At 55.2% G+C, this 70,079-nt stretch overlaps 1 protein-coding gene across 1 annotated transcript; it reads left to right on the forward strand.

The window, feature by feature from the left end:
• The first annotated feature begins 9,141 nt into the window (after window positions 1-9,141).
• On the forward strand, window positions 9,142-38,815 carry NTN3 (netrin 3). The gene is made up of 7 exons (XM_079321084.1): window positions 9,142-10,027; window positions 18,101-19,096; window positions 25,281-25,469; window positions 30,867-31,016; window positions 31,920-31,973; window positions 37,930-38,004; window positions 38,267-38,815. Exons 2-7 carry the CDS (start codon window positions 18,130-18,132, stop codon window positions 38,593-38,595), a joined length of 1,764 nt encoding a protein of 587 aa, XP_079177210.1. The 5' UTR covers window positions 9,142-10,027; window positions 18,101-18,129; the 3' UTR covers window positions 38,596-38,815.
• The last annotated feature ends 31,264 nt before the right edge of the window (window positions 38,816-70,079 follow it).

A 70,079-nucleotide genomic window follows, 5' to 3' on the forward strand; every position in this document is an offset into this window, starting at 1 on the left:
GACTCTTGGGGCTTGTCACAGGCCTGTCCCTGGGGTGGCTCTTTGCCCTTGGCTTTGCTTAGCATCTCTGGGTCTCTTCTATAAGACAAACTGCTGGAAGTGAGAATTTCCATGCCTCAGGACTTCCCACTGGAGTACATGAACTTCTAGAACCAGTGGGAAAAGGCACAAGGTCCTATCCCTTGTAGGTGCAAACCCTTCCACCTCCTTGCAGTGCTGTCCTGTGGCAATCTGCAGCTCTCCCATGCCTCCTGCCTAGGAGTAGAGCTGTGGGGCCATGGGGTCTTTTGCTTTTCACCTCCATGAACAGGCAGGCTTTTCTCCTGCCTGCACTGGTTCTGCCTCTGGAGCCGACTGAGGACTGTCTGATGAGCTTTTTGGGTGTTCAGGGCCAAAGCCTGATCCTGGACCACAACTTTCCCAGGTCTGAGCTGCTTTTGGGACATCTGCCTCCCAGGGCTGAGGAGGGGCTCTCAGGCCTGCTCAGAAGAAAAGCGTCCTGCCTGCTTGGCACCAGAGCTTGGATGGGAATTCTCTTGTTTTTCACGAGCAGGCTGAGCGGTCAGCACATACCATGAGCAACAGTCAGAGGAGAATAAATAGCCAGAGCAGAAGGAGACAACCTGTTCAGACTGGACCGCTCATGCCCTGTGCTGGCGGGATGACTCCTGCTCTGCCTCAGGGGCTCAGAGAGCCGGGCACAGAGAGCAGCCCAGCCTGCCCCCAGTGCATCCCCAGGAGCAGCCGTGTCCACTGCTCCAAGCCAGTCCCAGGGCACGGCAGGCAGCCACCAGGGCTCTCTGCGTGGACACTCCTGCCCCCAGAACTGTGCTAGAAGGCAGATGCCATCGGTGCAGGCTGGCTGTGTATTGTCCCCCCAGGGCTGGCTCCCTTTTGGGATCACACCCAAACTTATTCCTGAGTCCCAGTGAAAGTCCCAGTTTTTCTTGTTCTCCAGGAAAAAGAGCACTTTGTAAACATTAAGGTTCAGTAACACATCCCAGCAAACTCTGTTTTCCCCAATGACGTTCCTTTGTGATCTTACACCACCCTGTACTGTGGATTACAGGAGAGGTCCCAAATAGCCAGTGAAAGCCCATTGCTTGGCATTTTCCTTTTCCCCCTTTAAGGTCTGCAAGAGAAGCCAGCATGAAGGTTCTTCCTACTACTCCAGGTCACCTCACGCCAAGCATCCAGCATGGAATAGCCAGGGGCTGTAAAGTGCTCTGAACCTGAAAAGTGCTAACTAAGAGAATGAAGCCCAACACGAGTGTTATTAATAAATGCCAGCCGCTGTTATATAACTCCTAATCATGAACCGCGTCTTTCGGCCCCCATTGTTCCATTGTCAGGCCCTATTATCTGGGAACTCTTACCCACCGACCACAAGAAATAGCCTAGGCTCTGCGGGTTTGCAAACTTTGTTGTTGGAAAGCTTTTCATGCAATTGTTTTTGCTTTGCGCCGTTGCCTTCCTCATTGTACAGATGTGGGTGTGTATCACAGCCCACACCCTCTGCCTTTTGCCTCAGGACAGATTCGAAAATGAGCTGATCCGTCTCAGCAGTGTTTTTCCTAAGAATTCTCTTTTTAAAAACAACAACATGCAAACAAAAAATCTCCCTCGTTTTCCTGAAGTGAAGCTTGTGCCTGCAATCCCAGCAGTATATGGATCTTCAAGGATCTTCAAGGCACTTTCCCACTGCTCAGTGTAAGGTACAGCAGCATGGGAAGCTCTGCAGGCTGCTCACAGCTTCCCAGTGTAGAAGCACTGTCATTCATGGGGCTCAGGCTAGGACCAACCACACTGAAAAATGCTTTTCAAAAGGCAAAATATAACAGTTTACTGAACTTTGTCTCATTTGGAAGAGAAATTTTAAATGAAAACCAGAAAATGCCAGGCAAAGAGCTTTTGGTGTCCAGTTTTAGAGGCCTGTATTTTCTCTACCAATGGGTTTTTTAAATCTGTGAGACTTTTTTCTTCCTTTCACTGGAGTCTGAAATGACATAGAAAGCTAAAAATAGCAACAATGCCCAACCAAATCCTCCGTGTTTTTCAGTAAACTCTGATGCTAACTGATGCTGTCTTGAGCAGGTTTTGTTACTTTTCTGAGCAGGGCCTATTATTAGGGCTGTAAACATTCCAAATCAAGATGGTTTGGAAGCCACCAACCTGTTCTTGAATGTTTTTTCCTGTAGTTCATGCAGCACCTTGCACCTCTGAGCAGTGACACCTTGTAAGGACAGTGATGCTCTCGAGGTGGGGATGGGGGTGAGGAGCACCCAGGGCAGTGCTGCAGTATGATCTCAGCATGGTCCCCAAGCTGGGACTGTGACCTCCCTCACCATCTGCAGAGATGGGCTCTGGGACATTGGTCATAAGACCATCCTTAGTGGCTGGATATGCACCCCACAGCAGCCTGAGCTCTCCCAATTGTCCATCTTCTGGCCCATGCTGGGCTTTGCAGCAAAGGGCAGGCACAGAGCATACGTGGCCACCACTGGGCATCCTTCTGCCCAGTGCTTTCCCTTTAAGAGGGAACAAGACACAGAGGTTGTGTGTGCTGTGCAAGGAGCTGGGGCAGCCCAGGAGACCACTCTCCTGGGATCTCTGCATGGCACAGAGACATCTACCTAACAATTGAGAGAATACTTTCCATCCAAAGAATCCATCTCGTGGTCCCCTCTTCATTTGTGACACAAGGGAAAATGTGAAGCAGCCAAGATGCATGAATCACTGTCCCAAACAACATATAATGAACTCATAAAATCAAAGGCAGGGTTAGTTTCAACCCGTGCTGCCAGGGCTCCTTGGACATTGTCTGGAATGAATTTAAGTTGTTACAAAACTCTCTGTGTGTTTCTCTTTCCCCCAACCCCACAAACCGTCTTTCTCCTCTCCCTCTTCACACCATGTTTTCCTATGAGCTTCTTTCCCTTCCCTCCCTGCCACCTCTCCTCTCCTGCCTTCCTCCTCTCGCTGTTTACCCTGGTGCCTCCTTCCCAGCCCTTAGTCCCAGCCCTTCCTCTCAGTATCACTTCTTCCCCCAGCCATCTGGCTGCCAGCCACGTACCACCACACCTTTCAGAAAGACTCATTTTCAGGATAACTTCAGGCAAATCTCTTTAGTTTATTCAGCAAGGCCAATGCCAGCTGCTTGGTCTGACAGGACTTCACCAAGGGACTCCCTGGTCTCATCCCTCCCTGGGAGCTCAGCCCCAGATCATCAGCAGAGGCAGTGGAGGGATGACTTCCCCAGACACTCTGGAGGACTGGAGAAGTGTGGCCGCACGCGTTTGACCATATGCTCATACTTCTGCTACCTCACAGGAATTCACAGAGTCTCCTGAGCTGGAAGTGGCCCCCAGACATGGAGCCCAACTCCTGGCCTTGCACAGGTACACCCCAGCATTCCCACCATGTGGCTGAGAGCATTGTCTAAACACTCCTGGAGCTCTGGCAAGTTTTGGGGCTGTGATTTGCCTTCAATCCTACAGGCCTGCTCATGTGCCAGCACTCCAGAAGGGGACAGGGAATCAGGAGCTCCAATCCCACCACCACTTCAAAAACCAGAGACTTCTTTGTATCACTGCAGCTGCTGCTGCTTGCAATGAGCAAGCTCTGGAACCACACCAGCTACTCGAGGCAAGTTTGAGCAGCAACAGGCCCTGCTGCCCTGAGACCTGGGCTGGCATCTCTGTGCCGCAGCTCCTGGTCCCAGCTGCACAGAGATGGGCCTGGGGCCCCCAACCCTTGGGCAACAAGGCCCCCTGTACCATACCCAGCTAAGCAGCACAGGCACCGCCCAAGCTGCTTGAGGCTCTCTGGAATCCCAACCCAAACCTACCCAAACACTGAACTGGTTTGGAGCAAACACAACGTAAGCCAAACCTCAACGCCAGCCATGCCAGAGGCAGCCTAGCAAGCTGGTCCCGGCTCACGCAGGACAGCCTCCATCTGCCAGGCAGGTTTGTGGTTGGTGTCTCGCTGGGAACGCTCCTGGAGCACCAGGCACATGCTGTGCTCCGATTGCAACATCGTTCTGCAGCGGCCGCCCGCTCCTCCAACGCTGCGGTCGAGGTGTTATCTGCCAGCCGGAGGGCTCATTCCTCCGTGGCGAGAGCCCGGCTCCTCCCGATCCCGCGCGAGGCTTGGAGCAGGGAAACCGGAGCAGCCCGCAGAAGCGTCCCCAGCACGTGAAGATGCTGAGGTAGCTGATGAGGTTTATTAAAAGAGCCTCTTGTGCTAAAGATAAGCTTTGCTTCTGACTTCAGGTCCGTGAACAGCATTTGGAATAAAGCTCTTAAAATTCAGGTGAGACGTTTCCCAGGAGAAACCCTCACTGCATCCACATAATCCTGCTAGCAGAGATGCTGCTGGCAGGCAGCTGTGCATCCTCGAGAGGCCCCCATTGCCCAGAGAGCATCCCGAGGCTCCTGCCGTGGCACAAGGGGTGCAAGACACGCACAGCACAGCGTCCTCCCACTCGTTACAATTACAGCGTCCTTCCCCTGATGGCAAGAGGACAGAAGCAGCATCCTCCGACGGGAGCACACACTGCGGCCAGTGCTCGGTTCATGCCACCCGCTGCGGCGGCCGGAGCTCGTTCCCGGCGCAGCCCGAGCTGCGGGGGAACGGCTCCATCTCGCGGCCGCCGGGCCGGGCTCGCACCGCCGCTCCCGGGGGCTGGACGGTCCCGCGGCTGCTGCCACCGCACTCTCGGGGACGTCCCTTTGCCTGCCGTGGAGAAAGAACATACCGCTGCCATAGCGGGCGCTGCAGAGCAGGGGGACGCAGACACGGTGTAAGGCATGGGGGTGGCATCCTTGACCGGTCTGCACAAACAGCCGTGGCAGTCATGCAGGGATGGAATTAGTTAAAGAGGAACCAAAGCATCTTCAGGAAAGGACTAGGCATAGGCCTTGCAGCTCAGGAAGCTGATGAGAAAGAAGCACATATCAATTCCTGACCCCAGCTTCTTGCTGAATAGGGGGACCTGGGACACACTCATCACATTCAACAATGTCCAGGAATGTTTTCACAGTGAGCAAGGCCATGGAAGTGCTTCTGATATGGGCTAAAAGTAGCCACAGCAGGATAACAAAGAGCTAAAGATGTGCTAGAAGAGCAGGACCTGGAGTGCCTGCAGAACTGCCACCTCCTAGGGGCATGGAGCGTGTTTGAGGGCTGTGTTGCACATTGTTCCCAGCCCCTGCAGTATCTTTCACAGCATCCCCCAGTCAAAGACTGGGAATGGCAATGGCACCGAACATGGCCTCAGCACACTGCTGCAGGTTAGCCTTGCTAACCTTGCTAGCAGACTGCAGCCGCTTGGGCTGCCCCAGCTTGGCCTGGGGCTGTTAGCAGGAGCTCCAGCACTGTGCAATGTTCATGCTGGGGTGAACAGGGTCAGGGCAGGGCAATGTTCCCGTAATGTCACTGCAGTGGTTATTTGTGTTATATGGAATTATATGCTGGGTTTGTTGTTGGTATTGCACAGGATTCCTTTTCCCCAAGCCACACTCACTGCACACCTTACAACAAACAAGCCCTGTCTCCACCAGGGTGAACTGCCCCTACTGACCTTTCTGAACAGCAGAGAAAGCTGTTGTGGCCCAGAGCAGGGCTGTGGTCCCCAGGGGGGCCTGCTGCCATATCCCCACAGTGCTCAAACCCTGGACCCCAGGCTAGGCAGACAGCCCAGGATATCTCTGTTCCCCAGCAGTGCAGAGCAAGAGGAAGGACCCAAATGAACTGTGGATGCACTGGGCCTGCAGGAATGCTGGTGGTGAAGAGAGTTGGGGTGGAGGGAACAGACTCCCAAGGGCTGCTGAGCCTCAGGTGAGGGCCAAGCCACTGGTGTGGGAACATGGCAGGATGCCTTGGGTAAATCACACCCCACGAGGAGGGTGTCTGTACCTCCCTGCAAGGTCACATTTCAGTTCCTGGCAGCAGCTCCTGTGGCCTGCACTCCAGAAGATACCATGTGTGGGGACAGACTCTGAGCACAGGGTGAGAAGGTAGATGTGGCTGTCAGGAGACTGATAGTCCCAAAAGGGAGGCAGATAAGGTGTCCTTGGAAGATTAAGTAGCATAGAAAGAAGAGAAACAGGAGAATTATGGAGTCCTGAAGATTCCTTACAGAATCCTGAAGATGACCCAGTGGCTGAAATGGGATCCTCCTATTTTACTGCACTGGGAGAGGGGGCTGTGGAACCAGTCAAAGGAAGGAGTCCTCCCTTCTGACAGTAAACCTCTTCCTTCTCCAGTGAGGAGGTTAAAGAAGGACGTGGCGAGGCTATAGGCAGGGTCCCTTCCCTGCTTGAGCCTCCACCTAAAGGAGCCATTCCGACGCTCCGGGATGGGGCTGGGGCGGCCCACTGTGACCTGCTCTCCTTCCTCGGCGGGGCTGGGCACGGGATTACAGTCGGGCTCATGGGGCAAGTGAGCCAGCGGGTCGCGCCGGGCCCCGGCCACGCCGACACCGAGCACCCGGTCCCGGGGCCCTGCGCCCCTCCCTGCGCCGCGGGGCCGGCAGGGGGCGCGCGAGCGCCGCGCACCGACCGGGGGCGGCTCAAGGGCTCTGTCCGGGGTCTGTCCGGGGACTAGTGTCTGTCCGGGGACTAGTGTGTGTCCGGGGACTAGTGTCTGTCCGGGGTCTGTCCGAGGTCTCTCCGGCCTCCAGCGTCTGTCCGGGGTCCGTCCGGGGTCTGTCCGGGGCTGTCCGGGTCTGTCCGAGGTCTAGTGTCTGTCCGGAGTCTGTCCGGAGTCCAGTGTCTGTCCGGGGTCTATCTGGGGCCTGTCCAGGGCTGTCCGGGGTCCAGCGTCTGTCCGAGGCTGTCCAAGTCTGTCCGGAGTCCAGTGTCTGTCCAGGGTCCGGTGCTGGGTCCGAGCCGCTCTGTGGGCTCAGGGCACTGGCCAGGACAGCCCTCTGCAGGGCTTGGCTGGCTGTGAGCGTGCGCTGCAGGGGAAGGGAGGCAGAGGGGGCGAGGTACAGAGGGCAGAAGAGGGCATCAGCCTGAGGGACAAATGGCTCCAGGGGCACTTTAGAGCCCTTCCAACTCCTAAAACGGCTCCAACAGAGCTGGACAGGGACTTTGCAGTGATAGGACAAGGGGGAATGGCTTCCCACTGCCCGAGGGCAGGGTTAGATGGGATATTGGGAAGGAATTCTTCCCTGTGCGGGTGGTGAGGGCCTGGCACACGGTGCCCAGAAAAGCTGTGGTTGCCCATGCCTGAAAGTGCTCAAGGACAGGGTTGAATGAGCAATTCAACTTAGTGAAAGATATCCCTGCTGTGCAATTGGACTGGATGATCTTTTAAGGTCCCTCCGACCCATTGGACAATTCTGTATCTGCCCCAGCTGACTTGGTGCCGGCATTTTGCTCCAACAGCTTCTGGATGTCTGTGTCCTTTCAGCAATCCTTTATTGACTGGGAAGCCTGGCTGGCACCAAATACTGTACCTTCATGAGGCACAAGGAGCAGGAATGAATGCAGAATGGGAGTGTGCAATGGACAGAGCTTCCTGCAGACTGCAGGGTGACAAACTAAGTGTGCTTGTCCTCTCATCCTGCCAGTCCTGCCAGCTCTGCCCAGGAAGGCAGCAAACACTGGGTGATGTCAGCATGCTGAGGAACAGCAACAGGATCTCACAGTCTGATTCCTACCTCAGTGAGTGTTCCATCCCTGCTGATGTCTGTAGCACTGCCATTTGCCAAATTCAGATTCACATCTTTCTCACAGGCTCTCCATCCTACAAAGAGGGAACAGGGGAAACAGGGATTCAGGAAACAGCTTTGGCCCATCTCAACTGGGCTTTCACTGTGGACAGTAGTCACAAAACTTTTCTATACGATGGCCAGCATTTCTAACGTCATGATTGAGTGACAGGACGGTGAGGGTCCAATGGGTGTGAAAACAGCAGCACTGAGGTTGTACTGATGCAGCCCCCCAGCTTGGCACCACCCTGGGGCAGCCAGGCCAGGCTGGCTCAGTATCACAGCTCATGTTCATGGTTGTCCTTGTGTTTCCTGGCAAGGAAAATGCTTCCAGGTCAATCCCCTGCTTTGTGTTGCTTCAGGATCTTCTAACCATGCCCCATTTTGCCCTAGTGCCTTCATCATCCCAGCCTTTCCCTGGTGCCACACTGTCCTGACAACCCTGGGCCTTGCTCTGCCCCACAGTCTGATCTGATCCCACACAATGCAAACACTGGTCCTGCACTAGCCTCTCATCTGGGATCTACATCAGGGCTGCTTTTGTGGCTTCTGTCTTGACTGCCCAGCTCTCCAAATGCACAAATAAATGTCCCTGAGAGTGACTGAGGGGCTACAAGACACCTGTAGCATTGGACTTAGAGCCCTGATCTTCCCCTGCTTGTGCCCCAGGTCTCCTCTGTCGCCTCAACTGGTGGCTTCACTCTTGTTTATCCGCATCTCCACTGCTGAAACAGGAGGGGAAACGTGTTTACTGCAACAAGGCAGAGAGCAGCAAACAGCAATTCCCCTGGGGCTCACGGCCAGCTGGGGTCTGCTCCTTCAGTGAGCATCTGCCAGCCGGCTGGGAGAGCTGCTCCTGCAACCTGCTGCCCCAGAGCAACAGGATGTGGGTAACCGGGGCTCCCCCGGGAGCAGGGTGATGGTGGGTGGGGGCTTTGAACATAACGGGTGGGCACCGTGATGGCACCTTGCCCTTCTTTCCACCTCCGGTGCTGTCTTCAGTACTCACATCCATTGCAAGGGCAATTACAAGAGGATGTTCCCCAGGCCAAAGTGGCAGATGTGGGGGCCGCAGGGTTGTGAACACAGCCGCAGTGAGGGAGAGAATCCAGGTCTAGGTTTCCTGCTCTCCTCCACCGCTTCACACAAACTTGATTAAATTAGTTTCACCTTTTTCGTGCACCACTCGCAGGTGGCCTGGGGCTAGCGGGGCAGCCCCTCGGGGGCAGCTGTAATGGGTATGGAAGTGTCCCGCTTCTCTCCCTCCCTGCCCAAAAATCAGAGACCAGGGGCGACTCTGGTGCAGCCGCGCAAGAAAAGCTTCTGCTCACGGGATGGAGCGGAGACTCCAGCTTCCTCCATAAGAGGAGCTGCTCCCGCCTGGTAAATGCCTTATTTGCTTTGGGAAGCAGAGAGAGAATAACCAGCTGCCTTGGCTGCGGCGCCGCTGAGCCCTCGGCGCGGTGGGCTACGGCCCGCAGCCACCCGCACTCCGCGGGGATGGACCCTGTGTGGGCTGAGCGAGCTCCGGGGCGCGGCGGGGCTGGCCGGGCGGCAGGTGGGACCGCGGCCACCGGGACCCCTGCAGGGAGGGCTGCCCGCGGCGGGGCGGCCCCGCTTCCCGCCCGGCTCCGGCCCTGCCCGCTGGGCTGCCGGCGGGGCGGAGGGCGGAGGCAGGGCTGGCAGCGGCGGCGGGCGGCGCACACGCACACACCTCCCTGCATGTGATTAAATGGCTCGAAATCTGCTTCTGATTTCCTCGGGGAGGTGACTTTTCCCTTCTTTTCTAACCGGGATTTATTGGAGCCTTTTTACTCCGCGTCCAGGCGGCGGTCGGGGCTCAGTTTCTCCAATTCTCGCTTTTCTTTTCCTTTCTATTTTTTTAAAGTTTTTGGTTTTTTGTGTTTTTTTGGTTTTTTTTATTCCCTTTCCTCTCCTTTTCGCCCTCCCCTGCTGCCTCCCCCCCTCCCTCCCGCAGCCGAAGCAGCCGCGGGCGGTACGGTGGAGCGGGCGGGAGCGCGGCCGGCTGCGGGCACGGCGCTGGGACCCGCCCGCACCGCCGAGAGCAGCGCTCCCGCTTTCCACTATTTCGCCTTATTTCGTCCCCACGCACGATTCTCTGGAAATTTGTTATCGTTGCTTTTTTCCCCCCACCCTTTTCTTCACTTTTTTTCCTTTCTTCGTGCTGCGGCCAGCACCGGGAAGGAGCTACCCCTGCCCGCCGTCCGCCCCGCCGCGGCCCCAGCTCCTCTCGCCGCCGCTCCCGGACCTGTCGCCCAGACCGGCTCCGCTACCTGCCCGGTCGCGGTAAGCTGCGCTCCCAACTTCCCGGCGCTCCGGGCTCCCGCTCTCCTCCCCACCGCTCTCTCTCGTTGCCTTTTATTCCTCCCTCTCCCCCCGCACTCACCCTCCCTTTATTTCCCTTTCCATCCTTTCACCGTCGAGAACGGGACCTCCCCGCAGCGCGGCCGCCCGCCCGCCGCCGAGTCCCGCTCCCATCCCCGGGCAGCTCCGGCCGCCGCTCCGTGCTCTGGCCCGGCCCGGCCCGGCCCAGCCCGGCTCGCTGCCGCCGCCTCGCAGAGCCGGCTCGGGGTTCCTCGGCGCTGCGCGGAGCCCCGCGGTGTCGCAGCCCAGCGGAGCCCCGGCCCCGCTCAGCGCGGTGCGGTGCGGGCAGCGGCGGGAGCCCTGCCAGGCCGAGCCCGCGGTGCCAGCCCCGGCTGACCGGGCACGAGGCACGCACGTGGTGCCCTGCCCGCCGCTCCCACCGCGGCCTTTCTCCGCCTGGGAGGGCTCCGTCGGCACAAAGTCACCTGCGTGGGCGGCATCGCCCTTGTCACCACCCCAGGCTTGGGGTCCGTCACCGGTCCCTTCCTAGCGCAGCTGCACCGGGAGATTCCCCTGCAGGGTGGGCTCGGAGGGCCGGCTCTTTTTGGAAACGGCTCCCGTGGGATGTGTTCTGCTCCACTGCAGTTCTGCAGCCAGGCTGGGCAAGACCCTTGGCACCCCAAGCACCCGGCCCTTAAAGCCTCAGCTGGAGTGAGAGCTCTGGCCAGTGAACGTGTGAGTGGGCAGCTCCACGGGAAGAAGGGAAGCTGGGCTGCGTTTGATGGGTTTGCTTTTGCTTTCCTCTCTTGGAGCTGCTGAAACCTCATTTCCTCAAAACGCCATCCTACCCACAGCTTGCCTGGCCCACTGGAGAGTGGGTGGGTGGAAATACCTTTCTTGGGATGAGGACTAACTGGTGTGATGGGGACGTGGTGCTTGGCAGTCTGCTGTGTCGCCAAGTAGGGTGGGTGAGGAAGGAAGGCCCTGTGGGCAGGAGCACAAGTTCCTCTGGCAGCACAGTGGTCCTGCTGGCCTGATGTTCATCTGGGCAGCACTTGGGCACGAATACTCCTCTCTCAGGGAGCTCATTCCATGAATATATGGGATGTAAGCCACGCTGAGCAGCCCATCTCTATCCGTGCCATTTGTATTGGACCAGTAGCCAGGCTGAGACAATTCTGAGTGCAGACCTGGATGTACACACCCTGCATGCCTGGAAATGCCACAGATCCTTCTTCCCTGGCCAAGTTTTATGTTGCCTGTCTCTCAGAGCCAGGAGAGACTAGAGTTCTCTGTAACTAGTGGAGAGGGTGGTGGTTTCGGCCATGTGCTGGAGATACCCTCCAAGGTGTTTGGATGGATGGAGGGTAACTTTTTTTCTCTTTTTCTGCAATGTCCCATTTACAAAACAGAGGGAGCTGCTGTGCTGCTCTGACACCTGTTTGGAGCAGGCTGATGAGGGGACAGGAGATCCAACAGCTCAAGAGCAGGGTGGGCTGCAAGGGTCCCAACACCCCTTCCTCTTCTATCTGCGTGCAGAAGGAAGGTAGGGCCCTGCAGAAACGAGGGCAGGTGTAATGCCAGGCTGGGAAGGACCTGATGTGTCTGCAGGCTATGGAAGGGAGTAGCCTGGCCTAGGGATGTAGCTGAGTGCAGGACGTACAGCAGAAATGCAGGCTGCTGGGTGTGGAGGCTCAGGAGCATTTCCAGTGCTCTCTGAGCACCGGAGCAATGGTGACTTCAGTCTGGGTTGGACAGAATGGAGGTTCCACCTTGGCTGGCTGCTGGCATAGGTGTAACTCCAAGAGGGAGTTTCCCCAGCCCTGAAGAAGGAGGTGAGCATCAGTGCACACCTTGGAGGGTGTGCTGGGATGTTGTCAGCAGGGAAGCAGCCCACCATGTCGAGGGTCTTGCCTCCTGTTCCTCCTCCCTGGTTAGTCAGGCCCTGCTCCATAAGGAAGCAGTTATTTTGTGCCCCTTTGAGCCCCTCCCTGAGCCTGTGCAGGACACTTGCATTCAGTATGGAAACGCGACAGATTTTCCATATTCCGCTTTGCCCCATGATGTTTGAAAACGTACGTGACAGCTTCTTCCTAATGCTGCAGGCTTGGCTGGCACTCAAGCAATAAGAGACTGTGGGACACCAGAGGCATGAAATATCTACCAATAGCCAGAGAGGGGGTAAAAAAAAAATAGAGATGTCAAAGTGCAGTGTGTTTCCAGTCCGTTGTTGTGAGCCATCCTCTGCCCGATGTGAGAGATCTTTCAAAGCCAGCCAAATGTTGTCATTTCTGAATACCATTTTAAATATTCATCCAGACTGTTTTCAACATCTGTGCCCAGCATGTTGTGAAAATGCAATGAGGGATGTTATGGAAACCAGATCACTTTATTCTCATATGGAGTGGAAAGGGGTGGAAGCAATGAGGACTTCTGGACTCTGAGTCCCTTGCATCTTCTGGGAGTAGTGGGAAGAAAATCTTCTGTACCTTAAGGGATGCTGCTGAGACCACTCAGTAGAGCTAAGCACTGTGGTAGGAATGTGCAAAGGAGTTCAGGAGATTGTGGTGGAGTTGGAGTTGGGTAAAATAACTAACTGGTAAAGATGTAGTAGAGGTTAATAAATAGGTAGAAAAAAATCACAGAACACCCTGAGTTGGAAGGGACCCACAAGGACCATTCAGTCCAAATGCATCCAGGCAGTGCTTGCTCATCCTGCAAGGTCAAGGGCTCCAAATGTCTCCTTGAGTTGCTGTTGTATTGGGAACTTTAGGAGGAGATCTCCAGTTTGCACTAGCTGGGGGATGCAAGAGTGTTGCAGAAAAATGGATTCAGATCTGCATCATATGGGTGATACTGTGCTGAAGGCTTCTCTCCCCAGCGTAGAACCACCTCTACCCAGGGCCAGTGGTGAGCAGAGTGGGCTTGGGCGACCCAGCAGGACACTCATGCTGGGTGTTGGTCCCTCCCTCCTGTGGTCAGCATGGCTTCCAAGTTACTGAAACTGGTGGGCAGGGATGTGTCCGAGCATCCTGCATTTGACAGCTCCATGCACTTAGCTGAGTAGCCTGGGGACTGTTTGTTTTCTGGTGGATTTATTTTTATTCTTTTATTTTTTGGTTGTTTTTTGATAACCTTGGAAATCTGGGCTCCTTTGCTGCCTTTTGTAACATCAGGCTGCAACTAATTCAAGTCAGGCCAGATCCTGACCACAGGTATGCCAGTGTAAATTTGAATGGAGTTGCTTACGTCTTGGTTTGGCCTGATGTGAATGGAGTTACTTCGAGCTGATGCCAAAGCACTGAGGTCAGAATCTGGCCCATCCTTTCCTGTGTGCAGTGTAATTTGTATGCGTCTCCTGGCAGTGCTGGGGTATCATATGGCTTGTGTAATTCTGGCTCCAACCTGCCAAGAGTGCATTGCAATATCCATCACCTGCAGTGCCTGCTGCAGGAAGATGCTGCTGTGTAATTGCCCCCCTGAGCTGTGCATACAGGGGGCTGAGAGCCCGAGGGGCTGCATGGAATGGGCAGCCCTGCAGATGTGGGGCTGTAAGCACTCAGAAGCTTCTGATACTTAAATATCAGGAGAGATGAGGGAGCTTGTAAAGGAAAGTGAGGCATCTCCTCTGTGCCATTAGCCATGTCCCAAGTGGGCACCAGTTGCTCCATTAGCGGCTGGGAAGGCGATTAGCACTCCCAGCCACTCTGCATCCCTCCAGCCTCTCCCACCACATACTCCCTCTCTCTGGAAAGCTGAGCTGGACCAGTACCTTGGCTCCATGGAGTTTTTCCTTTCACTTTAAATACTTCTCAGTTATGTTTTTGTATCCCAGAAACACATGGAATGATTTATCCACGGCCAGAGCAGAGTTTGGGCCTGATTCTGTTTGTTGGGTGGAGGAATTAAGTTTCCCTGAGCTGGCATTGGCATGATGGAGAGGGACCTGGGTATCCAGGGACCCTAGCAGCCCCCCAGGATGGATCTTGTTCACGGGCTGGAGCAGAGCTGCAGTGTGCTGCTCCCACAGCATGTGTGGCAAGGGAGTGCAGATGCCCTCATTACAGCCATCACCTGCCCTCTAAGCCACATTTTTCCAGCAGCAGAGCACCACTCGTGCCTTCCCCTCCACTTTAATTAGAGAAGGCTGCTCCTGTGCTGCAAAGGTCCTAGGATCAAATCTGGTTAATAGCCTGCTTCCCTCCCTGCCCTGTGTTGTTCCACCTAATCCTGTAATTACTTCAATAGAGTTGCTGTGGCCCCAGTCTGCCAGGTGGTGATCCTGGACCTGCTGGAGGCACCAGCATCCACATTGTGGGAAGTTTGTTCTCCTTGCCCTGCCTTACCTGCTGCACTTGTCTCATCCATTGTAATTTGGGGAGCAAGCACCTACCTGATGGCTCAGTACTGGGAGACCTGAAGCTCCAGGCATGCATCTGCACCAGGCCTCCTGCCTGGAAAGATGATGGAAAAGGAGCCCACGGAGCGCTGGAGCATCACCCTGACAAGTCTCCCACAAAGCAGGGAAACACTGCGGGTCACTCTGGGAAGCGTGTGGTTGTAGAGAGAACGGGTGTGGAGGTGTTGGATGTGGAAGCTAATTTTTTTTTTTAAAGCACTTCTGAAGCGCTCCGGCAGCATGAGTTCCTTCCAAGCCGCACGGCTGTTAGCATTCCTGGAGTGGAGGAGTGAGGAAATCGCCCACCTCAAAAATGCAGCCGCTTCTGGGGAGGAGCTGGGAGGGTGGCCGCTTCCTCGGGAAGGGTGAGCCCCGCCGCCGCATTGCCCCGGGCCACGGCTGCTGCTGGGAGCTGGCAGCCACCCCAGCTCCTCGCTGAGGACACCTTCGGGATGCTGTCCCTGTGAAAGCAGCTCCAGCGCCTATATCCCTCCTCATGCAGGAACGTGCTGGGCTGGATTTGGCACCCAGAGGTCATCCAATTCTCTCTGCTTAATCAGCAGCGTCTCCATTTGATCTGAACCGGGAGCAGCAAGGATGGGAAGTGGGAGGGGGCGGGGTGGGGGTGGGGGTGGGGGGGCAGATGGGGACCAGGGAGAGAAATACCCACTCCCAGGCCTCTCTGGCAGCTTGCCGGCAGTCCCAGGGTCATGCTGAATATGCATAAAAGGGAGCAGATTGCAGCTTGCCCTCCTCTCCAATACGGAGGTGAGGCCCACGGAGACCACTGGCCCCAGCTCTCTTTCAGTGGGATAATGGGGTGAGCTGAGCACGGAGCGTGCGTGCCTGTGTGTGGTCCTGTGGATGATAATGATATCCACTCATCCTGCCTCTGCAGTGCTGCCGAGTGAGCGCTGGCTCCACCATGGCTGCTCCCTGGCAGCAGAGCCACCAAAACTTTGGCACTGAGCTTCAGAGGCTTATGCCTTAGAAAGACTGGCAGGAGGGACAAAGCTTCCCACTGGGGCAGGGAGGATGAGCAGGAGCTGCTCATGCCCCTGTGCATGCCTGCACCAGTGGCAGCCTGGTCCTGTCTCCTGGATCTGCTGCTCCAGTGCTCGTCACAGCTTGGCCTGTGGCCTCTCCCCTGGCAGAGATGCTGCTGCTGCCACTTTCCCCTGGACAAGGGTTTCCCCACATCTTTGTGTCTTACCAGACAGGAAATGAAAAGGCCTTTGCTTGAGCATGTTCCTACTCCTGTCACCTTGCTGCCACAACATAGAGGGGGTGAAGGAGGCTCTTTGCTGGCAAGGTTTAGTAGATGCCTTGTTCTATACATCCTGATTCTCCCTGGAGTGGATGGATGCAGCTGCTGAGGACCCCTGGGGATTTCTTCTCTCTCCTCCTGGTGCAGAGGTTATCCCTCTGGGTTGTCTTCCTACTAGTGCTGCCCTGTGGGTGTGGTGGGATGGGAAGTGATGGCTGCAGCATCTGACTCTGCCCTCTGTGGGATGAGCAGTTGGAGGGGACAGCGAAGGAAAGAGGACTGGCAGCACCACAGGGCCAAAGGTGCTGTGCTGGCTTCTGCAAGTACATGCTTGGCTGGGTCTTTCTGGTTGTTGCAAGGGGTCCATCAAGCACCTTGCAGCTCCTTTTCTGGGTGAAAATACAGGAGCAGGGCTCTGCCAGTGGGCTGGCAGCAGCTTGTGCCCACTGTGTGCTGCTCAGAACCAGGCAGGGGCTGGGGATCCTCCTGTCAGAATTGTGCTGGGGGATTAACCAGCCACGGCCTTTGCTCAACAAGCAGATGCAGGGATCTGGCAGCAGCCATAGCTTCATCTCCTGCCCAGGAGGCAGCTGCCTGCAGTGGGGGATGCTCTTCACTCTCTGGTGCTACCGGCACAGCACCTCCTGTGCTGTGGTAACTGCTACGTCCCAGCAGTCTCTAATCTTGCAGCCACACTCCTCAAGTAGTGGGTTCTCAATGCTCTGGGCACTCCAGGGACAGTATCCTTTGTCTTGCTGGCAGCCAAGCCACCAGGGCACGGGCTGTGTGTCCCCAAAAGGCTCTGTGGCATTGTGGTAAAGCTGGAACTGTGCTGCTGGGGTGATGCAGGGACTGCCAAGGGAGCTGCCAATTTTTCACATCTCTCCTTCCATCAGCACAGGGTTAAGCAGTGAGGAAACAGCATGGAAGTGGCAGGAACAGGCTTTGCCTTGGGGGAGATGTTAGGCACAGGCTGTGGCTGCTGGGCTGACTGTGGCTGGGCAGGGAGGAGCTTCCCTTCATTAGTGGTTTGGCTGCCTGTAGAGGCCGTTTTCTTCCACAGTCATGGCTCCTTTTTCTTTGCAAAATGGAAAAACAAACCAAAGAAAAGGTCCCGGATCATTGAAATGGGCTGTTCCCTGGAGCCTCCTTTGGCGAGAGTAGACAGCTGGACAGGCAAGAGTGGCACTGGGGCTGTAGGTGGGGGCTGTAGCTGGGGATATTGGGCTGGGGCATGCAGAGCTTCATTCCTCAGAGAGAAACACAAGTCATCCTGTAAAGATTTACTAGTGGGGAGGGGATGATCAGGGGATCCCCTCCTCCTGCCTGGTCATGCCATTAGGCTGGATGAGGCTGGACAACCTGGAGCACAACCCATGGGATGGCAGGGCTGATGCCACTCACCCATCCAGGAGGCTCAGGGGTCTGCTATGGCAAGAGTGGGACATGGCCAATCTGCATTGTGTGGGAGGTCCTTCATGCATTCAGAGCCAGCAGGAGGGAATGTGACCTCCAGACCTCTTCCATTCTTCAAGCCAATAACTCAGATGAGCCACATCCCCTGGGAGCCACTAAGCTCTCTGGCCCTGTGCTGCAGCTGCTGGGAGAGGAGCCAGCCAGGTCCTGCATTTGGTCCTGGCCTCTCCCCCAATCAACAAACACACCAGACCCTGACCTGGATTTCTTGGGTGTGAGGCCAGAATAACTTCCTTTGCTACTGAGTAGTGTGGCAGAGGAATCTGGAGGGGATTCAGCCCCTGGCTTGGAGAAGCCACTTTGCCCATGGCCAGCAAAGAAGTGGTGTGTTCAGGAGCTCCAGGTCTTCATCCCAATGAGCTCCTGCCTCTTGCACAATGTACCTTCAAGGTGTTTTTTCTGCTGTCTGTTTCTCCTGCTCTGTCAGGAGGTGTTTTGTGCCACAAGTGCATAATTTGGGGTTTGCAGCTCCTGTTGCACCTGGAAGATTTCCCCTAAGTCTTCCCCACCACTAGCTCTTGTCAGCCATGCAGTGACAGGGTCTCTGAACTGTGTGTGACAGCCAGAGCTGCTGGCAGGCCAGAACATTCCTGTCATGATGGGGCAATTTGTTAGAGGCCAGGGAAGGGCTGTACCCCAATTTCAACCTCTTCCATCCAAAGCTCAGGCCATCTTCCCATTTCTATAGTATTTCAGTCCTGCTGATGAGCAGTGAGGGATTGGTGTGGATGAAGCAACACAAAGTAATTGGCTCCCTGCCCTGCTCCCAGGATACTGCATCAGTGGGGTGGGAAGACAGATACAGGTGGTGAATCAGACATGGGCGAGTTTCCCATCCCTTACCAGCTCTGCCTGGGTGGTGCTGTGGCCGTGACACTGCTGGTGCCACTCACTCTTGTTGTTCTTCCTCCAGGGAGGAGCCACTTCCCTGTCCCCAGAAGGATGGAGGTGCTGCAGCTCCTGCGCCTGCTCCTCACCACTGCCATGCTGGACCTGTCCCAGACAGCGAACCCCTTTGTGGCCCAGCAGACCCCCCCAGACCCTTGCTACGATGAGAGCGGTGCTCCTCGACGCTGCATCCCTGAGTTTGTCAATGCTGCCTTTGGGAAGGAGGTTCAAGCCTCCAGCACATGCGGGAAGCCTCCGACACGGCACTGCAATGCCTCGGACCCCCGCCGAGCCCACCCGCCCTCCTACCTGACCGACCTCAACACTGCCTCCAACATGACCTGCTGGCGCTCCGAGACCCTCCACCACTCACCACAGAACGTCACCCTCACCCTCTCCCTTGGCAAGAAGTTTGAAGTGGTCTACGTCAGCCTCCAGTTCTGCTCACCCCGGCCTGAGTCCACTGCCATCCTCAAGTCCATGGACTATGGCAAGACCTGGGTGCCCTACCAGTACTACTCCTCCCAGTGCCGCAAGATCTATGGCAAGCCCAGCAAAGCCACGGTCACCAAGCAGAATGAGCAGGAGGCCCTGTGCACCGACGGCCTCACCGACCTCTACCCGCTCACCGGGGGGCTCATTGCCTTCAGCACTCTCGACGGGCGACCCTCGGCGCAGGACTTCGACAGCAGCCCTGTGCTGCAGGACTGGGTGACGGCCACCGACATCCGCGTGATCTTCAGCCGCCCACACCTCTTCCGCGAGCTGGGCGGCCGCGACGCTGCCGACGAGGAGGGGGGCACGGGCTCCAGCCCCTACTACTACGCCGTGGGGGAGCTGCAGGTGGGCGGGCGCTGCAAGTGCAACGGGCACGCGGCGCGCTGCGTTAAGGACAAGGAGCAGAAGCTGGTGTGCGACTGCAAGCACAACACGGAGGGACCCGAGTGTGACCGCTGCAAGCCCTTCCACTACGACCGGCCCTGGCAGCGGGCTAGCGCCCGCGAGGCCAACGAATGTCTGGGTAAGGCATTTTTAAATGGCTTTCTTTTCTGGGGCTGAAATGCTAAAAGAGGTCATGAGGGTAGGAAGTGATGAGTGCTGAGCCAAGTCTCCAGAGATGCTTGGGAGCATCTCCTGTGCTGAGGGATTGACCATCTACACTGTCTCGGCTGCAGGTGTCCTGTAAGAGATGCAGTGGTTCCACCATGAGCCAAAGCGCCAAAACCCTCCCAAAAATCACTGGTGTCTTCCAGCCAGTCAGCAGACCTCAATGTGGGATGCCTGTCTGGGATTGTTTCCCTTGGGCAGCAAACCAGCTGTCCGTGGGCTGGATGGGCAATTGCAGCAGTTCCCTGTGAGATGTGCTTAAGGACAGGGAGCAGGCAGAAAAACCTGGCAGAGGTTGAGGTTCCCAATTCAAAATTTCATCCTTCATGTTCAGTCCATGTGGTGGTTTCAACTTGTCTGTCCTTGCTGAGGTTTCCCTAAGTTAAAAATATTGTCACTAAAATGAAACATTTCCAAAACATCAAACTGGTATTAGTTGGTTGTCCTGCTCATTATTTGTCATGGGATTTTGGTGGAGACTTTTGCTTTTTGTGCTGGTTTGGGATGGGGCTAGGGGATGCCAGAGCCCTGTGTCTGAGAGAGGGAGGAACAGCCTTTCACTCTGCCTGGACAGGAGCCCAGGTCTCAGGGGCGGCAGGAGGATGGAGACAAGGGAAAGCTGTACCATTAATCAGCCTCTGAAAGGCTCAGTGGATGTGCCAGAGGTCAGCAGGACTTGTTAGTATTTGTGATCGATGTCTTGTTGAGAACCCAGCCGTCTGCTTCAATATATACACGTTACAGCAGATTTCTTCTAAGAATGGCTAAAAAGGCAGTGGATTCAAAGCAAGTGCTGGAGCTGATGCTTTAAGCCACCTCATGCCCTTGGGAATGTGTCAGCCCTTGTGTTTTTCCACTTGTTTCAGAAAGATGAGTTTTGGAGTTCAGAAGAAGCCCTCCACTTTGCACTCTCCCAGGGCTGCTGCAGGTCAGGCAGGGGAGGTCTCCAGCAGGTGTGTGAGCCCATGGAAACTCCCAGGACACAAGGAGGACCTCACCCCACTCGCTGCCCCCACTCTGCACCTGCCTCACTGCCGCGTTCTGCACATGATAGCAGCTTTACTCTGCTGGCAAAAAAGGGGTTAAACCAGAGGAGGCTCATTTTTGAGTAGCATCTGCAGGTTTTCTGTCCATCTCGTCCAGGGCGGGGTGAGGGTCCCTTGCTCTGAGCATCCTGCCCCCCAGCTGCGTCACCATTTTGGCAGATGGAGCTGAAAAGATAAACGAGGGAGGGAAGGGGAGGCGGGGCCGCAGCGCCATCCCTTCAAGCCCCCCCGACAGCCCCTTACACAAAGACCCTTCCCCGAGCTGCGTGTGAAAGTAGTTTTTTCCTGTTGATTCGCTCCCCTTCTTTCTCCCTTTCCCCTCTCGGGCTTTGTGCCCTCTCTGAAGGGACCTGAAAGAGCTTCTCCATCACCCGCCTTCGAAGGGTTTAGCGGCTGAAAGCTGGATTAGCTCCCCGAGCCTTCCCCTCTGTGCCTTTCAACAATGACATCTCCCCAGCCAGCACGAACAGACGCAGCAATTAGCACCAATTAAAAGGAGAGGCTGCCCGGGAAGTTCCCTTTGCTCAGCCTGGGGGCTGCGGGGTTTCGGACTCTGTCCTGTGGTCAGGCAGCAGTAATGCTGCTCGTGCTGGTGGATGTCAGGCGTGGCTGGGGAGTGGGGAGGAAGAGGAAGAGAGTGGGTGGAGGCAGGAGCTTGGCAGCTCAGTGACAGCCCAGGGACAGGGTGAGGGGGGATCTCAGCGCCCCGAGAGGGGGTGAGAATGGACCCGTGGGGGTGGTACCGCTTCAGGTATTGGGATATATCAGCTCTTGGCTCAATGCTCCTCAGTGCTCTTCATGGGGGTTTGTCTCAGTCCAGTGCATGGGAGGCTCTGCCTGCTCCAGCACGGGGAAAAACTGATGTCCTACAGCATGGCACGATGCTGGGACATCCATCCATGCAGCTGGAGGTGAGGACATATTTGTTGTTTCACCAGAATTTTTGCCTCTGGAAAATGCCCAGGTGAAACGGCTAAGTACTGCCTGAGGTCTGATCACTGGCCCAGGGCACAATCCCACCACGGCTGCCATAGGGTAACTGTGGCGTTCCTGGGGACATCACTGTGCTGCAGTGTTGAGGGGGTCAGCGTGAGTTTGGCAGACAGGGAGGTTTGGGGCTGTTGCAGCCAGGACAGTGACAGTGGATTTGCCAAGCTGCTGGCTTGGCAGGAGGGCACGGTGCCAGCTTTGTGCCGCAGGGTGCATGGCCCCATGCTTGGTTGGAGACCATGGTCCACAGACACGGGGGGCTCTCCTGACATACCACAGGGGCTGCGTGTCCCACAGGGAGCTTGCTCTGTCAGTATTGGGATGTTCTGCCATGGCAAGAGGGACGTGTCCCCACTCATGTATCCCCCAATTTTTAGCCTGGGACAAACTGTGTGAAGGACAATCTCAGCAGAGGGGCTGGATTGCCAAAACCCTCCATCTTTATCTCTCCAAACTTCCACCTCCTCCTCCCCATCACTGCTGCCGGTTCAGCCTGCACCCACGAGCTGCTGGGGCAGCCCCCTCGGCAGCTCGGCCCCCAAACACCCGGCCCGGGGAAGGAGGGGAAGCGGATTAGCACGAGGCAGCCACTGGAAGTAATTGATGCACTCGCTGGTGATGCGGGAGCCCTTGTTCCCTTTGTGGCCGCCGCGGCAGGAGCGCTCTCCGGAGCACCGGGATAATGCACAGGGCTCGCTTTGATCCAGGGCCTCGGCGGGGAAGGGGCGGCTCTCCCCTGGGAAAACCTCGCATGCTGCTCTGGAGGTGTAGTGATCCAGCCGGGATGTCGGTGCCTGAAAACACCAATCCCCGGAGCGGTGGTGGGATTTGGAGGATCACATGTAATTCCCTTGTGCCCTGTGCCCCTTCCTCTACATTTTTCCCTTCCCTTGGGAGTTCCTTGACAGAGTTCTCTGCACCTGCTCCCCAGTAGGCGTGGTGGAAACCAGTGAGTTCCCAGCAGCACCGACCATGGTACTTTCCTGGGGAGAGCAGGGGAAAGGCGATGGCTTTGGGAGATGGGCAAGAGGACAGCACAGCCCTGCCACCCCTGCCCGGACACCCCACCTGCCCCCCGGGTGCAGTACTGCAGCAGATCTGGGGTGCAGGGGAAGGCAGCCACCCCGGCAGAGGAGATTCACACTTGTCTGAGTATCCTGAGTCCTGCTCCTCCCAGGATGGGGCTGGATGGAGTGCCTCAGCCTTGTCCTTGGCAGCCCCTTGGGGAGGGTTCTCTTTTGCTTCTCCTCCTGCCTCTTGGCAGTGGCAGAGTGAGCCCTTCTCTCCCAACACCTTTCCCAGGGTGGAGGGACAGTGTGGATGAGAGGAAAGGTGCTGTTCTGGTCTTGGCCACCGTGGAAGTGAGAGGTGCAGCCTCATCCTGCCCTGTATCCCAGCCGGGCTCTGCTCCAGCCAAAGCAGGGGTGTAGCTCAAATCTGCTGCGGGTTGGCAGCAGCAGCCGGTCTAGGGTTTCGCTGATCCAGCTGCCTTCCCTAATTATTCCCAGGGAACTTGTAGGGGCGGTGAGCCTCCCTCCTGCCCTGCGGGCTCCCCTGCCTGCACCACTGTGTGCCTCAGTGCACGGTGCTGCCGGTCCCGGGCCAGGGGCTCTGTCCCAAAGCCCCTCGTGCTGTCATTCCAGGCTCCTACATCTGCAGCAGCCTGCAGGAGGAGAGATTTTGGGGTGGCCACGGCTTAGAAAGGGGTTCAAACACCATCAAAAGGGAGACAAAAGGTTGCTCCATTGCAAGGTGTCAACATTTAATTAGTCTATTATTGCAAATTATTAGATCTTGTGATTGTTTAATTGATCATATGATTGTTTAATTGGGCATACTGTACAATGGCAGAAGTGAGCTACCAGGTAATTAGCCCCAAACTGTGCAATTAAATTCTTATTAATACCCCAAACAGCAGGGAACATTCAAGCCTTTAATTAGTGATTAACAGGAGACAGACAGAGCTTACAACTGCCTCAGTACTGAGGAACAGTGAGAGTATTTAGCTGGGTAAGAGGGGGACCTGTCTGCTCCGATTAGCTCCGGATGGCTGCGCCAGGGGGTGAGGGGACTGTGGTACATGCTGCTGTGACCCTGTCCCTGAGTGGGGACAGCCAGCCTAGCCAGGTCTCCCTGTTGGTTCTGGAATCCCAGCCTGGAAGTTACTGACACTGGCCGAGGGCGGGCAGCACCACTGCCTGAAGGCAAGGGGATGATGCTGGGCTGCCAGGGGAGGTTTCTCCCCCAAGCCCAGCTCCTGGGAGGATCAGAGGGCCTGCAGCCTGTTCCGAGGGAAAGGTGGCTCTGGGGTAGATCAGGATGTGCCAGGGTCAATGATGCCTGGAAAAGGCCCCACCAGTTACTCTCTCACCAATTAAACTGGAGGCACAGAGGGACCTGCGCCAAGGGCAGCGAATCATTTACCCAACTGTTCTCCTCCACTGCCCATCACCTCTGGGCTGCCAGCTCCTCTCCTTCCCCAGAGGATGCTGGGGCATTCCCAGAGGGACACAGAACTTTTGGGATGACCCCACTTGCCTTTCAGTGCTGCAAGGGGCAAACAAGGCCCCTCTCCTCCCCAAAACTGCTCTTTTGCCACAGTTCTGTAGCAAAAACCACCTTGTCTTGTCCCTGTCCCATTATCTGGAGAGTGTAAGAGCACCCTGGCTGTCAGGATACTTCACTGTATCGCTTTAAGCTCTGGCAAAGCCTGTTTGAATGTCACCATCCGCAGTTCAACAGCATCCTATGCTACCTGGGGCCTTGGGCAGTATTTGCTGCTTTCCTTCCACACACCACAACCCAGAATTTGCCTTAAAAATCCCTGTTTTCCACTGTCACCAGGCAAAAAGAAAATAGCTCAAAAGGAACAAGCCTCTGAAGGTACCTACAGCCACACCGGGTGTTATTTTGATGCCTGCCATGTGATTTCCCACTAATCTCATAACTCAGGGGAGCTCTGGGGGCAGCCGAGGTTTGGGCGTGCTGGCACTAACCTTCTGCTCAACTCAAGCCTCAGAAAAACTCTTTTTCTCGGTGGGGTTTGCTGTGTGTCCCCGCAGCGTGCCCGTGGCAGCGTTTGATCTGTGCGGGTGGAGCTCCCCCGGCGCTGCTGGCTGTGGTGAGGCAGCTTCACACGGCCAGGCCAGGCCCAGGCAGTTAAATCTGGCCCGACACGTTAATGAATTTCACAGTACGCCTGGAAAAGCTCTCACCCAACCTCAATTTACCAGCGCAGGGAGGGGGCCAGGGCTGGGGGAGCAGGGCGCCACGTTTTGCCAAAGGAAATCTTGTTCCCATTATCTTTTTGCGAGAGTGTTAAGGCTGGAATGGGCAGTGCTTTGCCTTTTTATCTCGCACACGTGGAGTTGGCCAGGAGGGCTGTGTGCTTCCCAGGGCTAATTTATGTGTGCATGCAGGGGTGTGCAGATGTTTCTGTGCACATCTGTGTGTGCCTGCCTGTGGGCATGTGTAGGGCTCTGGGGGTATTTTGGTGCACGTCTCTGCGCACACATGTTCACATGTGCATGCACACACAGGGATGTGAGCACACAGGGGCTGCTGTGTGGATTTCTCTGTGTGGCTCATGCACACAGGATATAAATATACATAAATATAAAGAGCTGAGGGCTCGGTTGAAGGGGAGGGCTGTCACACAGCCTGGCATGAGGTGGGTGGTCCTGCTGGAAGGCCGGGTGGGCTCAATCACCAGAGCCAGCTGTTAGGGAAGGGGAAGGGGCAGGGGGACAGTGGGGCTGCAAATGCCCAGCTGGCACTGCCAAACCCCCCAGCTGCAGCCCTCCATCCCACACTTGCTTGCCTTCAGTCGAGTGGTGCCAGTTACTACATGTGTCCTTTCTCCTGTGCCCTGACCTCATGGCACCGGCCCTGCAGCGTGGTGGATGCTGCACATCTGGATGGTACATTGGGACGACCTGTGCTGTGTCCACCCCAGCCCCAGTACAGCCCCCCACTGCAGCGGGGGACGCCAGGGCGGCTCCAGCCCACCCATGAGGGTTTCACCTTCAGCCCTCCTCCTCATCCTCTCCCCTTCCCTCGCAGCCTGCAACTGCAACCTGCACGCGCGGCGCTGCCGCTTCAACATGGAGCTGTTCAAGCTGTCGGGGCGCAAGAGCGGCGGCGTGTGCCTCAACTGCCGGCACAACACGGCGGGCAGGCACTGCCACTACTGCAAGGAGGGCTTCTACCGCGACCTCAGCAAGGCCATCACGGACCGCAAGGCCTGCAAAGGTGAGCCGGGCATCTCGCTGGCAGCACGTGCTGACAGAGCCTCTCTCGGTCTCCTTGCTCTCCCTTCCCCTCCTTGGGATGTCCTGCTCACTTTGGCCAGCACCCCGATCCCAAGGGCTCCCCAAGGCAGGGATAGCACTTTGAGCCCAGCATCAAGTTGAGGGGGAGGAGGATTGCAGGTTGTGGGGAGCCTGGGATGGTTCTGGTGTGCAGTTACTATCTCCATTGGTCAGTGTTTGGAGAGATGCTGGGGAGGTGCTGAAGCAGACGTGACTAAATGTGCTGGTAACCTTTCTCTGATATGGATGTTGTCTGGGATTTAAACATGCTTGGAGTGTGGGTTCCCTGCTCTGGAGAGCTGGGAATGCTGGTGGCAGTCACATCTCCCAGGTGGGCTGTGGAGCCACATCCCACATCGTGTTTTTCAGCTATGGGATGGCTCTTGGGACCTGCTTTTGGGGAGATGCTGAGTACTGTGGCTCCTGGTAACTGGCTTTGAGCTGGCCAGGAGCCACATTGGCTCCAAGCCATCAAACTGCAGCTGGACCTCTCAAGGTCCCTAATCTGTGCCAAACATCATAGGACCTGTACCTCTCCTTTCCCTCCTCTTAACTCCTGGCCAAGCCTGTCTGGTTCTTCTTCCCTCTCACTGCTCAGCCTGTCTGTAGAGCCTTTTCAAAACAATAGTTTCACCAAAGAATTTGAGATAAGAAAACACCCCGCCTGTCCCCAACGACTGTTGAGATCCAGACTGGAACATCAGATAGGCAGGAAGTCAGCCATGACTGTTTAGAGGGCGAGAATTCATCCCTGATCCCTGTTTTTCCCTGTCTTTGATTGTGAGTCCCTCCTGGAAGGGAGCACAGTGTCCCTCTCAGATCTCTCTCCAGTGCCTTTTGCAGTCATGTGAGCACTAGGCCCCTTCACTGCTGCAAGAACACGATGCTTGTGTGTTTATGTAGGGCCTACAGGAATTAGTGGATCTGGTTTTGGACCACTGACATTGGCTGTGGGTCCAAATTGAAAGATTTGACTTTTGGGGTTCCCCTGTCAGGTGCATTAGTGCTGCTGGAGGTCTGGCTTGTTCAGGTTGGGATGTAATAAAGAAAATCCCTCCATTGCCTGTGCCGTGCCAGTGGTCTCTCCTCATCCTTGCTACTGCCCGGAATGCTTGAGAGAATGGAGTGAAGGGAGGAACTTCCTGCATTTGCACAGTGTCACAGTGGGAGCAGGGCTGAGGAGGAGCCCTGAGCTAATCATTTTCATCAACCCAAGTAGCTGACTTGACACGTCCCCCTCACAGCCTGTGTTCCCATGGACACCAAGCTGTTCCCACCCATGGCCTTGGTTGAGCATGCCCCAGCTGTGACTGTGGCATGGCAGCCCCTGGCACCGCACCCTTGATGAAGACTGTGCCAGGTGGCAGCTAGGTTGCAAGCTGTGCCAGGTGCCAGCATCCTTGGGGTGGCACTGGGAGACACTGGGAGAGAGGAAGAGGAGGAGACAGGACAAGGCATGCATCCTGATGGTCTATGGCACAGCATCCCAGTGTCCTGTTCCCAGGAGGGGTCCTGGCACTGCTGAGGCCAGGGATGGGTGGCAGCAGCTCCCAGCTCCCGGCTCCTGCTGCAGCACACCAAGCTGGGGCAACTGCTGCAAAATTCTCTTTTCCATGAGGATTCAGTCAGGTCCTGAGGGCTGGCAGGCAACCCCAGCTCTCCCAACACTTGAGAGGCACCAGGGTGGCTGCACTGCCTCCACCTCACCCTCATCTCCTGCAGGCAGCACCTTGCCTCCCAGCCCTGCCCAAAGAACTGTTGGATACCAGGAAAGGTTCTTCCCCAGATAGTGCTGGCACTGCCCAGGCTCCCCAGGGAATGGGCACAGCCCCGAGGCTGCCAGAGCTCCAGGAGTGTCTGGACACCAGGGATTTACAGGGTAGGATTGTTGGGGTGTCTGTGCAGGGGTTGGATTCAATTATCATATTTGGTCCCTTCTAGCTTGGGATATTCTGTAATTCTATAACCAGCTCCTTCTACTTTTGCTCCGAAACTGATACAATTCCAAGCAAAGTGGATGCCCTTACCAAAGAGCAATAATAGAAAAAATGCCAAAACCTAATAAAGCAAGCTTGATTTGGCTGGGACTAGGGAGGATTACTGAATATAGCATGGATTTGTGGGAGCAGGGCTGCTGCAAGTTGCAGTGTTTCCTACCTGGCTGTGGCTCAAGTCCTCTCCTTGCATGGCCAAGGTTAGGGGAGGCAGAGCAGGCCTAGCTGCTCCCATCTGTCTGTGCCCACCATTTGCCAGTAATTGTGCAGCATTACAGTGATGGAAAGTATCTCTGATCCAAGGTGGCTTTTCTGGAGAGGATGGGATGTGCAAAGCATCCCAGGATGCCCAGGAGTTGATGGGATGGGCTGAGCACAGATGCTGCAGCCCAGGGGAAGTGGCAGCCAGTGATGCCTGGGCTGCAGAGGGGTGGGACAGGTCTTTCCTTGCAGACAAACCTCTGTCCCTGTGCCAAGCTGCAGGCAAGGCTCTGCCAGTCTGGGTGGGGGATGCTGCTTCCCAAGGGCTGTCAGGTTTGCCCTGTGGTTTGGCAGTGCTGCAAAGCTCAGCTGAGCCAGGTGAACATGTGCACGGGGCTGAACCCTGCCATGGGGCATATGTTGTGGAGGATCTGGCAGCTACAGTAGTACCCTGGGTTTGGGGAGCCAGTTCCTGGCTCAGGGAACAGACTTAATAATAAAATCCCTGATGCTTCTGTTTCTTTGGCTGCCCCTCCTTCAGTAAAGCAGAAAGCATTTCCACCCCTCCCTTATCTAAGGGTGGATCTGCTAGGATTGGGAGGTCCTTAGAGGAGGAACAAGGTGAGAACTGGTGCTCCCAGAGGCATATAAACACAGAGATGTGACAAGACAATCTGTTTTTTCCAAACATGTGTCCCATACCAGCAGCTCAGGTATCTACACTCCTTCAAGAAAAGGCAAGGCAAGGATCCTGACAGTGGATGTTTAGAGCAAGCATGGAGCAGGTGGATGGGAGCAGCATGCTGTGGATTTGAGCAAATATGCACCTACCACAGCACTAGCTCAGGGCAGAGGCTGAGAATTGCAATGAAGGCAGATGCTCATGGAATCACAGACCGGTTTGAATTGGAAGGGACCTTGAAGATCATCTGGTTCCAATCCTCTGCCATGGGCAGGAACACCTTCCACTACACCAGGCTGCAGATGGCTCAGTTAATATTCAGGAGGCCAGGAACTACTACATCTTATTTAAACAAATCCCAGCACGTTTTACTAAATAACTCTTCAACCATGGTTTGTCTCTGCTGGGATGCAGCATCCTTGAAGTAGGCACAAAAATACCAGCTGCAGGTTGTGTCAAGCTAAGCAGAGCCCTTGGCCAGTGAGTGGGAAGTGCTTCCCTCCCACTTCCCTCCAGCATCATGGCTGGACCCTGCAAGACAGAAAAGCTGGGAGGATGGAAAAGGCAGAGCAACCTACAGGATTAATTCAGCAGTGGTAATTGAAAAGTCAAATAAAGGATGGCTGTGCATTAATCCCGGTAGTTTAAACAAAGCTGTAAACTGTGAGCTTTCTCCAGTGAAAACTGGTGAAGCAGTAGCAGCTAAGCCTCAAGATGCAAAAATACCCTCAATATGAAGTGCAAAACATGCTTTCTGGCAAGCACAGCTTGATGAGTTAAGCTCCAAGCTAGTGACTTAATCCACCATTCAAGCTCCGTGGGCCATATCCTGGCAGCCAGAGGCTGGGAGCAGCAGGGCTCCGTGTGTGGGCAGTGGTGCAGAGCTGCACCATGCCCCCAGCCCTGCCTTTCCTGGGGCTGGGATGGGCTCCCTGAGCCAGCCCCCTGCACAGGCTGTGTCAGGGTGAGGAAGGATGGAGATGCTACAGCCACAGTGGTGGGATGGGCCGTGATGCAATGTGGGACCCATCAGGGTAGACTGGGATACTCTTCCCACAGGAACAGGAAGGAACGGTGTATTTTTGTGGGGCTGTGGAAAATCCCACTTTGGCAGGGCAAGTGGGTAGAGACTGGTCTGGCAGAGGCCAAGCTCATACCCCAATGACACTGATAAGTTGTGCACTTAAGATGAGCAAAGCTGCCTTAATTACTGATCTGGGTAAAACATTCAGAGTCACTGAAATCTGCCTTCCACCTCTTGGAGAGAGATCAGCGTAGATTAACTGGATCCTGATTGGGCTGAGATTTATGTCTGTCCATAAACTTTACACCAGGAACAGACCGCTGGGGCCCAAGAAAGGCCCTGTGTTTCCAAGAGCCCTGCGTCATGCCAAGACTCCCTTGCTCACTGCCATTTGTTATCACAGCTGAGCCCCCAAAATATCCCTGTCAGAAAGATGTCCGCTTCCAGTCCCAGCCAAGATCTGATAAGGATGGAGCATCTGGTCCCCATTAGAGGCTGCCCGCTCTGGTTTCTGGCTGTGCAGGCAGGGGCTCGAGTGCCATGGTGCTCCCACCAATCCCATCTGGTGAAAATTAGGGAAATGGTAACATCAGGGGGCTGCGGGGGCGGGTGGGGGAGATGTTTTTGTTTTGCTTTGAAATCACATTCAACTCTTACACTGATGGTGGCCAAGATAACCTCTTCCAGCTCATAGCCAGCCCAGCTCCACGCAAGCAGATGGGAAGGTCTTCTGAACAAGCATCTCCTTCCCACATCCCTCCATGGAGACAATCCTTATCATCCATCATCCAGTGTGATGGAGTATTCTGGGAGCAGAGACAACTTTCACCCACCTCAGGTGTGGCTTGTCCCAAAAGAGACTGTGGTGGAAAGGTGTGAGGTCATCCTTTGCCAAGGGTCTCCAGGAGTCAGGAGGCTTGTAAACTTGGGAAACATTGAGAAAACATGCTTCATTCTAAAACCAAGACAAGGTCAAGGTCTATGTAAAAACCCAGTGTTAATTCAGCTCCATGGGCTGAAAAGGTCAGAGGTAGGGGAGCGAGTGGAGAAAATTATTTTTACTGCTGTGACAGGAACATCTCCATGGAGTTGAGGTGGGGGAAGATCTTAAATGAGAGCTGGTGGCTACAGGCACCTGTGGGAATTGCAGAGGCTCCAGGTGCTCATCCTGAGCATCCCTGTCAGCAAGGCCATACCCTGTCCAATCCCTTTGTCCACTCGCCCTCCTGCCTGTGGTGCTCACAGCACCTATGGGGCCATGGTTGGTCCAGACATGCGGGTCCAGCTGGGTCTGTGCTGTGCCAGCCTCAGCAGATGATTTCCAGCAGTGCTCTGGTAGGCTCCTCATCCACCTGTCTGGGTCTGCACCTTGGCTCCAGTTTGGGGTTTGTGTTGTGTCTCCCCTCCCACATAACCATTTCTCTCTCTCCCACCCAGCTTGTGACTGCCACCCAGTCGGTGCAGCTGGCAAGACCTGCAACCAGACCACGGGGCAGTGCCCATGCAAGGACGGCGTGACTGGCCTGACCTGCAACCGCTGTGCCAAGGGCTACCAGCAGAGCCGCTCGCCGGTGGCACCCTGCATCAGTGAGTGTGCCAGCCTTGCCCTGCACTCAGGGACCCCCACAGGCACCAGGGGCTTCCCCCACTCACCTTGGATTGCTTGCGGTGGGTGGGAGGCTCAGACAAGAGTCTGTCTGTCCTTATGGGTGTTCTCCAGGAAGTGGTTGAGTAGCACTCTCTGATCACCTTCTCCCCCAGCACAGGAGGCTCTGGATGACCCGTTGGGCCAGTGCTTCCAGCTGGCTGAAACAGCTCTGCTGGGTCCCATCCTTGGTACAGCACGTGCCCTTCTCACCCAGCTGAGCCCTGAGTGTGGTCACTTCTGGGGCAGGGCCAGAACCTGTGGTCAGCATAAAACTGTGTTTATTGTCACAGTGGATTTGAATTTGACCCAAGTGGCAGAGGAACAACTTCCCACCCTGCAGCATTTGCTGAGCTGCTGGAGCAGTGGCAGTGGAGGTGACTGGTGGAGCTGGCTCTTCTCTCTCTGTTCTTCCCCAAATTTGAGTTTAGCAAAGAAATTTCCCCAGGTTTTCCTGCCAAGAGTCTTGAGAAAGTGTTATTTTTCCCACATTTATCCCTGTGCTGGGCAGCCTGAAGCATGCTGAGATCATCTAGGGTCTGATGTCCAAACTGAATTCAGATGAGCTGAGCACCTGGGGAACATCCATCCCTGGAGCACACATCCTCACACATGTGAGGATGCTCCTGGGGACTGCAAAATTGCAGCCTGGCCCAATTTACTGAACTCTGTGTATCTCCAGGTCTATTCAATGATCTGCAATGGTCAGGTCAGATTCATCCCATCATCTCTCCTTTGTGACCAACAGAATCTCCTTGTGTTCTATTTTCAGAGGGTTTTTTCCCAGTTGTCATCCCCAAAGCTGGGGATCTCATCCTGAAGCTACCTCTCCCTTTCTTTTCCAGAAATTCCTGCCATCAACCCCACTTCCCTGGTCACCAGCACGGAGGCACCTGCGGGTAAGTGCTCCATGTCCCTGGCCATGGCCCCAGCCCTGCACAGAGACCTGGGGGCAGATCCCACCTTCCCCCTCCCTGACACAGCACAGGGGAGGACTGAGCTCTATACCAAACCATTTGGCAAAAAATTAATGGTAAAAAAATTTGGTGAAAGACATGACTGAGATTTAAAATCTTGTGCATTTCTGGAAAGGAACTGATTAAAATTGATGGACTTTTTCATGAAGCCTTTCTGCATTGCCTCCAAGGAGAGCAGGGATGCAGCCCACTGGGGCCTCGCTATCCCTTGGCAGGTTAAGGCAGGGGTTGCTCCCTGCATTGATGGATTAGGGTCCTTCTTCCAGCCTGGCCAGAGCCCAAAGTCCCACCCAAGTGCCCTGAGCTCCCACCATGTCCTGGCACATCCCAGTAGCACCAAGCAGTGCTGTGCTGTGCCCCAGATGCAGTGCCATGCTCAGCCCTCCAGTGCTGCAGGATGCACCCAGCAGGGTAAAGAGGGCTGTAGCAGGTCTTTCCTTCCCCTCCTCCTCCCCCTCAACAGTCCTCTCAGCACTGCTGAAAACTGCTGAAACCGTGTGCCTCTTTCCAGCCATCCCAGGTCTATCCCCTGTAGGATTCCAAGCCAGGTGGAGGAGGAGAAGCTGGGGAAGGAGCAGCCCCTTGCCTCCCTGGGCCATCTCTCCTGCTGACTCAAGAGCCCAGTCTTCCCCTGCATTCCACTGTGGTGGAATAGACATCCTGAACAATTCTCCATTCTATGGCACATGGTCCTGTGCAGACAGCAGGGCCCCCTCCACTCCCTGAACCCATATTTAATGAGCAGCTTCTCTGTGCTGTGTTTAGGGTGCATCTACCCCGAGGAAGCCTACACCCTTCTTGGAGAGCCAGTGCTCTCTTTGTATACATCTCCCAGCTCCCCTTTCAGCAGTGGAAAATGCCAGCAGCCTCTTCCCAGGCTGGTGTGTCTGGGATATGCTCTCCAGCCCTCAGGGAACGTTTTCCAGTACAGCCATTGCAACCCGTGCATGAACTCGCTGGCACGAACTGTAGGAGAGAACCAGGGATGAGGTGTATTGAAGAGATGGAATGTTTGACCCCTCACAACACGGCAGACACTGAGGGGGTGGAGCGTGTCTAGAGAAGGGAAACGAGGTGGGGAAGGGTCTGGAGCACAGGTCTGATGAGGAATAGCTGAAGGAGCTGGGAGGGGGGTCAGAAAAGGAGGCACAGGGGGGACCTTGTGGCTCTGCACAACTCCCTGAGAGGAGGAAACAGCCAGGTGTGGGTTTGGGCTCTGCTCCCAGAGAATGAGGAACAGGACAAGAGGAAACAGCCTCAAGTTGTGGCAGGGGAGGGTCAGGTTGGACATCAGGGAAAATTTCTTCCCTGCAAAGGTTGTCAGGGAGTGAACTAGGCTGCCCAGGGCAGTGGTGGAGTCACCATCCCTGAAAGTGTTCAAAAAGCAAGTAGGTGTGGCACTTTGCAATGTGGTTTAGTGGGCATGGTGGTATTTGGTTCAAGGTTGGATTTGATGATCTTGGAGGCCTTTTCCAACCTTAATGATTGTGTGTTCCTCTGGCAGGAATAAAGTATGTGGATGGGGATGGAGAGGGGAGATGCACAGGAGGAATGCGTAGCTCCAGCAGTGCTGGCTTAGCACAGGTGGACCCCAAGGAGTGGGGCAGAGCCTGGGACCTCTGCACAGCCTGGCACCCCACCCAGCACCTATGGGCACTGCTGAGCCCTCCCAGCCCTGCCCCTGGAGGCTCTGGAAAGAGGGGCTCTTTGCAGGACAGTGAGGAGCAGTCCTGCCTGGACCTGGCGGAGGTTTCACTCCTCACTTTGGCACAGGGGGAGAGATGAGGCTTGGAGTGCACATTCTGCCTGGTGGGGAGATGTTTTGCTGAAGGGATGGTGGCACTGCTGGGGAAGCTGTGTGGGACAGGGCAGACCACCACCATCACCTCTGCTCCTGCTTGCCCTGCCCACCCTGCTGGCTGTGAGGAGGGAGCTGGGAACATCTCTGGGAAAAGGAAAACAATGGGGGGGCAGAATGAGAGATTTGGCCAGTTTTATTGCCACAAGAGAGTGCAACATGGAGCAGAGTTAACCAAGGTGACTCCCCTCTGGTGCTTTATAAATAGGGTCAGTCTCACAGTGATGTCTGAGCTGTTCAGGTGTACAAAGATGAAGAGCACTGGCAGAGAGCTGGGTTGTTTGTTCTGTTTTAGCAGAGCAGGTCTGCCTCAGACTGCCTCCAGTTTATCTGAGGCTTTGTTGGTTTAAGATTTCTGGCTTCTAGCTCAAATATCCTTAATGGAAAATAGCTGCCTCTGCCCAGAGTCTGCACCACTGGAGGATCAGGGGACCCTCTGGGGGTCCTGCTGCCCCCTTTGCTGGGGGGATCAGAGATGGGAGGTGGTGCTGCCCTGGCTGGTGCTGCCAGGGTTACCTGCACCTGGTGGGCTGGGCTGCCAACAGTGGTCCTTTTTGCCCACACCTGCCTGCTCCCTGATGCCCCTCAGGCCACATCCCTCTGCTCCAGGAGCTCCCAGCTGTCCCTGAGCTGGGCACTCCCCAGGGGGCCCTCAGCACCTCAGCCAGCCTCTAAGCACCTTCTCTCCCCCCATTTCCCCACCTCCTGCCTGCCTCTGGCAGCAGGTGCTGGCTGCAGGAACAGGGGCACATTGTTCAGGGCTGCCATGCTCAGGTGCTGGGCTTCCCGCCCTCTCCACATCCTCCTCTGTGCTGGGGTTCAGTCCCTGGGTGTGTCCAGGTTTTTCACTGACATTGCCATCTTCTGCATCACTTTTCCCAGTTTTCTCCTGCCTTTCCAGTCTTCCAAAGCCTTTGATGTCTGTGCCTGAGCACCTGACTGGCTTGGTGATGAAACGTCCTGGGTCCACTTCTCAAAATTTTTATTATCTTAAAATATTTTCCACTTAGTGGAAAAACATGAAATCCACGTTCCCCATTAGTAGAATTAACAAAACTCATGGAGGGCAAAACAGGGCAGATTTGCAGCCATAGCACCTAATTAAGTTACGTCTCTCTGAAAACAAAATATTCCTTTTTTTCAAGGAGAGAAGTAAACCAGGTGTGCAAACCTGCCACCTCTCCCACACATGCTCCCCCACAGGGATGGGGAATGCCCACACCAGGCCAGTGCTCTGGTTGTCAGCTGCCTCCTCCCACTTTGCCCCATAGCATCTCCCAGGGATGCAGCAGTGTTAGAGCTGGGGCTGTAGCATATACCAGGGATGCAGAAGCATTTCAGGGTTTGTGGGTGCATTTCCATGCCATGGGCTGTGTCAGGTCTCTGCTGACCCCCAGCCCTTCTGTGGGGCCTGGCTGCCCCATCAGCTGCACAGACACAGCTAAAGCTGCCCCTCTCCCCACTGCCCTGCAGAATGTGTAAAGCCATGGGCTCTCAGGGCCTGTCTGTGGGAGCAGCTCCATCAGGCACACAGCATCCCTGTGTGCTTGGGAGGATGGAACCGTGGTCCATGACTGTGTTGTGATCAGGACTCGGGGCTGAGATCCCTGAGCAGAGCCCTCCCATGGCAAAACCCTGCAGGAGCAGGACAGGATGCTCAGGAAGAGGCAGTTTGGGGAGGTGCAGGCAGGATCCATCTGCCCTGGCATCTCTTGCCACTTTCCAGCCACAGCGTCCATGTCTGCCCCACACCCAGTGATGGAGGAATCCATGTGCTCAGGGCCAAGGAATGGAAATGCTTCCTGTTATTTGAACTTCTTTTTTCTTTCCTAGTTTCTCAGATAGCTGGAGCAGGAATTGATTTTACAATTGAGGAATGTTCCTCAGCACAAAGCCATGGTTAAAAAAAATCCCCAAACTAATCCTAAATTGTTAATTCCCAACACAATTTTCTGGCTCCTTTGAATCACAGTGTTATGTTGTTAATCACGAGCAGGAGCCCAGGGCAGTTACAGGATTTCTCTCTGCATCTCTCTCATCCCCATTGCCAAGGGAAGGGGGTGGCAGATTGGCTGAGGCTGCCCCACAGCCTGCTCCCACACCCATCAGCCCCAGCACTCCACCACCTCAGCAGCATCACCCAGCCCAGGCAGCTCCAGCAGAGCCCCAGGCCAGGCCACCCCCCACCCCCACAGGGTGGTGTCCCTGGGAGGGCCTGTGGCAAATGATGCCAGGTGCAGGATGGTCTCTGTGCCCCTTTGTCCAGGGAGGAAAAGGTCTCCTGTCCTGACAGGGGCTCCCCCAAAAAAGGTGGGAGGCAATCTTCAGTCCCTTTCATGGTGCAGGAAATGATGGAGCAGTGTCAGGGGACACGGTGGAGTCTGGGATGGAGCTGTAGGGTATCCCAGAGAGCACAGCAGGCTGAGCCTGAGGCTGTAGCACTTCCCAGGGATGCAGTGGGTGAGGACACCTTCAGTGCCACCACCAAGCACTCCAGCACACTCAGCAGCCACCCCCCACCCCCAAGGAGAGGCCCTGAGGCCCCTCTGTTGCCCCCCACAGCTGTTTCAGGGGAGGCAGCAGGGCCAAGGCAGCTCTGCCAGCCCAGGCAGAGGGGCATTGTGGCAGCGGGGGGGGCTGAACTGACAATCAGAGCTCATCTGCCTCTGCCAAGAATTAGCTTCACGCTGCACTGCTTCTATCACTGACAAATTTGGAGCAGGTGGCATGAAGTCCCAGATAAAAAGAAGCTGGTCAGAGAGGAGAGCAGCAGAGCCCAGGGTGAGTTTGTGCTCCTGGGCTTTTCTTTCCTCATTTCTCCTCCTCCCCTTGGCACAGGATTCTGTTATTCCCAGTCTTCCCCTAGAGCTTCGCTTCCATCCCCAGTGATCACTGTAGCAACCCACAAACAAAGACAACTTTAGAGGCTGCTGGCTCTGTCCTGGGACGTGGGGCCAAGCCAGAGGGAGAACCTGCAAAAGGCAGAGGAAAGAAGAAAGATGAGCTCAGAAAAAAAAAAAAAAACAAACTTGCCATTTGGAAAGAGAGAAATTGAGATGTTCAAAGGAAGATGGCAGAGTAAAGAAAGGAGGAGAACAGGGCTGCTTCGGGCAATTGTTGGGATCAAAGGCTTTGGGGAGAAGGAAAGAGGCATTCCCTGCCCTCCCTCTGCTTCAGATGCAAATCTGGGGGCTTTAGAAATGCACAGAAAAAAGCCTTCTGGAGGACAGGAGCCTTGGGGGACAGCAGGGTGGTGGAGGACAGCCTGGTGGCCTCCCCAGCCCTTCTGCAGCAGCCTGAGCAGGGGATGCCTGGGCAGCAGCAGTGATGTGGTAGAGCAGAGCCACTTCCCTCACCTGCTTCCTTTCCACAGCCTGAGTGCCCTTCCCCACTTATGGGAACCCATGAGGCACAGGTCCCTGGAGGGGCTGCCCCCTGAGGGTGCATCCCACCACTCTGGCCCCTGAGGATCACCTGGTGTCAGACCTGCCTTTGGACCTGCCCCCTGGGGGACTGACTGTGGGATTGGTGCCAAATCCTCTTTTCCCACATCACCCAGGACTGCACGGTCACAGCTGTTCTGTTGACTCTCCTTGGCCATGGCCCCTGCCAGCCTCACCTGCATCCCTCCCATCCATCCCTTTGGGTGTCTGGAAGGAGTCCCCAGGCTTCCTCCACCACCCCTGTGCTGACTTGTCTGCAGGACACCGTCACCACAAGTGACAGAGTCTGCTCAATGCACCCAAGGCCACTTGGTTCCTCTTCCCAGCTGATGTGGTACAAGCTGTTTGTGCTGCTCTTTGAGTCCCCAGCCCCTGTGAGGTGCCAGGGAGCAGCTGGACTCCACAGACCCCCATCCCCAGCAGTGCTCAGGCCCTGACCTGGAAGGAGACAAGTACCCTTCTGCCAGGCTGGGTCTTGCTGCTGTCCCCTCCACCCCACTCCCTCCTCCCCATGGTGGGATGAGTCCCCACATGTCTCAAGCCCTTCAGTGCTCAACCCACTGTTCTTCTGCCGCAGACTGTGACTCCTACTGCAAACCAGCCAAGGGCAACTACAAGATTAACATGAAGAAGTACTGCAAGAAGGACTATGGTAAGGACCTCTGACCTCCCGGAGCTCTGGGCTTTGCCCCAGAGGCAGATGAGGGCTGGCTGTGGCCAGAGACAGGTGGGGCAGATAAAGGCATCCGGGGGGTGGGGGACACTCCATATGGGGAGGGGTCCCCAAATCAGCCCTCCCGAAGTTGCAATGAATGAGGCAAGTGGGGCGGTGGGGGAAGGGCAGTTCCTGTCCCGACTTTGCTTTGGGGAGCAAAGCATCCCCCATCACTTTGCCTCCCCCATTCTCCCCTCAGTGGTCCAGGTGAACATCCTTGAGATGGAGACGGTGGCCAACTGGGCCAAGTTCACCATCAACATCCTCTCTGTCTACAAGTGCCGTGATGAGCGGGTCAAGCGCGGTGACAACTTTTTGTGGATCCACCTGAAAGACCTGTCATGCAAGTGCCCCAAGATCCAGATCAGCAAGAAGTACTTGGTTATGGGGATCAGCGAGAACTCCACTGACCGGCCCGGACTGATGGCCGACAAGAACAGCCTGGTCATCCAGTGGCGGGACGCCTGGACACGCCGCCTGCGGAAACTGCAGCGGCGGGAGAAGAAGGGCAAGTGTGTGAAGCCCTGAGGGATTTGCACCCACCCTGCACCCCTGCCCAGCCCCAGCCCAGCTGGGCGCTGCCAGACTGCGCCCACGGACTCTGTACATATATATAGTGTGAACGGACTGTCTATAGTGTATATTTTGGCAATGGTTTCCTGTTGTGTGCGTGTGCACGGGTGGGTGTGCGTGTCAGTCCTTTTCTCTAAGTGTGTATTAAAAATAATGCAGTAATGACAAACCTTTACTGAGGAGCAAAGTGGAGCAAGGTCCTGTGGGTGCCTGTCTCCTGGAGCAGCTTGAAGGTGATCGGTGTCCTGCTCTGGGCACTCTGGAGCTCATTTTCAAGGTTTTGTATTCCCTCTAACACAGTTGTCTTCTGCACTGTGCTGACACCTCAGTTGACAGCTCTCCCTTCTCCAGCATACAGGGTATGATCCTTCCTCACTCTGAAAATGTGCTTACTCTGAAATGCTGCCAGACCTCTTCCTGCCTTTCTCCTTGCCCAGGAGGAGCAGGAGGTCAGAGTCCTCTGTCCCTCATCCCAATGTGTGGGCAGGCCGAATGGAAACTGTCCAGTGCTGCAGAGTGTCCAGCCCCAGGAGCTCCACCAGGAAGGACAAATGAACTTTTACAAGGCCTGATTCCCTGGTGACCGTGGGCTCACGTGAGCCAGTGCTGCTGGCTGGGGCAGGACCTGTGCAGCGCCATCAGAGGAGCCAGGCCCTGGCAGTGTCCTGGTGGCCACTACCAGGCAGGGCTGTGTCCACTGGGGAGGAAGGGACAGACCTGACAACCCCTGGTTGCCGTGTCCTGGTACCTAGTCCAGACAGCCCAGTGAGAAAGACATGGACACACCATTTTCCCCTCCCATGTCCACCTGCTCCATCTGAACCTGAGCTGGACTGGACAGCCTGGCCAGGCTGATGTCTCATCATCCATCCACTCAGGTCTCTGTGCCTGTATTCTCACCTGGTACCAACTGACATTATTTCACCTGTTTCTGTTAAGATGACACCAAGTGACCATCTGCCCTGGTGTGCATCTTCCAGAGCTGACCAGACTGTGTGCTCTCTTGGGAAGAATTGCTGTGGCCAAGGTTGTCCGAGGAGATGCACAAGGCAGAGGTGACAGGAAGAGAGAAGAGTTTTCATTGATCCACCTCTAGTCTTTTATATCTTCTTCACCATGTATTAGTCTCTGGTTAAACAGACACCAGTATCTTCCCATGTTGAGATTGTAGCAGTCTTGGCTTAATAAATATAAATAGAAATAATAGGTGCTCTGACAATAGATATTCCTTTCCCCACAAACCTTCCCTTACTTATGGAATGGCTCAGTGAGGGGTTGTAGCCTACATCACAGTCTTCCAGTCCATTAGGATGAAACTTTACCCTTTCCAGCCCACAGCAGCTTGAGTGGACTCCCTTTTCCATGGTGCTCCTTCTGGGCTTCAGCATCCCAGGGTGGTGCTGGAGCTTCCAGCTCAAGAGAGTAGTGGAGCACTGTTGGGTTTCAGGACAAGGGAGTTTGGGGACAGAGGATCTTGGCCTCAGGGATGTCTGTATGAACCTGCAGGTGCGTTAGCGAAGCTGCGGGAGATGCTGGGAGTGACGTTTCAGAGCTGTGGAGGGCTTGCAGTGCCACTGTTCAGGTCCCATGGGTACTTGGGTACCTACAAAGGGCATGGGCAGAGATGTGGAGTGGCCAGAAGCTGAGGGGCAATGGGTACGTGGGACCACTTGGGCTTGGATGAGCTGATATTATCCCCCCTCCCGGAAACAGACCTTCTTGCCTCCTCTTTCTGAGCTGAGGGCACCCTCCCATCCCTGGCTCCTCTTGTTTGGATTGTTACAGACTATTGGCTTCTGCCATGAGATGGCTCTTGGTGTAGTTGAGCCACCTAGTTCTCCTCTTCTTCCCATAGCTGCTTCCACCAGACTTGCCCTTGGCTCAGGCTCAATCCAACCCCATGCACCCAATAGTCACAGAATCACAGAATGGTTTGGGTTGGAAACGACCTCAAAAATCACCTTCTTCCAAGCCCTGCCATGGGCAGGGACACCTTCCACTAGACCATGTTGTTTCAAGCCCCAAGCTGCCTTCAGACACTTCCAGAGATGGGGCAACTTCTCTGGGCAAATGCAGGAGTCCTCACACAGAAATCAGTGGTGGAATACCCTTTGGCTGTGCAAAGATAGGACTTTGATCAGAATCATCCCTTCTGTCCCAGACACTGCTCAGCATTGCCCCGTGGGATGTGAGTGTTCTCTGACTCCTCAGCAGCCAAGGCCCAGAAAGATCAGGGCAGTTTCATGGGCGTGAATACTTCTCAGGGCAGGGCTTCAGCAGCATGTGGTTTCTCCAAGCAAGAAGAGGCACAATGTGTCTGTGTTCCCCAAAAGCATTGGACACAGCCTTCTCAGGCAGGGAGCTCCAGGGTTTCCTTTGACAGCTGATTTCTCCTTTGCTGAAGCAGGACACCTAAAACTCTCGGAGAAATTTGTTGATTGGAGTTCTCCATTTATCCTCCCAGGCAGCTCTTCCCTCTTCTTTCACCTCTGCTATCTGGGACTGTCGAGAAAGGAAGGCTCCCAGCTGGCATCTTAGTGTCCTGTTGGGGCAGATCAGAGACACCAGAGCAGAACCATCACCCCATGGTCCATGCTGAGGAGAGGAGCTCTCTCCCTCTCTCCCTTTGGCTAGGGAATGTCTTAAAATCCTGGCTGAAGGACTGGAGGAAGCCACTCTGCACCTTCACTGAGTCCAATTGCTGAAGAACTTTTCCTGACTTCCCTTGTTTATATCACCTCCATGTTCAAAACAAGAATTTACCTTGCTTACTCCTCTCCCTCTGCCTGGCATGGTCAGCTGGGAACTGGGGACTGTACATGGGTTTGGCTGTACCTGAGACACTGTAGCTGGATCACCCTTAGCTGGTGCCAGAACACCAAGGGCAGTGGAGGGCACACCATGGACTTGTTCAGGAATGCTGCTCGTCCCTCCCTGTAGATCAGGCAGGGCTTGGAGAACACACCAGCACAGGCTGGTGGAGAGCTGCAAATGCAGGGGCAGTTCCATATCCACCAGCACCTACCCAGCCCTATCCACCCCTTTGATGGTGGGGAGTGCTTTACACCACTGGGAACTGCCAGAGCCCATGGGTGACACAGGGAGGGGACTCAGGTGGCAGCAGGGTATGTCACACAGTCCTGGTGGCTGCAGCCAACAGCTATGGGCTTTGCAAGGGCAAGAGAGACTGCAGTGCAGACTCTGCTTGGCACTACAAAGCCATATGTTTTCCAAAATAGCTCTTCAAGGAAAAAATTATTAATTCAGCAAAGCATCTGAAAAGCCTTTGGTGCGCTCTGGTGCACTCGCAGTTCCTCGAGCACAGATCCCCTGCCCTGTGCAGCAGCTGGCTGAGCTCAGTGTGCCAGAAGCACCATGCTGGGACCGGCTGCTGCAGGCAGCGGATGCCGGCCCACGTGGGAAGGGCCAAAACCACTATGCACATTTCCATCCCTGGTTTTTTATTTAACAGGTCTTTTCCCAGTATTCAGCTGGGGCAAAGTATTTCAGACACAAAGGCAGCAGAAAGAGAGGCCAAGTTTGCAATTTCCCCCCTGCTTTGGGACTGAATTTTGCAGCTGGTTGAAATTTTTTTCATTTCAAAACGCCAGTGGACATTTTTCATGAAAACCCGGAATATGGCCAAGGAAAGACACAAAATGTGAGAATACTACAGAAAACTCAATGCTCTTTTGCTGTGTTGTCCAGCCAGCTCCACTCATGAGAAAGCACAGGAGTTTGGACAGCTGAACCCCAGCTTGAGTGTACAGACAAATGGATGTATGTGTAGAGTATTTTCCATCATTTTCCTCTTGGTAGCCAAGGCCACATAAATAAAAATTGACTGCATCACACAGGAAAACACCTTCCTTAGGTGAAACAAGATCAAGCAAAGATAATTTTGTTTGGCCAGCAGGGCAGAGTTCAGTGCTGGGGTGTGAGGATATTCTTTCTGGTAAGGAGCTGAGCCTCTAAGAAGGGGCAATGCCTACGTAAAGTGACCCCTGTCATAGTCTGACCTGGTCTTGCTCTCCCTGTTCTCCTGATGCTCTCTGGTACACAGAGCAACTTCTGTCTACCATGTAGATCCAAGTGGATCTTAGTAGTGGCTTCAGCTGTCAGAGGGCAGTGGTGGTGGCTCTGCCAGCCCATACCATGGTGGCTTTTCCAGCCCAATAACATGGACAAGTCGTACTTTGCCCCCTGTGGACTTGGTACTAGGCAATTGTGGCCTGCTGCCTCTCCTCAGGTGTGGTGACCCACCACATCCAACCAACCACATCCCATCCATCCAATCAGTGCCACATCCTCTGTCCCGTGCCCTTGGTACTGCAGCTCTCTGTCCATTACCCCTTACCCAAACATGGTGTTTTACTCAGCACTTTAGAACCCTTACAAGTCTCGTTGACATCCTAAATATTGCTTCCTAAGCACAGCACAGCCTCTGCAATTCTCAGCCTTCCTCCTGCCCTCCCAATCCCAGCCATGGCTCCTTCATCCTTCCACAGAGGCCATAGGACCAGGGCATGGCACACTTTTCCCACCCAGGACCACGTCAAACGAGTGCCTGGGGAATTTGTTTGCTCCAAGCCCCTCTTATCCTTGCAGAACGGTGAGAAAAGTGTTGTTCTTCAATATGCCTAGTGTGTTTTTACCAGCCTTGGGGGCACTTATTCCATCAGCATTAATCACCTGTCATTCATTCATTTGTTCATGCAGTCCTTCATCCAACCTTGTTCATCTCCTTGTTCATCTTTTCAAGGGCACGATTCAGTGGTTAAACACGTGCTCCCTGTGTGCACAGGATGTGCAGCACCTGTGTGGGGTGCAGGGCGCTCGGTTCAGGGGGGCCTGGGGAGCAGGGAGGCAGCTTCCCACATGGGCTGTGCAGGGGGAACATGAGGAAACCATTAATTGATGGGCTGGCCCATGCCGTGTTTTCCTAAGGAAGAGCCGAGGATGGGGAACAGCTGGGGTCAGCGGGGCACCATCTGGAGAAACCCGTCAGCTCCCTCCTGCCGGGTTTTTCCCACCTCGGTGGCAATGGAGAGGATGAGGCAGGAGGGAAGAGTGATCCCCTGGGGATGGGGGGATCCTGCAACAGCCCCGGAGCTGCACATGCCCCAAGCTGGCTCCGAGGCATTGCTCTGGTGATGTGCCAGGAGGTTTGCCAGTGGCACAGGAGTCATGGCACAAAGGTGCCAGGGCTGCTGCTGCCCCATCAGAGCCATGCCAGTACCCTCATGCCTTGGGATCATCATCCTTGTGCAGAAATCAATGATGTTTTGCATGGGACAGGATCAGACCCTCAGCATCCATCTAAGCTGGTCCTCTGTTTACACAACCACAGTGAGACTCAATAAACTGACAATGTTTTCATCTTGGACCAGATGGTCTACCCCAAAATCTTGGAGAACCAGCCTCTCTGCTTTCAAAATAAACACCACATACTCCTTCCCCCCCCCCCTCCCCCTGCACACCCACACAGTGGGAAACCATCAGCTGTGCAGGAGCAGGGAGAGCTGCACTCCCAGAGGATGGCTGGTCCTGGAGGATCCCCTGTCTGAGAGCAAGCAGTGGCCAGCCTAGGCACACACAGACACCAGGTGACCCCTGGCTGGGCCACAGTGGGGATCACAGCACAGGGAGTGAGGAGATGAAGAATAGCAGAGCAAACACAACTCAGCATATTCAAGGGGTCTGGAGGTGTCTGGGTTGGGTGTCTCCCTGGCAGACATCCCCACAGAGACCTCTGCAGCAGCAGAGGTTAAAGCCAGGTGCTGCATCCTGCCTGTCCTCTCCTGTCCCCTGCCTGTGTCCTGCCAGACAGATCACAGTGAGTGCAAATTGTCTCCAATGCTTAAAGCTCTGTGACTGTGCTATGGGTCACTGACCTGACCTCAGGGCCATTTGTGGCTTTTGGTATGTGGTGACTCTTGTGCATCCCTTCCCAGCCCTGCTGGCCACCCATGCTGTGATCCCTGTGGCCCCAGGACAGGGCTGGTGCTGCTTGGGTCAGTGTCCTGGGAGCCCTGGCTGCTCCCCATGCTGGGGCAGCTGGGATTTGCTCATCCATCAGGATACCCAGCAGACCCCCACAGGCTCTAGACAGCATCTTGAGCCAGAAATGAGGTGGCTTTGGCCAGCACACACATACAGACTGTCCCTTTTCCAGCAAAACCTGGAGCTGGGAACAAGGCAGGGTGGCCAGAGGGGGCCCTTGGAGTGGCCAGGCAGTGCTGCCCCCACACCAGCAAGGCTCATTCATTCCCGTGCCCTGCCCAAATCTGAGCCACTGGCAGCATCCACGAGGATGTTCCAGGTCTCCACCTCCATCCCCATCCCTATCCCTGCTCCTCACTTCCTGAGCAGTGCCTTCCTGCCAACCTGCTGGCTGTAGGGGGAATTTCCTGGTCCTGACTGTTATGCCGAATCAGCTCTCAGGGTGAAATCGTGGGGCCTGTGTCTGCTCTGGTGCTTTTAGACTTTTCTCTGGCATCCAGTGGGACGGCCATAAATCTCTGCTACTGCCTCCAAGTCGAACATTTCCTCCGAGCCCCATTATTAATTTTCTGAAAGATCCCATAAACCCCCAGATGGAAAAATATGGAGATATTTGCACATGTGCCGTAAAACACATTGCCCATCTATTTCAAATGGATGTGGCAATATATAAAACATACTTAGGGCATGAGCCAGGTTTCACGGTATTTAAACAAGGCTGCATGATGTAATTGGAATTTACAGTGTAAGAGCAGATTGAAGCTGGGCCATGGCTGCATAGCATATATCTTGGATCTCCTGAAGATTTGGCCTCCTCTAGAATGACAAATACCTTTTGTACTTGTCACCTATATTTTAAGTGGATGAACAGCTCTTTACACGAAATATAATGGTTGGAAAATACATTTTTTTTCCATCTGAATTTTGGAGCCTCTCTAGAGACAAGAGATCTGCCCTGTTCCTGTAAAAAGTGTGATTCCTAGGGATGCAGGTGTCTCAGGGCTTTGTTTCCCTCACCTCCTAGCCCAGATGGCTCCCATCCCTGGGAAGCACAGTGCCACCACCACTCCCACTGCATGGCCTCGATGGTGGGGATGAGGAGCTCAGAGACTCCATGGTGTGGGATGGGGATGAAGATCTGCTGCCCATAGCTACTGTCCAAGGCCAGATTGGATCAGTCTCCAGCCAACCTGGTCTAGTTAAAAGTGTCCCTGGCCACAGCAGGGAGTTGGAAAGGGACATTCTTTAAGGTCTCTTCCCACTCAAACCATTCTGGAGCAGGAGAGGGTGGTGAGCCTCAAACACTGCTCTGCACTGCTGGAGATCCAGGGGCTGCTGGCAAGGGCACAGGCAGGAGCTGGTACAGGACAGGGCAGACAGTGGAAGAGGTGTCCATCAGGTCCCTCAAAAAAGCTGTGGGGAAGCCTTTTGGGTGCCTCCACCTCCCTGCAGCAAAATATCAGGGCAATGGTGGGAAGCCAGGCAATGGGGGATGATGGGGGTAGCAGGGGGTGTTTAGGGACCATCCAAGATGTCCCCATCTGCAAGCACCCCTCTGCCACCCATCCCAGTACAGAGGGGCAGATGGGCACAGCAAGGCTGGGAAGCTTTTGGCTCCAGATGTCCAATTCCTCCCAGCAAAGCCCTGATCTCTCCCTTCTCCACACAGACCCCATGGTGCTTGCTGATGTTGGGAATTTTGGGGAGGTGGGGGCTGCTAAGGGGCTGCAGACACACCACTCTTTGCCTGCTGCTCCTTGTGCTGACCCAACTGGCACAGGAATATGGTGCCCCATAGCTAGGACATGGCCTGGAAATCCCCTTGAGTTCCCCTAGTCAAAGGGAAAGGCAAAAAGGGGAAAAATAAAAGACACCAAAGCATAAAAACTTGAATTTTACTCATAGGTGAACTGGTGGCTTTATCCTAGCCAGTGCCACTGGTGGCTGTGGGCTGATGGTGGTCTGATCACCAGCCTAAGCATGCCAGGGTGCTGCAGGGCACTGAGGGGGCTGTGTGCAGTCAGAGCGGTCCTGAGCAGCTCATCTGCAAGCTGAGCACAGCGAGGAGGGGCCAGGAGCCTCAGCACAGAGTCCCCTGTGCCTGCCAGCTTCAGACAGGGCTGGTGCATCTGGTCTGCCCAAACTCATTGTCCCTCTCTCCACCCCCATTTGAGCATTCAGAAAGTTTAGATGAAAAATTTTTGAAAAATTAATAAATCAAGTCCTTCCCTTCTGGCAGGAGGAAAGCCCCTCCAAAAAATGTCAGTTAGAAAAAATCCAAGTGATTTGTTTGGAAAATTTTGAAGGGCAGGTCCTCCTGAGAGCCAGAACGGTCTCTAGACCTTGTTCTGCAGAGCCAGGAGCCAAGAGCCAAGACCCTGCTCCAGGGCAGGAAGCCTGGATGCTCTCATAGCCACAGCTCAGGCTGGAGCCCAAAGGAGCTGCTGGCCACCTGCAGCCCAGCCAGGACTGGGACCCCATAAGCCCACCTGGAGCCTCCCCAGGGCTTTCCAAAATGCAGGGATTCAGCTTCAGGGGACTGGGCCGGATGCTGAGGAGAGCAATCAGCTGGCTCAGCTCAGGCAAACTGGCTTTTTCAGAGAAAAAACCCGTTGGACTGGGAATTTCCTAAGCAGCTCTTGACAGCCAAGCATGGTGCTGGACATGGATGAACGTGGGACTGGTGTAGGCTACCTGCTGGTGTGGAAACCAGGTACTGCTCCTTGGCAGCCCCTGAGCCATCATCTCACAGGATCTCTTCCTGCTCCAAAGCTCCAGACTGAATTCATGCTCATGAATGAGTTGAAGTACTCTGCAGAAGCATGTGAGCAGCCATTAGCTGGACAGTACTTGTGGTTTCTCCTCTATCATGTTCTGAAGGGCTCTTACTGCCAGAGAGAAGGTCTCTGAAGATTTCTGGTGAGCTTCAAGTGTATAGCACAGGTTGTGTGTGTGCATCCCCAGCACACTCAGAGACCCAGATGCCAGAGGATGTTCAGCACCAGGTCTCTGAAAACTGGCAGCCCTCACATCATTGCCACAAGGCAGGCACCTGGAACCACTTCCCAGGCAGTGGAGCTTGCACCTCACCAGGCCAAAGCATCAACCCTACCTGATGATCACAGGTTGTGATCAGGTCCTTCTCTAGGCTGACTGCAGTGGTCATCCAGTGTTTTGGCTCTTCAAAAGGGAACAAAAAGTGGGTTTTTCTTGGCCACCCCTGTGGAGTTATTTCTCTGGGTGCCATTAGAGGTGCAGGAAGAGGAGAAAGCAAATGGTTTCAGTCCTGTGGCTTTACCTAAAGAGTCTACAAAACACCCTTCCATCACAGTAGGGGTGGGATTGCAAAAGACTGGGAGCAGTCAAACCCAGAAAAAGCAGCTCTTACAAAAGGATGGAGCTGGAGGTAATGGCTCAGGAGGGGAAAGCACGGATAATGAGACATAATCACAATGCTGGGAATCCTGTCAGAAGACCTTGCAGAGGTGACAGCTCTAGGCCATCAGAGGCCCAAGAAGCCCTTGTCTGTGTGGCACACAGGCACTGTGGCTACAGGCCTGACCAGCACATTAGCAGGAGTCAAGGAATTTGATGGAGAAACCATGTTTCCATATATCCGGGTCATCATTTCCCATTCTCACCACCCTCCTCCATCTTTCTCTCATTCATCTCTCTCGCCTTTGACCTCTCCCCTCCTCCCACCAAACTTTCTCTTTTCCCAAGTTTCTTACTGTTTGACTGCTCATTCTCCCACTCCTGTCAGGCATGATAAATCACCTCTACAGATGAGCGTCATCAGCATAACAGACTCATCCTTCTTTTGACCTCCTCAGCTCTGAGTCACTTCCAGGAGGTAAGAACTGGGCCCAATTACACTGGAGAGGAGATAACTAGTCAACACATTGAAGCAGGAACTGATCCATTTCCCTTTTTTCCTCCACTTACAAATCCTGTCCTTGCCAGTTCTCCATATGTAGTGAAGACTGCACATCCCTCTGCCCATCACGTGCATCCAGCTGAGGCATTTCATGATGAAGAGATGCTCACATAGATGTGCCCCTCTCTTGATCTCCCTCACCTTGCTCCTCCCTTTCCCTTCCCCCAACACACATCTGCTCACATAGTCTCAGAAAATTTGTTTCGTATCACCACTGAACCATTTATTTCTTTCCAGAGAGTTAAAAGCCTGTCTCCCTTGATTTAATGAGTCAAGAGTGCCTAGGAGGGAGCAGAGAGAAGAAAAGAATGAAAGAAATAAAATAATGAAAAAAAGATCTTGGGAACATCTGGAGTTGCTCTTAAGCAAGATGCAATATTCTTGGCCAGATGTTGAATGACTAACTTCTTCTTGGGAAGTGTCAACATGTCAGATGTTGAAATCCCACCCGACACCCTCTTCCTTACCTTCCTTCCCCTCTTCCTTGTCCTGCTTTGCTTATGCTACCCAAGTCATCCTACTGAGATGGTACCAAGAGGGTAGTTTGTCTGGGGCCTTGATGGGTGTCACTGTGAGGCACCAATGGGCCAAACTGGTCACTTGAAAACCACTGTTTTCCAGGCAGAGGGCTGTGGAGAGGGTGGGTAATCTTGCAGTGGTAAGCTGCTTGCACTGGATGAGGCAGAGCCAGGCCATGGAGGAGGCATCTCCAAGAGGTTCCAAGGACCTAGGAACAGGGCTTCAGCAGGCAAAGCCATCCGGGATCTCTGGCAGCAAAGCTTTCCCAGACAGGCAAAGGCTTTCAGTCCTTTGGTGAGCACAGCTGAGCAGACAGCTGCCAGTGAGGCAGGGAGGGCTCTGGCACACTGGAGCAGGCTCTGGAGCTGCTTCCCTGGAGAAAGGACATGCTGGACACACAGGTCATTCTGGCTCACAGCACCAGTGCTAATGACTGTGGGGGTTTATACCAGCTTCAGGGCTGGCTGGGGGAGTGGGTCAGCAACAGCTGATGTAGCTGAGGGGGTGACATCCATCCTGGTCCAGACATGCTCCATGTACCACGACACAGCTGGAGCTGTCATCCCTCCTGGCTGGAGCCCTCCTGGCTCAGCTGCCCCAGCACTCAGCCCCTGGGGGTGCCCCTCTGCAGTACCCTGATCTGTCCATCACTCCCACCCTGGGGTCTCCATCCATCACTTGAGCTGGCACATCCAGCAGCACCACACAGAGATACTTGGGAGTTAAATATTCCTTCTACCCACCACTGGTGTATAAATTATGAGCCACAATGTGAAAAAGCAGAATGGGGAGTTGATCAGAGGAAAATCCCCACTGGCTGCTCAGAAGGAGGACTGGAACCCCAGGACAAAAGCAATGCTGCATGACCAGTTCCTTCTCCATGCTGAGTGTACTGCAGAGGCTGAGGTCCATCCACCAGTGCCTGACCCAGCCTCTGGCCTCAGCTCCCAGTGCTGTTACTTCAGGGCCAACCCAAGGCCTCTCTAACCTGCTGCTCTTCAGCATCCTACAACCCAGGGCTCTGCTGGTTCAGGGCAGCCACCACGGCCAGGACCACAGGACAAGCCTCCTCCCTCATTCGTACTATCATGAGAATTAATAAGGAAGGAGAAGCTGTGGCTGCTCCATCCCTGGAAGAGTTCAGTCCAGTCTGGATGGGGCTCTGAGCAATCTGATCTAGTGAATGGTGGCCCTGCCCATGGCAGGGGGTGGAACTACATGATCTTTAAGGTCCCTTCAACCTAAACCATTCTATGATTCTATGATTCTCTTGTCAGTCCAACCCTGGTGCTGTCTAGGGTCTTGTAGCTGGCTTTCTGCTCCCACATCTCATTATGGTGGGTGACCAGGATGTGATGTGTATGGAAACAGAAGCTACTCTAAGAAGTAAATCAAGGTCCCCTTTCTAGAGGATCACCCTCTCCAGACTGCCTGGGAAAGCCTCTGACCCTCTATCCCTCCACAGGGATGGGATTAGGAGATCCAGCCCCATGTTTCATGGGATTCCCTCTCCCTTGGAGCAAGCTGCCCTCCAGAGGTGAAGGCAGTGTGGAGTGGGGTGAGGAGAGAACCAGACAATCAAGATCCTCCGTGAACCTCCCTGGGGTGTCTCCACTGCCGTGCCCCCACCCCAGGGCAACGGGGCCGGGCACGGGGTGGGAGGGGAGGGCAGTGTCCGGGCACCAGGCTCGGGTGGCCGCCGGGACCGTGGGGATGGCACCCAGGGGAGCGGGGGACGATGGCACCCAGGGGAGCGGGGGGTGATGACACCCAGGGGAGCGGGGGACGATGGCACCCAGGGGAGCGGGGGGTGATGACACCCAGGGGAGCGGGGGACGATGGCACCCAGGGGAGCGGGGGGCGATGGCACCCAGGGGAGCGGGGGTGATGACACTCAGGGGAGCGGGGGGCGATGACACCCAGGGGAGCGGGGAGCGATGGCACCCAAGGGAGCGGGGGTGATGACACCCAGGGGAGCGGGGGGCGATGACACCCAGGGGAGCGGGGAGCGATGGCACCCAGGGGAGCGGGGGTGATGACACCCAGGGGAGCGGGGGGCGATGGCATCCAGGGGAGCGGGGAGCGATGGCACCCAGGGGAGCGGGGGTGATGACACCCAGGGGAGCGGGGGTGATGGCACCCAGGGGAGCGGGGAGCGATGAACTCCCAGCGATGCGGCGGTGGCAGCGGCCGGCCCGCGGCTCCTCAGCCTTTGGATGGGCCAATTAAGTAAATAGAAAATTTGGAGCGCGGAATCAAAGCCCGAGCGTGCGGGCTTTATTTATATGGGAAAGGTCAGATTATATTGGCAGATGTGTTAAAGGAGCGAGGAGAAAAAAAACCTTTCAAAAACATTGGCCCTGATTTGAGGTTTCCTGACGGGCGGGACGGGGTTTTTTCTTTCTTTTCGGGCCGCGGGTGCTTTGGAGTGCTGGCAGTGCGCTGGGGGCAGCTGGGAAGGGCTCTTCTGGTGCCCCTGCCCACCCACCTTCTGGACCCTCTGACAGCAGCACAAACCCCAGAAACAGGGTCTCTCTGGCTCAGACCTTCTCCTAATACTTGGTGGTCCCCCAGATGTTGGTCTCCAAAGTGGGCCTGATGGGTTCTGCCCACTTCTGCCCACTTCTGCCCAGTGCTTCACCCCTCTATTACCCCCAGCAGCTCCATCAGTCCTGGGCTCTGCACTCCGAGGTGGTGTCACCATCCACCCAGTGTCACCCTGGATGTCCCTGGCAGTCACTGTCTATCCCAGATCACTGTCCCACTGCTGCTCTGCTGCCTACTTGATTTTCTCGACTTGCAGCCACGGTTAGCCCACCTGCGTGATGTTCCCCCGGGGACAGCAAAGTGCCTGGCATCTCCTTGTTCTGCACATCCTGACCCTGGGGCAGGGAGGAGTCCAGGATCAGCTGTCAACGACGAGCCTGGGGACATTCGCGATGCCCTCAGCACTGCCAGCAGTGTTTTGAACTGATCGTAACGCTGGGGCTGGAATGGGTCCCCTCGGATCGCATTCCAAATCGCCATCTCCCCACCGGTGCTTGGCCAGCCCCCCGACATGGCAAATGGGGGCAAGCATCGCCTCCTTTAGCACTCCAAAACTGTGCAAGGATGCCAACTTCAGCATCCCGCGCCCCCGGGTTTCGCTTTGCTTCTCAGAAGAAGTGTGGGGGTCCCAGCTGAGGAAACTGAGGCAGGGAGGTGGCAGGGGAGAGGGGTGATGTGGCAGGAGCAGTGGAGAGCGGCAGCATCCAGCAGGAAGGTGGGGAGGTGGCAGAAGGGACCTGTGATGGGGGAATAGAGGAATGCGTTGGCCCGGGCAGGAAATTGTTGGGCTCGGAGAGCGCGGGACCCGCCTGCTAAGAAAACAAGCGGAGGCTGAAAGGCAGCGGGGGCGCAGCGCCGGCGGGGGGGCAGGAAGGAGGCTCCGGGAGCAGGAATGCCGGCTATGCTCCCGCCCCGGGCAGGTGTGCTGGCACCCAATGCTGCACCCACTGCTGCACCCACTGCTGGACCCACTGCTGCATCCACTGCTGCACCCACAGCTGCACCCACTGCTGCACCCACTGCTGCACCCACTGCTGGACCCACTGCTGCATCCACTGCTGGACCCACTGCTGCACCCACTGCTGCACCCACTGCTGCATCCACTGCTGGACCCACAGCTGCATCCACTGCTGGACCCACTGCTGGACCCACTGCTGCACCCACAGCTGCACCCACTGCTGCACCCACTGCTGCACCCCCTGCTGCACCCACTGCTGCATCCACTGCTGGACCCACTGCTGCATCCACTCCTGGACCCACTGCTGCACCCACTGCTGCATCCACTGCTGCATCCACTGCTGCACCCACTGCTGCACCCACAGCTGCACCCCCTGCTGCACCCACTGCTGCACCCCCTGCTGCACCCACTGCTGGACCCACTGCTGCACCCACTGCTGCACCCAGTGCTGCACCCACTGCTGCACCCACTGCTGCACCCACAGCTGCACCCGCTGCTGCACCCACTGCTGCACCCCCTGCTGCACCCACTGCTGGACCCACTGCTGCACCCACTGCTGCACCCACTGCTGGACCCACTGCTGCATCCACTGCTGCACCCACTGCTGCACCCACTGCTGCACCCACTGCTGGACCTGCTGCCAGGCTCCTGCTGGCCATGCCAAAGCTGAGTTTGCCCATTCCTTCTCTATGGGTAGGCATGGAGCAGAGCTGCAGCCCCAGAGTGCAGTCAGCTCATTTTCTGCTCTTGGCCTGCCTATGGCTCAGTTTCCCCAACCTTAAAATCACCCTGTGCATCAGTCACAGGCAATGGCAGGAACCGGGGTTGCTGGGATTGGCACAAGGTGTCTGTGGGGTTAGGAGCTGCAGGGCTTTGCTGTGCCAGCCCTGGACCTCATTCAGGGCCATGACCGAAGGAGCTCCTGCTCTCCCATATTATGGGAAGGAAAGCCCTCTGTCACCACTGATCACCTTCACAGGTCTTCTCCACCTGCACACTGGGTGCCATCGAGGTAAGCAGAGCCAACAGGGGTCAGAGCAGGTCAGACTAGGAGCAGAGGGAAAAGCCAGGGATAGTCCTGCTCAAAAGGGATGGTGAAAGAGGGTAAAGTCAGGGTGGTGTCTTGGGACAAGGGACATCATGTTGGCATCTGCCACTTCCTGGTCCCTCATGGATCTGTCACCATCCCAGCCACCAGCCCCACTTTCTGCACCGAGGGCTACTAGGTGAAGTTCTTGGGAAGGATGTGTCTGAGCGGTCTCTGTTCCCTTTAAGGGACAGCATGGCACAAAATGCCACCTGGATCACTGCACTGCTTGGAAACTCCACTGGTGTGTAATACAATATCTGGCAGGGGCGTCTACGTCTTTATCTGCAGCAGATCAGGTTGGAGCAAAACCTTCTGAGACAGCATCTGGAAGTGGTTTAACCCTCACCATGTTTTGCATGAAATACCAATTTTCCACCCTTTTCATTTAGTTTATTGAAATTAGGAGGAAAACTCCCCTCCTCCCTTCTCCTGCTCCCCCCACCCCTGGGCTCTTCCCTGGGCTCAAACTTCTCACAGCTCTTCTGGAAAAGCAAAGGACATCAAGGAGCAGCATGTCCGGCCAGGAGCACCTCCCCATGCTGTGCCAGGCAGTGGGGCTGTGCCAGCACAGCATCACTGGAGGGGTCTGAGAGGAAGAACATTGTGCCAAGCCACAGGCAGGGTCCAGGCGGAGTCCAACAAGAGCAGTATGGTGTGGAGGAAGCCCATGGTGGCCAGCACTTGAGATGGCTGGAGCAGGCGTGGGTACAGTGTCCCAAAGCACTGACCTGAGAGAAAGCACAACTCAACACACGGGCAGGAGCTGTGCAGAGCAGCTGGGGGCACCATGAGGGGCTGTGCCAAACTGTTACCAGGGCTGAGGTTTCAGAGGAGGGATGTTTTAATCAAATCTGTTGTTTTCTCCCCCCGACTCCATCGTGCTGAGCCACAGGGACTCGCTGCAGAGCAGGGACATGTGACCTGCTGAGGAACCACAGCGGAAAATCAGCCAGATTTTGAACTCAGCTTCAAACTGCTCCAGCAGCTGCTAGGCTCCACAGCCTCTCCCTGACACTTTCCTTTGTCAGTGGAGGCAGAGGGACAGAAAGGGACAGCTTTGGGAAGGGCAGTGTCAGCCCCACAGGCTGTGCTGCCAGTAGTGGCTGCCAGGTCGCGAGGGGTCCAGAGGGGCTGGCTCACACCTGCCACGCCCACTGGATCCGAGGAGGTGCTTCCAGGATGGAGCTGGCACGTCGACTCTGGGGACAGATTTCCATGTGTTTGCCCATGCGAGGTGGGGGCTGTGGAGGGACTGTGTTACTCCTGGCACAGAGCAGCAGCAGTGTGTTGTCCCAGGGGAGAGCTGGTAGAGACAGGGAACTGGCTTTCTCACCACTGTGGGGACAAGGGGCAGGGGTCAGAAACATGCCAGACCCCCGGCCAGGAGGGAATGTACCGAAAAACCAAGAGCTGCCCTGACTCAGAAAGAGACTTGGGTGCTAAAATATCTTTCAGTCTGGAAGCATATCCCAGGCTTTACCTGGTGGAAGGTGATGAAGGCAGATGCCCAGCTGCCTGCAGCTCTCACTGGCACAGATCCATCATGCTGTGGGGACAGTCCTTGCAGGCTCTGTCTTGGACATCTGAAGAGCATAGAGAGTGTCAGGAGGGGGCACAGACCCAGGCTGCCTTACACAGCCTGGACATCCCCCTCTGGGAGTGGGATGGGGCATTATGAGGCTGCTTGTCCCCTCCCTGTGTCCTGGGGTGGCAGAGGATGGCTCAGCACAGCTCTGTGGTGGGGTCTGTGCTGCTTGCCCCTCTCTGCACAGCTCCACCCCAGCTATGCCACAGCTTCCATGGGACTACAGTGTGGATGGGACCAAGGGCACCTTGCATTGCCACCACAATGCTGCTGCCAAGGCAGAGCATCACTTCCTGCCACTCCTGCTCCTGCAAAAGGGAGATGGAGGAAGAGGGGCCCAGTGTGCACATCTTCAGCATACAGTGAGTGGGAAGGGGTCCTTTAGCCCCTTCACGATCCAGAGATCTGCAGCAGGGGGGATGGGGGAGTCTCCTCTCCAGCATAGCCCCCCAAGCCCTTCTCCCCACCCTCGTGCCTCACTGCCCGCCGTGAGGGGCTGGAAGGGCGTTTGTTTTCTGCTGGCATTAGTCCATGCAGATCCCAGCTGCCAGGCGGGGAGGGGAGGGAGGTGAAGCCAAAAGCTGCAGAATTGGATGTGTGAAGCTCAAGGCTTAGCTGTCCTCAGTCCCATCCTTCTCCTCCCACCCCTGTCCCCAGAGGACTCCGCCTTCCCCCTGTGCTGTGAGCAGGGCCAGAGCTGCACCACTGCCCCTCTGCTCTGGGCACAAAAGGAGGGCTGCTGGAGGCTCCAGGAGCCTTCCCAAACCCAAGCACTCCCAGCATGCTGCTGCCTCAACATCCAGCTGTGTCCTCATCCAGACTCAGCCCTGCAGGAGGTGGGCACAGACTGAGGCTGGGTCCTGGTGCAGGATACACTCCTTGGGGTGAGATCCAGCTCTGTGCTGGGTGCTGTGACCACAAGACACATCCATCACTGCTGCAGGCGTCAGTGGGATGGCACCCAATTCCCACTTGAGAGGTGGAGAAGCAGAACCTTTTGGGACACCTGGGAAACCCATGTCCCAGATGGGGGGCCAGGGAGGGATAGGTTGTAAGAAGAGACAGATCCTGCCTACAGCTGGATTTCAGCTCCTCACAGTGTGTCCTGAGGGTCCACTGTACATCACAGCTGGGAAAACTGAGGCTTGGCAGGGGGGAATCTGTCCCAGCCTGGACTCAACAAGGTGCAACCAGCATCCCCCTGGGGATCTGGGGGTGTCCATCCCTGTGGCATGCCAGCCTGGAAGTGGGATATGACAGTTCTCTACACACAAACAAGCCCTCTGGAATTACTTCCATGCACTCAAGTGATGGCTCCATTCCCTAGAGCCAGAGCCAGCAAGTGCATCCAGGGCAAACAGCCTCTCTCTTCCATCCCTGATTTCTCCATCCTGCAAGTCCCCAGGGTGTCCCAGGGCCCTAAGCTTCCTCCTTGCAGAGAGTTGCACCTATTTAATTAGAGGTGTGAAATGATCTCATTAAACCCATGCTGGGCTCTTAGTCCAAACTGCTCCCACAGCACATGAATGGCTTGATTCCCCCCTGCTTCATCCTTTTCTTTTTCATATTTTCCTTTCTTTTTTGGCTTAGTTTCCAAAGCACTCAAAGTTTCTGCACTCGTAGCATGTGGGGTTATGTCTCCATGTCCAGCTCTGTAACTGTTGAAGCCACCAGCCAATTTCAGCTGGAGTCAGTGGAGGGGTGGAGAGGTCAGGGTTGCTCTATCCCCACACATTCTCTAGGAAGGGTGGGAGATGCTGCATCCCCAGCCCTGTTTTCACTGGACACAGCAGGAGCCCGATAGGGCCAGATAGAGCAGGAGCTTTTGAGATACAAAGCCAGGGCTCACACCCATCAAACCTAAGAATAATTTGCTCTTTCCTACTGGAAATTTTGCCTTGATGCTGCCTAGACTGATTCACTGCAGGAGTCATTTTGACTGAAACACCAATTTTAAAACACTCTTCCTACCTAATAATCACAGAATCACAGAATCTCCTGAGTGGGAAGGGATCCATCAAGATCATCCAGTCCAATTCCTGACCCTACACAGACACCTCAACAATCCCACCCTGTGCATCCCTGGTGTCCAAACACTCCTGGAGCTCTGGCAGCCTTGGGGCTGTGCCCATTCCCTGGGCAGCCTGGGCAGTGCCAGCACCTCTGGGGAAGAACCTTTCCTGATATCTATGTAAGTTTTCCTGACACAGCTCTGATAAGACCAACTGAGGAAGAGGAAACGAAGAGCTGAGCAGTGTGAAACTTGTCCAGGGCATTTTACCCAGCTAGAATTAATGCCTACAGATTAATATTAAACCTTACCAATAAATTAACTGTGGAGGTGCTTTCTAGAGCTGTCAGACAGAGGGATGGCATTGGATGGGGATGAAGGCAACCTGACCACAGCTGGAAAGGCTGTGTGCCCTGCAGTGCCCCGGGGGAGCCAGACAGGGTTACTCAGCATGACCAACTGGCAGCAGAGATGCAGTGCAACCCCCGAGGTGCTGACCCATCCCAGTCCTTGCCCTTCTGCCACTGCCCTCCAGTGCAGTCCCTTTGCACCCTCCTTGCTCCCCCTCCCTGCTCAGGCCCTCCTCCCCCCCTTTCTTGGCCGGGTGTTTGCCGGCACAGGTGCACTCTGGTCCCCCCACCACTGCCCTTTTTTTAATTAGACGATAAAGAAAGCGTCCTTTTGAAGCAGGTAGGGGATTCCTCGCATCCCTGGCATTGCTGGGCTGCCTGGCTGTAACCCTATTCCAGTTAAAAGCTTTCTGCACCCATCCACGGCCCCACACCTGCAGTCAGATCCTCGCGGGCTGCCCCCTCGGCCACTCGTGCAATTACCCAACGTGATGATTAACTGAGGGAGCACAGGAGGGACGGGGACTTCCCCCTGCCAGCTGCCACTGCCTTCACCCGTGCTGGGGGCAGCTGGGTCCCCCACTCTGGGCAGCCCAGCACCCAGCGCTGCCTCTGGAGAGGTCTGCTGATGATGGGTGCTGGGGGACCTGGGACTCAGAGTAATGTCCCCTCCCTGTACCCATCTCAGGAATTGGGTGCTGTTGTAGGGATGTTTGGCACCGGACTGGCATCTCTGCTCTTCCCAGCCTGATGGGTGACTGGGGGAGAGAAAACCAAGCAGTGGGGCTTGGGGTCCCCTTCGGGCAGGGTGTCTGCTCGCCGGCCCCAGGCAGCCCGGACCCGGCAGGCAGTCGGAGCAGATCCTCCTGCGCCCAGTGCCGTCCCTCCCGATGCACATTGTCCCGCAGCAGCGACTGCCCTCCCGCTGCCCAGCGCATGTCCCCGGCGCGTCCCCTCGCTGGGTGTCCCCACGGGCCCGGGGCGTGCCCACCCCGCCTGTCAGCGTCGCACGGCTCCCGTTAGACTGCGGAACCAGTAAAAGTCACTCCGGCGTGTGCCTGTGTGGTCTGCAGCCGTGCCCAGCCGGAGATAACCCGAGCGTGGGGAGCCCCAGACTGCGCGTTAAATCTTTCCGTCCTTTGGCAGCCACCCTCAAGTGCCCAAGTCCCTGTCCCACGGCCAGCAGCTCCGCTCTGCTCCGGGAGCTGCCCGGGGAGCCAGCAGCGCACCGCAGCGGGGACGGCATCCCCATCCCTCTGCAAATCAATTGCTGCGCCCTGGCGGCTCTGTTTCCACGCTCCCGTGTTATTCTTTCACTCAATCGCGGGGAGAATTACTCTGTTTTCCTTCGGCAGTTTAGGTTCTTTTTCGTTTTCTTTCTTTCTTTCTTTCTTTCTTTCTTTCTTTCTTTCTTTCTTTCTTTCTTTCTTTCTTTCTTTCTTTCTTTCTTTCTTTCTTTCTTTCTTTCTTTCTTTCTTTTTTTCTTCTTTCTTTCTTTCTTTCTTTCTTTCTTTCTTTCTTTCTTTCTTTCTTTCTTTCTTCTTTCTTTCTTTCTTTCTTTCTTTCTTTCTTCTTTCTTTCTTTCTTTCTTTCTTTCTTTCTTTCTTTCTTTCTTTCTTTCTTTCTTCTTTCTTTCTTTCTTTCTTTCTTTCTTTTCTTTCTTTCTTTCTTTCTTCTTTCTTCTTCTTTCTTCTTTCTTTCTTTCTTTCTTTCTTTCTTTCTTTCTTTTCTTTCTTTCTTTCTTTCTTTCTTTCTTTCTTTCTTTCTTTCTTTCTTTCTTTCTTTCTTTCTTTCTTTCTTTCTTTCTTTCTTTCTTTCTTTTTTCTTTCTCAGGGAGAAGGATGGGGTCAGAGCGAATATTCATTTCCACGGTTCCAGCTCATTGAGAACAATAAGGGCAGTAAACAGAGGGCGGCATTGCTCAGGAATGTGAAGCATTTGCCTGCGGTTTAAAATTACTAATTTTTTTACAGGCAAGAATATATAAGGTTTTTTAATTTATTTTTTTTAAGACCTTTAAGAATAGGCCACATTCTGCTTCCCCACATCGCACTCTCCCCAAGGTTTTCCACATCTTCCCCCTCACCAGGTTTGTTTCAAATTGGCACTAAGTGTGAGAGGTGATGGAAGGTTGCATCAGCCAGGGGTCCTGGGGCAGCCTGGCTCTGCAGCAGAAGTGGAGGGGAGAGGCAGAAAGTCACCATTTGAAGCTGCAGAAGTCCCACCTGGTGCTCTCGAAGATTTTTGGAATGGACACCAGACAGAAGTGCTGCTGCCTGTGCAGAAATGAAAATGAAATGTGTCTGGTGGGGAGACAGCATCACTGGTGGGGATGGGCTGCAGGCAGAGGAGATTGCAGGACATGGGTGCCCTTCCCAGGGTGCTGCAGGCCAAAGCCAGGTTGTGCCCACACAGGGATCTCATGCTGCTCTCAGGGTTCCTGTGCCCATCAGGAGCAAGGGTGGGGGACAGCAGGGCCACCAGCTGCTGGGAGGGAGTGGGGATGCCCTGAGGTGCCTCAGGACAGCCACAGACAGCTGCTCCTCTACCTGGTACCCAGCACTTTCCCAGTCAGTTGGAATAATTCCTGCCTCCAGCAGTGGAGCAGGAGCTGAGAAGAGCTGTGCTCCACCACTGCCCCCAGACCAGAGCTGCAACCTACCATTCCCAGTGCCATTCCATCCCTTTTCCCTCACCACCATACCGCCCTACAGCTGCCTCTCTTGCATCTGGAGCTGCTCTGGCAAGAACAAAGGCAAGGGATGTCCCCACTTCCCAACCTCACTGCACCTGAGAGGGGGATCACTGCACCTGAGAGGACCCAGTTTTAGAGCTGCTCTGCTGCCCAGAGCCGTAGCTGGAGCACAGAGCCGTGGGACTTGGCCTGGAGGCACCTGCAGTGCGTGATGTGAAGGCACATGTGCTCCTGCTCAGCTGCACCAGTCCTCACGCTCAGCCAATTCCTCCCCTCCGAGGGGGCAGAAGGACCAGGAGGGTCAGCTGAGGACATTTGGGCTCACAGCTTCATTTTCGAACACAACGGAGGAGGGAAACGTTTCATTGAGAGCAATTGTCTTCATAGCCCAGCCCCAGCAGACACCCAAGCATCCTATGTCAGGCTGATTAGCTCCAGATCCACACATACTGGGTGTGTGGGGATGGTTGCCTCCCACTCCCTGCTCCTGCAGCCCCCCAGCCCCCGGGCTGCCCCCTGCCAACCTTCCACCCCATATTCCCAAAGACATTCAGGCTCCACTCGCAGGGAGCAGCTGCGGTTCCCCCATCTGGATCCTTTTTGCAGATCCAGCTCCCAAACATTTTGCTACTCATCCAGAGGCTGAATGGAAACATTTGGGTCCTTTCTCTTTGCTTGCCTTTTCCTCTTTGTGGCCACAAAACCCCCTCTGTGCCTTCTGCTATGGCATCATGGCTCACCCTGGGCTTCTCTATCCTGTGGGACATCAGACAAAGGCCATTGCAGATCCTAAACTGGACCCCACAACAGGATCAGCCCAGGCTAAAGGATGTATATGGAGTCCCCTTTGCTTCCACAAGCCTTTTACAAGAGCTGAAGAACTTTACGAGTCACAAAGAATGAAGGATTATGGCAAAAAGACCATAAATCAAGTAAAAAGACACGGACATAAAGCAGGGAAGACATTTGCCTTTTATTGTCTCTTCAGACAGGCTTAGCATTGAAAGGCTTTTATCTCCTTCTTGTGGCTTTTCAATTGGGCTCCAAGCCAATAGGTAACTCTTGTCCTTATTCTGCATTACATTACATTACATCATGGGGACAGGAGCCTGGGGAGCAGATTGCCTGGATGATGCAGCCAATGCATCAGTGCCTGCTGCCAGGAAGACTTACCTTGCCTGGGCTCTCCTCCCAGGAGAGCTCTTTTGTCCTGACAGCCTCAGCCTGCTGTCCAGCCTCAGCTGGTGGGAGAAACTGCTCTATCCACAACTTAGGTGATGCTCTGGAACCAGCCAGAGGGACTACAACCTGTCTGGAATTAGTCTGGATCAGACCCATGCCAAATAAAAGCCTAGATCACAGTGCTCAGATGATGGAGAGAAGTCCCAAGACCTCAAGGGTTTATGCAAACTGTTGGGGAAATCCCACCTTTCTTCCTAACAGACAGTGCATCCTTCCTGCTACCATTGCCAGCAGAGACCCCAAAACCGCAGTGAGCCAGAGGCACCCAGCTGATGGGCTGGTAGCCCCAGATACCCCCAGGATTCCTAACCACAAGGTATGGTCGGGAGAGGGAAGCTGGCAGAGTGAAGGAATGTCCTTATTGCAGGAGAATCCCAGGAAAATGCTGCCTTGGCCAAAACACCCCCACAAACCAGCCAAGAGGCAGGAACTAGTGGTGAGCTTGCAGCAGAGAGGAGGGCTGTGATGGAGAGGGTCCACAGCCTCCCCAGCCTGGCAAGCAGACCCCTCAGCAGGGTGACTGGCCCGGCTGCGGTGACCCACAGTTTCAGGACAGGCTGTTCGTGCTACAGAGCTGGATTTGCTTAATAACAGGCTTTGAATTGAATGTGCTTTTAGCAGGGTTCCCTGCTGACACCAGACACTGGCTGTGTGATGAAAGACCTCTGCTCCCCCAGGCCAGCACCCCATGACTTCCTTCTTCAGACCTTCCCCTGGAAACATTACTGTCTCCCACAGAAGTTCCTGGGGAGTATCAGGGCCCAGGAAGAGTGAAGATGGTCATTGGACCCCCATTTCACCCATCCATGCAAGAGCTCTCCCAAAACAAGGGTGTGGTCCCCAGAGGATCCCAGCAGTATGGACGTGGTCACGAGTGGGATGTGTAGCCAGGAGTCACCGTGCCAGGAGTGGGGCTGTGGGTGCTTGGTGGGCTGTGTCCCTTCTCCTGCATTTGCTGGGGCCAGTCTGGATGGGGGATGGACATGCACCTCTGCATCTACTGGCAGCTGCTCCCCCAAGAGCCACATGTGCCTGCCTCCTGCCACCCTCTGCTCCCCCAGCTCTCCATCACTGGGGCTCTCTCCCATCACACCTGAGAGCCTTGAGAATGGGCTCTTGGTGGACCAAGCCTCCTTCTTCTGCAGAACTCACATTTCCCAAGGCCCAAGGGGACAAAACCACATGGCCAGCACCTTTGTCCCTGCTGTGTTCAGCCTCCTTTCCCAGTCCCAGGGTTTGGCAGTAACTGGGCACCCTGGTTTTCCATCACTGTGGGTCTGTAACCTCTGCTAAAACCCAAAGGATGCTGAGGCTGCAAGACACTCACTTAGATGCCCAAGCAGGAATTTTTCTTCCCAAATTTTCTCCTGTGCTTGTAGCAGCAGGTCGCATGTGGGCTGTTGTGCAGGGACTGAGGCATAGCTATGGGCAATAGGTCAGGAGGGGAACTCCCAGTGGCTCCCAGCTGAAATCCCAGTGCCCCCAGAGCAAGGATTACAAGGTCAAATGGAAGAACAAGCCTCAGCACCCTGGTCAAACCAAACATCTGGCTGGACATCAGCTGGATGGACAGCCCTGGGCTGGCCAGGAGATGCTGTGCTGGGGACAAAAGAGAGGAGCAAAGGGAAAGGACATGGCGCACAGAGGGTTAAAGGCACCCTTCCCACCCAGCCTATGCTGTGTGCCAATACTCCCAGCCATGTGTTTGAAATCCTTTCTGCTATCTCCTGAAAATATTTACAGTACACGCAGATAAATTAGCTGTAGCGCTTATTACGTCTCCGTGGAAATATATACAGCAGTTAAAGATGTTTAAAAAAAATAGTGGAAAGCTGTCTCTTTACTATATCTGGAAGATATTTCACAGTGCAGAGAATTTACAGGGCTGGGTGGTGGGGAAAGCGCATTTATTTTCACTCGAGTAGAGAAAGTTAAAGGACCCTTCACTGGAGTTTATTTTCATCTCTGCTTGTGAGACAAGGAGCCAAGGCTGGCTCTGGAGCAAGCCAGCACAGCGAGGCGGGGGTGCAGGGCAGGTTGGGGTAGAGTGGGGATGGAGACCAGGAGCCTGGTGGCACCACAGGCTGCCTGACACACATGGATAAGGACCAGCTGCTGCAGGGCATGCTGCCTGCCAGAGCTCCAGCTGTTCCTCCAGAAAAACAGGTGAGACAGAGGCTGGGGACACCAGTGCCATGGAGGTTCAGAGGACAGGACATCTCTGGCAGTCTGAGCTGCCTGGTCCAGGGTGGAAGGCTCCCCTCCAACCACGGAGACCTCAGCTGCTCTCACCCCTCACAGACCTTCTTCCACAAAAGATGTGCCTGGCCCCTTGCCCCAAACAGATATTTCTGAGGGCACTGAAATGGTCCAGAGCCATCACAGAGCAGCATCCTCCCCTCACACATCTCCTCTGTTAAACCAGCCTGAGAAGTTGCTCCCATTCCCAGTGCCAGCCCAAGTCCAGAGACAAGGGGTAGGGCATCATCACACCCACTGGTTGCTTTGTCAGTTCTTGTCTGAAGGAGGAAAGTGGTAACTGGAATCATCTCCATGCACAACTTTCTTAATAACTTCCAAGTGAAAAACAAGGTGGTCTTTAAGCCCACAGCAGAGGCACCGGTGGTCACACTCGCCCCATCTCCAGACCTCAAGGCTGACCCTCCTCAAATATCCCTTCCAGAAACTCCCAGATCTTCACACTGAGGTGAAAGAGCTATGGTAGAGCACTCCTCTGTCAGCTCCTGTAGCTGATGTTGTCATGTCCAGTGAAAGTTCACTGATGGAATCCTTCTCTTCCTGTCTTTTCTGGCTTCTCGTTTGACCAAGGTTTCTCATGGTGAAGACACCTGCCAGCTCGGACCCAAGGCACTGTTTGACTCACAGTCACTGACCCAACATGAGATGACAATGTCTTTTGGGCCACTGGCACCGAGATCTGGAATCAAGCTGCTGTCCCTGACGTAAAAGTCTTTGAGAAGCCATTTGCTAATTCCCCTGAGTCACCCGCTCCCTCCGGCTGTTTTGAAATTCATATCTAATGAGTGGTTTGGGTGAAGGAATTCTGCAAAGATGCAAACAATTCCCATGCCAAAATAAATGGAGCCAGAGCTGAGCTTATAAACATATAAATCATTTCTAGTTTTTAGCTTGCAAACAATATACTTGTTTCTTGGTGCAGATTTGGGGAAGAGCAGGAGGAGCAGGGTGGGGAGGAAGCCAACTGAAGTTACCCCCCAAGGCAGCCAAGGCCTCAGGGCATAGCATGGGGCACCAGCCACCATCCAGAAATCCTCCAGGAGAAAGCAGCTCCAGAAAGTCTTCCATAAAGTCTTCAGGAGGGAGGAAAATTGGGCTTTCTACCAGCTTTTTTGGTTATTTTCTCCTCAAACAATCATCTGCAGCAAATTAACTCAACCAATTTTTAATTTGCTGTCCAAGTGAGGGATGACATGTCCTGGGCCAGGCAAGGACGAGAAACATCCTTGGGGCTGCAGAACATTGCACAGAGGACAGTGTGATCACACTGCCCAGGGCTGGCTAAACGTGCCTGTTCTTCTCTGCTTTGCACAGGATTGCTACAGGACAGGGGAAAAATGTAAATGGAAATCACTGAAAACAGTCAGGCAGGGCATGACCCTGGTATGGCCTGCAAAAGATGGAGCTCACCAGGGTGCAGCTCCCTCTGCCATTCCTCTGACCCCCATGACACTGGTGGGGATATAGGTGGCCCTTGGCTTTGTCACCCACTTGCCCAGGAGCTGGGTGGTGGCAAACCTATGCCCTGTGATGGGAGCTGCTCCTATGGAAGAGGTTTGCACCAAGCTCATGCTAACCACATTTTTTCCCAAATAAATTGTTCTAGCGTGGTCAAATTTGAGCATATTCCAGGAACACAAGATGAAGCTCAGCCTCTCTTCCCTCTCTACTTGCCAAATTGCTTCAAAGACAGAATTTTAAAATGAGAACAAATCCTTTATTTCTTCCTTTTTCCCCATTCTTGAAAAGATCCACGGTCTCCAGCTGAAATTTCCCCCAGAAATTTAACTGGAGGCTGCAATCCACCCTGCACAAAACTGCCACCCACTCTGGTTTGGCAAAGCTGGCAGCAGCTGCAGGCAGGGCTTTCCAGCAGGAAGCACTGAACATCCTTAGGGGTCAGGGGCACGTCCAGCTCCCTGCCCTGAGCACATGGAGTCTGTCTGCAGCACACTCGCAGCGCGGCCGCGTTATTTATGGGACACTGAGGATGTGCCTCGGCCTTCCAGGGGCTCCTTCCCTGTTCTTTCCCAAGCCTGCGGAAGCCAGGCAGATATCCAAAGCCATTCCTCACTTTCACAGCAGATAAGCTAATTGTCGGATGTGCCCTTTGAGATAAGCAGAGCCGGGGTTTACGAGGGAACATGTGTTCTTGGGAAAGCTGTCACCCAGCTGCAGTGCAGGTGATAACCCAAGGTCGGGCAGGCTCCCTCCTCAGTGAATCAGGGTGTTCCTCAGCCACGGGGGCCCAGGGGCATTGCCTTGGGACACGGTGATGTAGTTTTTGGGGGCTCCTCTTCTGCTTCCCTAACTTCATCATTGCTGAGCAGTGAAACTCTGCTGTGCAGAGCACTATCAAGTCCTTGTAGAGAGAGACTCGACTCTTCAGAGGCTTTGCAATTCAGCCAAAAGTTTCATGTTATTTAAAACCACCAAAAAAATCAGTGAAGTCAGGCCAGGCTGTTGGTGATGGGGAGGATTCCCTGGCAGCACCAGGGAGTGCTGAGATCCTGCTGGAAGCATGGATGGAAGCAGAAGGGTATCTCCTCCAGACCCAGAATACTCACCTGGCTCCATCACTGTGACACTGGCGTGGTACTGGTCAGCACCAGGGGAAGCCAAGGCAAGGGAGCTGATGCTTGGTCCAGAAAGAGCTGAGCAATAGGAAGCTGTGAGTGACCCTGCAAACCGTGGGCTCCTCTCCTCTAGCCAAAAACCTCCAGAGAGGCCCTGCCACCCACACAGCCTCCAGCCCACGTCTGGGGTCAGATTTCCCAGATTTCCCAGAAATGTCAAGGCCAGGGACCCCTTAGGGCGTGCCCTTTCACCTGTCCCAGCCTGCCCTGACTACAACCAGCCTGCCTGGGAGCAGCCAGGTCCTCAACTCTCCACCAATGGGGGTGGCAGAAGCTGCAGTGGCACAGCAAGGCTCCCCTGACAGGAGCCACGTGCCAGTAATGCTGTGCTGGAAGCCTGCGCTGCCCAAGCGACTTCCACCAAAATCTCTCCCCTGTCATGGGGAGAGAGCTGCCATGCCCCTCCAGGGCCACAGTCACATGCCAGTCATGAAAGGCACAAGGGGATTGCAAGCCAGCACGTCCCCAGCCCCAGAGGGCTCTTGGAGGATGTGTGGGAGAAGGTTGGGAGGAGCCCTGTTCCTCAGGGGCACTGACCCACTGCCCGGCCCCTGCTCGGACACCAGCCCTGCTGCACTGACCAGGACCTCCCAGTCTGACTGTGAAGGAGTCACTGGAATGATCCAACCAGCATGACTCCCAGCACTGGGGTTGTTCTGCCCCATCTGGCTCCCAAGGCTGGGGATGGTCCCTCCAGACCAGTTCACAGCACTGGGAATACTCTGGTCAGTCCAGCTCTCAGTGGTAGGGATGCTCCATCCAGCCCAACTCCCAGTGCCACCACCCACAGCTGCACCTGCAGGACCTGACAGCAAAGGCCCCCCACACCTTGTGATCCCACCATGCCCCTCCCTGGAGCTGCGGCCAGGCCACGCTCCCTTGCCCCCCCTCCCGCGGGTGAGCCACCCTTGTTCTGCTGTCCCCTCCCTCCCTTGAGCAGTCATCACTCACCAGGCTTTGATTACGGCCACAAAGGAGCCTTGGAGGAGCCACGGGAAGCTGGAGGGAGGCAGGCAGATGATGAAAGAGCTGTCAAATGGGATTAAACAGTAACCGTCTCCTCCACTGCTGGGCAGCAGGAAGGGGGACAGATTGTACCGGATTGTAATGCAGGAGCCCTCCCGCTGCTGGAGCCTGCCAGCACCGTCCCCCATGGCTGCAGCTGCTGTGCCTGCCAGTGGGTAGCAGGACAGAGGGACAGAGGGACAGAAGGGCAAAAGGGCAAAGGGGCAGTGGGGCAGGCAGCCCTGGCGGGCGGTGGCACCAGGCAATGCCGGGCAGAGGGCACCCACATCCGCAGTGACACCCCTGAGCCCTGGGTGAGACCCCCCTCCGTGTTCTCTCATGAGCAAAGGAAGCCACACTTGGAGTTCCCAGGCTCGGGGAGCCCCTGTGGCTTTAGATGGAGGCTCTGCCTACCCTCAACATGCAACTGGACCCACCAGTTGCTGCCAGCATGGCCCTGATCTCTCCTGCCAGCCAGTATCCAAGGGGCAGATGGTCTGGCAAGTGGCACCTTGCTTGAAGTGTCCTTCTTGCCAGCCCTTGGGTAGAAACTCCCTTTTTCCTTGTCTGGCCTTGGGTAGAGGATCCCAGAGGTGAGGAAAGGGTACAGATGCTTTCTCCCAATACAGTGACACAGCAGAGATGTCCAGAGAGATTCTGCAGCTTCCCAGTACCACGGGTGATGCACATCCCACCACGCAGAGCCCTGGGGGCAGAATGGGCACTGGGGATTCTGCCCATCCACACATCCTCCTGCCAAGCCCAAGCAGCACAGCAAGAAGCTCACTGCTTACTGTTCCACAACACTGGAGCTGTCCTGTGTGTGGCATCGCCTGGCTTTCCCAGTAGTGCATGGCATCAGGATCTCAGTACTTCGTTGATGGAACACCAGGGTGCTGGTAGGCCTCCTGGGACGCTGAGCCACATAGTTGGCCATGTCCCAGTGCTCCCACCCCTCCATTCTCTGCTGCTGCTCTGGTTCTGCCTTCACTCTGAGACCAAGGGCACATGTGGATTTGTGGTGCTGGAAACCCTGGGGGGATGCTGTTGTCCAAGATCCGAAAAAGCCACTCATTCTGGATCTAAAGACCAGCATTGCTGGGGCTGTTCAGGTATGGGAATAGGCCAGGGGTCCAGCAAACCCATCACAACCAAAACTGTGTCTGCCCTGCCCTGGACGAGTATCTTCTTCTTCTTCCTTCTGCATCTCCCAACTTTAGGGTGCTCCAGCATCACCGTGGTTGCTTTTCACCCCCAGCGGGTGATACAGCAAGGCTGACCTTTCCCTCCTCTGCATGGAGCCCATTCTGGATGTGCTGGGGTGGGCACTGCAAGGCTGTCTCCCCACAGGCAAGGGATAGCCAGGGGGCCAGGCAAGAGGCCTGATCTCGGCTTTCCAAGCCTATACCCAGCAAAGCTCTTGGGATCCCCCATCACCCCAGTGCCTCCCCACCCCAGCCCCATGTGGGAGCCCCAGCCCGGCACTCACAGCAGATCCCCTTCACCCCACCCCCCTCCGAGAACCAAGGCCTCACCACCCACTCTGCCAGCAGTAGCCTCAGTTTCTCACAGCACCCTCTTTTCTGAGCCATTCGTCACGGCCCCCAGCACAAAAGCCAAGGAGAGAAAGAGACAAGGAGTAGGAAAAGGAAGGAAGATAAAAAAAAAAAAAATTAGAGAAAGGGAGCAAGAAGGAAAGAAAGAGGGAGGACAAGGCGTGAAAAGAGCCAGGTCTGTCGCCGAGAGGGGAGGAGGGGAAATTATGAAATAAATGAAGCACCTCAGCAGTTCAGGGACACTGGAAGACAGCCCGACCGCAGCTGAATTTTAAATGCCTGCCGCACAATCGGTCCCATTTTCCAAAGAGAGGAAGCTGTGTCCAAAGACCCTCATGTTTATTCATGAGGAGCCTCACTGGCCCCTCCCACCCTATTGTCTGGGGGTATTTATTTGGGGGCATCTGTCTGGCCCGATGAATGGCAGAGGGGTAATAAATGGGCTGATGGGGCCGGGGAGGGGAGCCAGTGCAGCCGAGCTGGGCGGTGGGCTACCCTGCCTCCCAACCCCCTTCCCCCTCCTCCTCTCAGTCCCCTGCCACCTGGAGGGTATTCCTGCCCCCCATGCTGTCCCCCGCCCCCAGGGACAGCAGGCAGGCTGCCCAGGGGTGACAGGCCTGGAGGGGCACAGTTGGGTGATGCTGAAGCCGTGGACTGCTGCAGGCCAGGGGAGTGGAGGGTGGCCATCCCCAGGGTGCCAGCAGCAAGGTCAGAGCAGGACATGGTGTGCTGCTGAGAGTGGCTGTGTGGGATGGAGCTTGCAGGGAACTTGCCTTGCCTGGCTGGAAACAGGGGCAGGTAGTGCCATGGGCAGTGAGGATGGGCAGGCAGCCCCCAGGGACAGGCAGGCATGGTTCACGAAAAGAAGGCTCTGATTCATCCACACAGAAGGGTAGGCGCTCATCAAGGACAGTGAGGAGATCTGAATCCCACATCTGCAGGGCCAGGCCACTGTCTCCCACTTCTCCTGCTGGCAAGGAGCAGCTTCCTCTGGTGGAAAATTCCTCATCCTCCCGTGGTGGGACATGTTCTTCATGTGACACCGC

The sequence above is a fragment of the Erithacus rubecula genome, assembly GCF_903797595.1.
Source record: "Erithacus rubecula genome assembly, chromosome: 17".
Taxonomy (NCBI): Eukaryota; Metazoa; Chordata; class Aves; order Passeriformes; family Muscicapidae; genus Erithacus; species Erithacus rubecula.

Bases quoted from the DNA above. Each gene is read 5' to 3' on its own strand.
- NTN3 (XM_079321084.1), top strand. From the start codon at position 18,130: ATGGAGGTGCTGCAGCTCCTGCGCCTGCTCCTCACCACTGCCATGCTG. The intron at 19,097-25,280 runs GTAAGGCATTTT...CTTCCCTCGCAG, and splicing joins CGAGGCCAACGAATGTCTGG to CCTGCAACTGCAACCTGCAC. The intron at 25,470-30,866 runs GTGAGCCGGGCA...TCTCCCACCCAG, and splicing joins GGACCGCAAGGCCTGCAAAG to CTTGTGACTGCCACCCAGTC.